At 44.5% G+C, this 72,089-nt stretch overlaps 1 long non-coding RNA gene across 3 annotated transcripts; it reads left to right on the top strand.

Moving 5' to 3' along the window:
- Positions 1 to 45,965: 45,965 nt before the first annotated feature.
- Positions 45,966 to 54,178, top strand: LOC118150602 (uncharacterized). Of its 3 annotated transcripts, none has more exons than XR_013531582.1 (5): positions 45,966 to 46,175; positions 48,220 to 48,296; positions 48,820 to 48,934; positions 50,764 to 50,889; positions 53,770 to 54,178. It is a non-coding gene; the product is annotated as an uncharacterized LOC118150602 (long non-coding RNA). The 3 variants fall into 3 exon arrangements; XR_013531581.1 differs by having other exon boundaries at positions 45,966 to 46,052; positions 53,770 to 54,176; XR_013531583.1 differs by lacking the exon at positions 45,966 to 46,175 and adding an exon at positions 46,216 to 46,362.
- Positions 54,179 to 72,089: the final 17,911 nt, after the last annotated feature.

Genomic DNA, 72,089 nt, shown 5'->3' with positions numbered 1-72,089 from the left:
TTGAAGTCATCCAGCATATCTGGAGTTATGTTCCACAGGAACGGCAGCAGGAAGTTCACATTTGGCAGGAAATTGAAGCCTGTCCTTTGAAGCTGGAGTGAGGCCACTCAGGAAACAGGTCTGCATGTGATGATTAATGTTAAGTGTCAACTTGATTGGATAGAAGGATGTAAAGTATCGTTGCTGGCTGTGTCTGAGAGGGTGTTGCCAAAGGAGATGGACATTTTTGTCAGTGGACCGGGAGATGTAGACCCACCCTCAGTCTGGGTGGGCACCATCTAATCAGTTTCCAGTGTGGCTGGAATAAACCAGGCAGAAGAACGTGGAAAACTAGACTTGCCGAGTCTTCTGGCCTCCAACTATCTCCCTTGCTGCATGCCTCCAGCCTTCAAATATCAGACTCCAGATTCTTCAGTTCTTGGAGTCTCGATCATATGCCAGTGATCTGGCAGGGGCGCTCGGGCCCTCAGTCACAGACTAAAGGCTGCAATGTTGGCTTCAGTACTTTGAGATTTTGGAACTCGGAATGCCTTCCTTACTCCTCAGCTTGCAGATGGCCCACTGTGGGGCTTTACCTTGTGATTGTGTGAGGCAATACTTCCTAATAAACCCTGCTTCGATAGATGCTTCGCATCTATCCTATTAGTTCTGTCCTTCTACAGCCCCCTAACTAATACAGCATGAAACACTACCGTCCAGCCATCTGATGCCATGACCATCTGCTAAATATTTGCTCCCAGGAAGTCTGAGTCCAGAAATCCCTATTTCCCATTCTTTGAGCACTTCTGAGTGCACTATTTAAAAACTGGAATTAATAAGAAATAAAAGGAAGTGAAATTTAATAATGATGGTGTCCTTATCAAGAAGGAATAAAAAGATAAAATGCAAATTAGAGATCATGATTTTTTATTATTATAAATAATAATTGAAACTAACCGTCTTTGGTTTAAGATGACCGATGACGGATACTCTCATATTATAACATCCCCACCCACATATGTGGACAAGTACATTTAGAAACTTCCACCTAAAGCGGGAACAGTCAGGAGTAGGATGAGAATATTGACGGATGGGGGAGGGATGCGGGTACCTCACCCCATAGGCTTTATTTGAAACAAGAGAAGAGCCATTGTGCTGTGGTCCCCCTATATTTCCTCACCTTGCCACATTCATAGGTGCCACGTGCTTTTTGTCCCTTTATTTACAAAGGTGCTGATGAGCCCATGGATAACTAATCCTGAAGGAGGATATTCTTCACAAAGTACAGTAACAGGGTCTAATTTCCTTGAACAGGATTTTCAGGCTTTTTTGGATAGATTCCCACATTCGAGAAGCACAAATGAAACCTGTTGGAATGTTTGATATGAACAAGGTCTTATTTCCATGTAGATTAAGAACTAGGATTTTAAGGATTAGACATAAAAGCATAAAAACTGGTACCATTCCAGAATCAAAGGAACTGTCCCTGAGGACATGTGGAACTTAGCGACATCAATTACTAAGAAGCTACATGAAACTTGAAGTGCTCCGGGAAGTTTTCATTATCTAGACAGAAAAATTCGACACATCAGCCCCAGTGAGTAAAGGTACCTCCCTGACTACCGTGGCTGATAAGCTTTCCATTCAAAGCAGATATATGAAGCCTGAGGTGTTGAAAGGCACCCCAAGTCCTCCACACATTGAAATTGACTCCCACAAAGCTGGAACACCATCTGTTCCTGAGGGATAAGGTCATGAACTAACTGTGTCTTTGAGACACTGGGCAGTCAGGCCTCAGTTGAGATGAGCTCAGTGATTTGAAGTGGAAAATGCCTAAAACATCCTGTTTAGGTAGCTATTTGGAGACCTGTTTACTTAAACGGGCTGGCGAAAATGGCCCACCAGACAGACACACATCTGGCAACTGGGGTTTTCTCCTCTGCTCTTAGCGTCTCCTGGGTAAACGGGATACTACCCTCCCTCGTGCCTCAATATTCACATCTGTGGAAAACGTGATGGTGAGAGTGACCTTTCCAGGAAACCAGAGCCCATGTCAACCCCTGCCAAGCTCGGAAGTTGTGCTCCAACCCGGCTGGTGGATTTCTCTGGAAAGTAGCGAAACTGGGGCTCAGTCTGCAGAGGGTGGGAGGGAAATGCCACGGATCTCTGCCTTAGGAGCCATGCAGCAGAGTGAGAGCAACCTGCAGTACTGATCTCAGTTATGCCCTTTAAGGGTCCCGGATGTAAGCAGCCTATTGGTCAGGGCGACTCTGTGTGTCTGTGTGTGTGGAGAGAGAGAGAGAGAGAGAGAGAGAGAGAGAGAGAGAGAGAGAGAGAGAGAGAGAGAGAGAGAGAGAGGGGGAGGGAGAGAGAGGGAGAGAGAGGGAGAGAGAGGGAGAGAGAGGGAGAGAGAGGGAGAGAGAGGGAGAGAGAGGGAGAGAGAGGGAGAGAGAGGGAGAGAGAGGGAGAGAGAGGGAGAGAGAGGGAGAGAGAGGGAGAGAGAGATTCTGAGGAACTGCTGCATGCAACTATGGTGGCTGGAAAGCGCAAACCTCACAGAGCATGAAGTTAGGCTGGAGACCCGGGACAGAATCGCTATGATAGCTCAAATCTAAAGGCAGTGTGGAGACATAATTTATTCATCTTGAGGAGAACCCCAGCCTTCTTCTCAGGTCTTCAAGTGACCGCATGAGAACCACTCAAATTGTGGACGGCAGTTAGGGTTACCCAAAGTCGGCTGATTCAAATGTTAGTTCTCACCTAAAAAACACTTTCAAAAAGACATCTACCCTAGTCAAAGTGAATATTTTTTGTGTTCCATGGCCTAGCAAAGTTGACACATCAGATTTTCCACCATTGGCATCTTATGCAAACCCCATTAATGATGAAAGTCTATCTTTGAAAGGCAGGGGACTGCCTACTTAAGATTCTGTATTAACCTTTTTTTGTTCTTTTGTCCAGCTGAAGCAACGACTCAGGCTCAGCACGACTCTGGCCAGTAAGCTGAAGCTAATGTTAATGCCTTCCTGGGCTCAGGCAGGGTCAGGATAGTGAGGATGCACGTGTCAGAACAACCCTACATTGCACACATTATACCCCTGGACACCAAGAGTTTACCCTTGTTAGGGCACCCCAGCAGACGTACATTAGTCAGGCCAGAGCTGCCCAAGATGCCCATCGTGGCCTCCCACAGTGAGACCTCTCCCTCTAGGGTTCCTCATCCAGTCCAAACAAAATTCATGTGTGTCTTTGGCTTAGGGGTCTGTCAGAAGGCAGTCAGTTCAGGGTAGCCACTGATACCAGATCCTCTTCTTTACAAGCATGGATGAAATCCCTGGGTGTTCGGCGTCGAATGTTCGGGAGCTGGGTCACCTCCGCTGTCCCATAGTCGCAGCTCTGTCAGGTGTGATCTTCGGTTTAAGATTCAGTGTGGTCTCAACACTGGCTCACAGCAGCTTGGAAAGCCTGTGTGGGAATTCATTATGGCACAAAGTAGAGAGCTTCTGGAAACAGTTTTGAAAAACAGAGATGACTAACGTGCTCCCTTACCTTTTATTCTGGAAGGATTGTATGCAGAGGAAACAAAGACATTTTCAGAAAAACATGGTTTTATATGATTTCAGTGAAAATAGTCATCATGTATAGGAAATGGTCAGGATGAAATCTTCAATTTGTAAAAAATTAACAGATAGGATTAGGTGACCTTCATCCCTTTTGTCTCTATCATTTATCCAGTGACAAGCATGGAAAAGATGAATCCCTTGCTTGTGGCTGTGGCGGTGAGTAGTCAAACTGCCAAACCTCTTCCATCAGTATCATCACACATCCACAGGTAATAGCCGAAACACGGAAGGCCGTTTAAAAACTTCCCCCTTTTTTCATCTCATGGAAGTTTTCTTCAAACCCCTAACAGTAAATTCAGCATTCACAGAGTTACAAGTACCTTGGCCAAGAGAGATCCCGGCTCAAATATTGGAAGGGGGCTGCAGCACAAGCTGCCTGGCTGGAATGTGTTTTCACACACCTCCTTTTCTTGAGACAGGATTTCCCTGTGTTGCCCCGCCTGGAGTGTAGTGGCAGGAACATGTATCACTGCAACCTTGGACTACTTGGCGAAAGTGATCCTCCTGCCTCGGCCTCCTGAGTAGCTGGGACTATTGGAAGTGGCCACAAGGCCCAGCTAGTTTTTAAACTTTTCTGGAGGTGGGATCTCGCCATGTTGCCCAGGCTGGTCTTGAACTCCTGTCTCAAGCGATTCTCCTGACTCAGCCTCCCAAAGTGCTGGGATTACAGATGTCAGTCATGACACTCAGGCTATTTTCCTTCTTTTTCCCCTTTATCTAAGGCTTTGCTTCGTCCCAGCAAATGGATTTTTTCCACTCCCACTCGTAGGAAATGGCAGTTCAAACTTTCAGCATTTTGGGCCCACTCAAAGTTCATCTTTGGCAATGTTTGAGTCAGTTCTCCTCCTGCCTGGAGGAGAAAACAAAAGCCAAAGCCAGGACCTGGATGCACTTTTCTCCCTTGGGTTATTCAGCACAGACCAGCAGTTAAGGGTTCCAGTGAATCAACTCTCTTGCAGTTGGATGGCTTATAGTCCAATTCTGTAAGCACCACCATTTATTTCTCCTAACAGACCACAGCTCCGTTGCTGTTTCATATTATGGGAAAATCTGTAGTCTTCCAGGCATCAAAGCTTCACCATCTCTTTCCCCTTATTTCCTCCTTTATTCACAGAAGGCTTTCACTACATTGTAGTGAGTCAGGGTCTTGCTGGTGAATCACGCTGTTGCCTCCACTGTGTCAGAGATCCCCGTGACCATTCTCACTTCCAGTGATTCCCTAAGGAAACTCAATGTGTAATTGTTGTCCTGGCTAATACTTATTACAGCAAAAAAAAAAAAAAAAATACTGAGTAAAACCAGCAACGGTAAAAGTTGCACTGTGTAAAGTCTGGCGGAAAGCAGTGCAAGCCTCCAAGATTCCCTCCCCAGTGGAGTCATACGACTTGTCCCTCCAGTAATGAAACATGACAACAGGTGTAAACTGTTGCCCACTGGGGAAGCTCATTAGAAACTCAGTGCCCCAGGTTTTTACTGGGGACCGGTCACATAGTCACTCTCTGCCTAACAGGCAGTAACATTTCACATACCGAGAAGGAAAGCTGGCCTTCGGCATAAAACATATTGCATGAACAAACAGTTTTGGAAGAGCAAACCACTCTTATCAGATAGAGAATGGTGGGAAACCTCACAAAATCAAATTCCCAGATACCAGGCAGGGACAATCTTGGAAGTTGGCCTTTCTAAGGACTGTAGTCTCAGGCCTGCAATGTTACCTCTTTTTTTTTTTGCACAGAACTCAATTACAAAGCTTTAAAATACATAATCGGGTCAGACAGAACAAACGGAAAAAGTCAGCAGCATATAGACGAACGGAATGGCACCCTGGACTAGTTGGATCTAAGTGACACGTAGAGAACACTCCCCATAATGACAGCAGACTGTGTATTTCCTCATGGGCGATTTTGAGGAGTTCATGGCTTCCGTGGATAAAGTACCTGCCGACGAGGTGGAAATAGCAAGGGAACAAGGGTGGGGCCTGAAGAGGTGACTCAACTGCTGCCATCTCATGATAAAACTTTGGCCAGTGACGACTTGCTTCTTATGGATGACCAAAGACAGTGGTTTCCTGAGATGGAACCTACTCCTGGTGAAGATGCTGTGAACACCGTTGAAATTGTAACAAAATATTTAGAATATTCCGTAAACATAGTTGATGCGGCGATGGCAAGCATTGAGTAGACTGACTCCAATTTGAAAAGTTCTATTGTGGGTAAAATGCTCGAAAATATCATGCCACAGAGAAAACGTTCATGGAAGAAAGAGTTAAACTTCACTGTTGTATTGTTTAAAGTAATCGCCACAGCCCTCCATGTAGTATTGGTTACAAAATAAATGAAATGTAAAAAGTAAATAGCCACAACCACCCCAACCTTCAGCAACCACCACCCTGATCAATCAGCAACCATCAGCTTTAAGGCAAGACCCTCCAATGGCAAAAAGCTTATAACTCACTAAAGGCTCAGATGATTATTTGCATTTTTTAATCAATACAGTATTTTTCTTTCTAAAGTTTTTTTTTTTTACATAAGAAAAGATGCTTTGCTACGTTGCCCAGGCTGATACTGAACTCCTGAGCTCAAGCAATCCTCCTGCCTTGGCCTTCTAAAGTGCTGGGATTATAGGAGTGAGCCACTCTTCCTGACCAATACAGTAATTCCCGATTAAGGTATGTGCATTGTCTTTTAGACATAATGCTGTTGCACACTTAATAGACTACAGCATACTGTAAACATCACTTTTGTATGCACTAGGAAATCAAAAAATGTCTGTGACTAGCTTTTTTATTGAGATATTATCTTTATTGCGGTGGTTTGGAAAAGAAGCTGCAATGTCTCTGAGGTATGCCTGTATACATTTATTTGGGGGACAAGATTTGAGCTGCAAAATTCCACCATCTGACACCTCACAATTCATGCCCTCTCACATGCAGAATACGTTCACCCTATCTCGACATTCTCAAGAGGGTTAATTCATTGCAGCATCAACTCTAAATCTCAATGCTCATACAGATATCGTCAAAATCAGGAAAGGGTGAGACTCTGAGTACGATTTATCCTGGGGCAAAATTCTTCCCCTTTGTGAACGTATAAACCCAGACAACACGTTATCTGCTAACAAAATAGCATCAAGGAACAGGAAAGGAGACACATTCCCATTCGAATCTGGAGAACACGGAAGGAGAAAAGGAGTCATCGGGCCCAGGCAAGTTGGAAACCTAGCAGGGCAAATTCCATGAGATTTTAAGGCTTCGGAACGGAATGGTCCTCCTTGGCTTGATGCTGTGTCGTCTGGGCCTACTGAGGTGGTAGCTCTGCCCTTTTGGCCCTGGGTGGTGCCCTGCTCCGTTGCCCCTGGGCAGAAGCCCTGCTCCCTGAAATCGAAGAGGTGGCTCTGTCCTCTGGAACTGAGGAGAAGGGGCTTGACCCTGCTCTCCAGATCGTTGCCGTGTGGGGCTACGGTGTCCACTTGGCAGACTGTGCAACGGTAGCTTTCCCCGCAGTGTCACTCTTCCTTTATTTTGTTCCATTGCTGTCCCTTTCATTCCAGGCTGGCTGTGTTTCTGTTGGTATAAGATCCTCAAAAACATGTTGGCCTCTGATGCAACTCATGGGGTCCATGCAAGCAGACCCTGAGTCTTGTATAGGTCTTTAATGGATAACTGCATCTCTATTTTCTGCATTCTGCTGAGATGGTTGATGGAGACATGACTCACATACCTCACCTCTTTAGCAGTCAGTTGTCCAGCTACATCCTTGGCCGTGTTTTCATGGCACGCTATCTGGAGAGGCTGAGAATCTTCCAAATCATCACGGGATGATCTCTTTATCTTAGCAGTTCTGTTGTCGATTTGTTTCTCCTCTCCTGCATTTTGCTGCAGCAGAAAGGAGAAATATGGCAACACGTTTAATGCTCTGCTTAGAAATCTTAGCTAAATACGGTCATCACTCACAAATTCTACTTTGCATCTAAGAGAATGCAGTTTAGCTAAATTCTCTGCCACTTTCTCATAAGGACTGTGAGTCCATGTTTCCAATAACATGTTCACCCTTCCTGTCTGACACCTCACCAGAAGCACCTTTAACATTCATTTTTCTAAGAACATTCTGTTCTTGATATTGGATGTATTCCCTAAGATGACAGGAGTTTTCTCTATAGCTCTCCTGTTTTTTTCTGAGAACTTGCCAGAATTTCTCTTAATGTCCATATGTCTACCAATTGCCCCTTCAAGGAGGTGTAGGCTTTTTCTGTCATGTACCTCCTGAAAACTCTTCCAGCATCTCTCTACTCCAGCCTTGTGAAAGTGAGAACTCACTATCAAGAGAACAGCATAAGCCATTCATGAGGGATCCACACCCATAACCCAAACTCATCCTACTAGGCCCCACCTCCCAACGCTGCCACGGTGGGCATCAAACTTCTGCTTTTTTTTTTTCTTTTTCTTTTAGTGAGATAGAGAGTCGCTCTTTTCCCCAGTCTAGAGTACAGTGGTGTGATGTCAGCTCACTACAAACTGTGCCTCCCGGGTTCAACTGATTCTCCTGCCTCCGCCTCCCAAGTAGCTGGAACTACAGGCACACATCAACACTTACGGCTAATTTTTGCACTTTTAAAATTAGAGACAAAGATTCACCACGTTGGCCAAACTGGTTTGGAACTCCTGACCTCAGGTGATCTGCCCGCCTGCCTCAGCCTCCCAAAGTGCTGGGATTACAGGCATGAGCCACTGCACCCTGGCGATGGGGGTCAAATTTCAACATGGGCTTTCCTGGAGACAAACCAACCACACACAAACCATACCAATGGCTGTGGACAAATCTCCCCCTCTCTTAACAACGACAGTCGTGTCAGATTAGGGGCCCACCCAACCTCATTATGACCTCATCTGAAATTAATTATATTTGCAATAACCCTCTTTCCAAATAAGGTCACATTCTGAGGTACCCAAGGTTAGGACATCAACATATGAATTTTTCAGGAAACACAAAATAAACTATGTGTGCTTTGCCACAATAAAAAATGCCTAACCATCCTTTGTGCAGTAAACTGCTTCAAGGGCATTGATGAAAACATCTCCATGTGAACCTCACTGTCCAGGAAGCTTCTTTCACAACAAAGACCCTAGAAAGCTCTTGACAGTTATAGTTTCTACAGGCATTTGAACAACAGCCACTCCCATCTCCTCTGCGCTCCCTGGTATTGCTACTGATGAAATGTTGATAACTACTCGTCCCAGGATCCCTTGCAGTGGGTTGTGCACCACAGTTTACCAGGTGTTACGAATAATACACTCTATTATAAGATTTTGGAAGTCAGAGTTATTTTTTAGTTCTACCAAAAATGGTTGCATGTGTGAATGGGGAATGTGGGGATGTTTAGGCAGGTAGAAATAATGACTGTGGGAATTTGGGGCCGCTGTGCATGGTGACTGTGGAATCTTTAGGCCGGTGTGTATGGTGATTGCGGAATGTTCGGGCTGGTGTGAATCATGAACGTGGAGTGTTTGAGCAGGTGTGACTGGTGAAGGTGGAATGTTTGGGCAGGTGTGAATGGCGAATGCTGAATGTGTTGGCAGGTGTGAACGGTGAATGTGCTAATGTTCCCGCAGGTGTGAATGAGTGTGCCTGAGTGTTTCTTATGGCCATGGGATTCCCCTACTAATCACCTGCCTCAGGATTTCAGGAGGCAGAGAGACATTCGGCAGAGGTTTCTTGCAGTTGCTTGACCAGATATATTTCAGTGGACTCCAAATCTAGTATGATTTCCATTATGTCTGTAGGTTTTATGGGACTTGATGATTCTTCATTACTATTTGCTTTACTGATGCTGAACACATATACTTTAATAACACATGAGTTCATGATAAGAAATCTAACAAATATGACTGTCTCATTGACACCCTACTGAAAAACACGTGAGTTTTGTCTGTTGGACTAGTACTTCCATTCCTGGTAAGGTTCAGCAAGAGATGAGCTTTCCGAGCTTCATTGAGTACATCCTACCTTGCAAGGTACTTGCAGGAATGAAATAAATGATAGTGATAATAGCAGTAAAGACAGTATTAAAAGAAGGCTGGCCTCAGTGGATCACACTTATATTCCCAGCACTTTGGGAGGATGAGGCAGGAGGATTGCCTATGACCACAGGAGTTATAGACCAGCTTGGGGAACATGGCCCAATGCCCTGCCCCTGTCTACAAAAAGGTTAAAAAATATTAGTCCACTGTGGTGTCACCGGCCTGTACTGCCAGCCTCTAGGGAGGGTGACATGGCAGGATCCCTGGAGCGCAGGAGTTGCAGGCTGCGGCGACCCGTGTTAACGTCACTGCACTCCAACCTGGGCAACAGAGTGAGACCCCGTCTGAGAAATAAAAAACGGTATTGAGATAAAGCTAACCGGAATACTGAGTTGTGTCTGCTCAATATTCATAGGGCGAAGTCTTAAACCCTAGTGCCTCGGAATGTAACCGTATGTGACATTGGTGGGGTCTTTAAAGAGGTAATTAAGTGAAATGGGGTCATTAGAGTGGACCCTGAGGCAATGTGCCTGGTGCCCTTATAAGAATAGGACATGGGGACACAAGAGTGTACAGACTGGGGTGTACAGAGGGAGGACTAAGGCAGACACAGGGAGAAAACAGCCGACTACAGGCAAGGAGGGAGGCCTCAGAAGAAACCGACTCTGCTGACACCTTCATCTCAGAGGTGCAGCCTCCAGAATTGTGAGAAAATACGTTTGTGTTGTCTTTATTTTATTTTACTTTTTATTATACTTTAAGTTCTGGGGTACATGTGCAGATTTGTGCTCATTTGTGTTGTGTAAGCCACCCAGTCGGTGGTATTTTGTGATGGCAGCCTTCACAAACGAATATGAATACTTTTAATGCCCTTGAGGATTATCATTTACATTTTATGTGCTAGTACCCCTGTTCCTGTTACTAATATAATGCCCACATAATGATACCTGTATCTGAGAAACTGAGTGGTACTGAGAAAACTTTAAAACCACTTCAAACAGACCTGAAGTGTTGCACTTTAAGTCCATGACCAGTGTGAGAGAACCGATTGTCACTTTCTCTCTCATCCTATTTCCACTACTACAATACTCTCTCAGAATGCTAGGGGCCTTGCTCCATTTGAATGATCTCCCAAAATAATTCATTTAGAAGACAGAAGAAAATAAGGTGGGAACTCTCAGAGCTTCCCAAACCCACTCTATTCGTGCCTGCCCCGGCATTCTCTGCCGCCTTCTGCATACAATGCTCCTAAGTGAAGCAGGTCTCTCACCTTAGTTCAGGCTCCCATGATTCCCACCTTCTCAGGGGCTTTGCTTCTGCAATGATCACTCCTGCTTCTACACCATCCACTGCTCCTTCTATATTGGATCATTCCTGAAGCTAAGGGGGAGCTCACCTTCTTCCCTGGTACACTTCTATAGCCACTAATGCATTTATCTGCTGCACCTCAAAACAAAATTGCATGAACTTATACAACCAAATTTACAGAATTATATGGAAAGGAAAATGAACCAGAACAGCCACAATAATTCTGAACAATAAATTTGGGGAGCTCACACTACCTAACATCAAGAGTCAGCATTAATTCTTTAGTAGTAGAGAATGTGGTATAGGGGGAAAATATCAACAGATCAGAATGGAATCCAGCAATAGTATCACAGACATGATAAACTGATGTTCAGAAAAGGTGAAAAGTCAATGTAGAAGGATTATCTTTTCGAGAAATTATGTTGCTTTCCTTCAGCATCTTGGTCACTATGTTGTCTTTTTTATAATTCCCCTGAGTCCCTTTTCCGTGTTTCTCCTTTGCTCTTCAGCTGCTGTTCTGTGTAAGGGTCTGTCTGTCCCACCACAGTGTGATAGCCCTCACAGCAAGTACCACACATTGTTGGTTGGTCTCATTTTCAGCATCGCAGGTATTTCCCATGTTACAACGTGGCAGGCAGTTTGGGGATACTTATTTTCAATCCTAACTTGAAGTTTATAGCTGGAATATCTTTGCCCACTTTGAAACATTTTGGACGTTTCAGAGTGCAGCTGCAGTTTTTGTAATGATTGGCAGGGGCTACTTTCATTAGGGGACTTAGTGTTACAGGGAGGCAAACGTCTTTTTTTAGAGTCTTCAATATACTGGAGTTTCCATACATGTTGCACCCTGTAGACAGAGGAAGGCCTGTATGTTGCTTCGTCTGGTCACTGATAAAACTTATTGACTTCTTCGGAAATCATATCACTGCAGGGCATTCCACTCTTGGATTCCACTCCATCACAACATTCCACTATCAGTTTGCTTTGAATCTGTGCATTCCTGGGGAAAATAGAAGAAGGGGAATCCAAGTGACCTGTGAACGTGCTCACTTCCAGGATAAGCTGTTAGCTGATGGGGAAACTTAAGTGGGAGATGTTGGTAGCATGGTCTCTCATGAGTTGGTGAGCACACTGGCTGTGCCCATTGCTGTTACTGCTGTTGCAGGTGTATCTCCCTCACCAGGCTCCCAGGTCCTTCCTGAAAGGTTGAAAAAAGTACCCAGTAGATCTCTGTGTCCTCAGGATGGAACAGAGAACCTCACATACAGAAGGAGGGCAGGGAACACATGTGGAACTGTAGTGGTCTCTACATTGTTAGATGGCAAAATCCTGAGTTACAGTGATAAGCAACATGGATGTCAGTGGATGTCAGGGGAATGCCACAGGCCTCTGCTTCAGGAGCTGTGCAGCAGAGTGAGATGCAGCAACCTGCAATACTGATCTCAGTTATGCCTTTTAAGGGTCTTGGATGTAAGTAGCCTATTCGATAGGGTTTCTCTCTCTCTCTCTCTCTCTCTCTCTCTCTCGCTCTCTCTCTCTCTCTCTCTCTGTGTGTGTGTGTGTGTGTCTGTACACGGGCACATGTGTGTGTGAGTGAGTGGAGAGAGACTGAGAGATTTGAGTTTGAAGACCTACATCATGGAAGTGTTGTGACTAGCAAGTCAATATCTCGGAGAGCAGGACGTGAGGCTGGAGACCCTGGGAAGAGGTGATATGAGATCTCAAATCCAAGGGCAGTGTACAGGAAGAATGTCTTCATCTTGAGGAGGACCCCAGTCTTCTTCTCTGAAGGCCTTCAAGGGACTGGATGAAGCCCACCCACATTGGGGAGGGCAAATAGGTTTACCCAAAGCTTCCTGATTTAAATGCTACTTCTCATGTGAAGAAGTTCACAAGACATGTACTATGGTCAAAGTGAACGTTTCTCATGAGTCATAGCCTAGCAAAGTTGACACATCAGATTTCCCATCATGGCCATCTTAGACAAATCCTATTAATGATGAATGTCTATCTGATGAAGGCCAGTGACTTCCTAACTAAGATTCTGTATTAACCATTTTTATCCAGCCCAAGCTCAGCATAACTCAGGGTCAGCACAAGTCTGGCCAGGAAACTGAAGCTGACGTGGACGCTTTCCAGGGATGAGGCACTGATCGGTTAGTCAGGACGTATATGTAAGAACAATCCCAGAGGGCACAGGTGATACCCCTGGGCACCAAGAGTTTACCCTTGTTAGGCCAACCCCAGCATGACACACAGTCCTCAGGCAGGAGCTGGCCAAGTTCCCCAGTGTGGCCTCCTACTGAGGGACCTTTCCCTCTAGGGTTCCTCGTCCAGTCCAAACAATTGATTTGCATCTTTGGTTTAGGGAGCTGTCAAAAGGAGGTCAGTTCAGGGTAGTCATTGACACGAGTTCCTCCTCTTCGCAAGCATGGATGACATCCCTAGGTGTTCTGTGTGGGATGTTCAGGAGCTTGGTCACAGCTGCTGTCCCATAGTTGCAGCTTGGTCAAGTATAATCTTAGGTTCAGGATTCAGAGCGATTTTAAAATTGGCTGTAGAGTAAGACTGTGGGATCCCAAGAGGCAGAGAGATCCACCATCTGTACTGTGACTGAGTATCTCCGATTCAATGTTGTACTGTTGGTCTAGGGACACACAACTGACACGATGCTGATCTTGACTTTGCTGCATCTGCAAGTGATCAACCACTTCAATCCATTTGGGCTCAGACTTCTTACCCAGCAACTTTATGAATATATGACAAGCCGAAATAACAGCTGCACTGGCGATCCTTGTGGCCCTATTAGCCACCACAGGGCTGTTTAGGCACTGTGTGAGCTCTTGACACACAGTGTCAAGTGATATTGAGTTGTGTGGTGTTGCCTGAATAGAATAGACTTATTCTTCATGGCCTCACACACAGCAAGCTAGTTTTCAGCACGTACTGCTGACATAGGGTTGGCCTTGTCACACCTCGGGTATTTACAAGTCAACTTCAGAATCCATGCCGCGTCTGATACCAGCTACACTGTGATTTAATTTACATATTTAAATCAAATAAATTTCTGAAGTCAAATCCTCTTTAAAAGGTAGCTTGATATTCCTGCTTGAAATCCCAAAGCAGTTATCACATATGAGAGATGCAGTTGTAAAGAAAAATGGAATGAAAATACTTGAAATGTTAAAGGGATTAAGGAATGATAACAAGTAAATTTATCTGCAGTGTAATGCCTGCTACCTATGTTATTTCATTTATTCTTCATAGCAAGTATTTAGTGTAAATATTCTAATTTCTACTTTAGAAATGGGGAAACAGTCCCCCAGGATGTAAGTATCTTACCCACTATCTCAAGGCCAGTGTGCGAGAGGCAGGGTGGAATCCCACGGCTGTGTCAAGCTGTATCCTATAAGGAGACAGTGTAGGAGGAATCCAAGTAATTTTTCTTTAGTAAGGTGCTCTGGTTACTTTTCCCTTCCTTCTACCTAGGCACTAGTTCTTTCATTGAGCTCTATAGCCTAGGGAATGCTCACCTATTTCGTGACAAATAGAAAATCCTAAGAAAGGATGCAGATGCAGCTGCATCTGCATGTAAGAGGTATGTACGGGAAGGAAGGAAGAGGCAGGGGGATTCCATGGCCTCTACGGGCATGCCACCCTCCATGTGTTCAGCTAGGCAGAAGCTCTCTGAACCCTGTCCTTTTGGGTTTTGATAGAAGTTTTCATTATATAGACATGATTGATTAAACTGTAGGCCTGCCACTGGCAATGAGATTAACCTCAGCCCCTCTCCCTGTCCTGAAGGTTGGGGATGGGGCTGAAAGTGCTTACGCTCTAATCCCTTATCCTAGAGCTACATAGGAGCTCCCAGCCATGAGTCAACTCTCTACCATACAAAAAGACATCACTATGTGGAGTCTCAAAAATTGTGGGAGTTGTATGACAGTAAGCAGAGTCCAGCACCAAATATATATTTCACAGTATCACACAGGGGCATACCAGCTCAATCAGAATGCCAAGTTGCAAAAATGATACTATTCTTCATTCAGACAGAGTCTCATTCACCCAGGCTGGAGTTGCAGTGATGTGAACATGACTTCCTGCATCCTTAACCTCCTAGGCTCAAGGGATCCTCCTACCTCAGCCTCCAGAGTAGCTGGGACTACATCTACAAAAATACATGCACACATTCATGCATTCATTCATTTATTTTGGTAGACAGGGTGTTTTGCAATGTTGTCCAGGCATGTGTCAGTCTCCCAAGCTCAAGCAGTCATCCTGCCTCAGGATCCAATGTACTGGGATTACAGGCATGAGCCAGTGGACCCAGCCCAAATTTCTACTAGCATCTAATATGTGAACATAAATAAACTTTTGTGCAATCCTTCTTTGGCAAAAGCTGGAAAACTTTATTGAGATTTTTTAAAAGTCAAATATCTCATATAAATTCAGTTTGCATTCTTTCACCTTCTTTTCATTTCAACCTGTGGTTGAAATGCACTTCCCCTGCAGTAGAAACATAACAGGAGGGAACATTACTAGCAGAACTGTATTCAGATGAAATTAAAGGTATGCAAAGGACACCAAAGTTGTAGTTTTATAAACTGGACAGAAACCTAAGAGTCACCCTACAGCTAACATTCAACTAGACCTCTGTAGAGACTTTGAAGATACACTTCCAAGCATCTACATTAGCAACATTATTTTTTGAGATGGAGTTTTACTCTTGTTACCCAGGCTGGAGTGCAATGGCGCTATCTTGGCTCACCGCAACCTCCGCCTCCTGGGTTCAGGCAATTCTCCTGCCTCAGCCTCCTGAGTAGCTGGGGCTACAGGCGCGTGCCACCATGACCAGCTAATTTTTTGTATTTTTGGTAGAGACGGGGTTTCACCGTGTTGACCGGGATGGTCTCGATCTCTTGATCTCATGATCCACCCCCCTCGGCCTCCCAGAGTGCTGGGATTACAGGCTTCATTAGCAACATTTTTAAACAGACCCTGCTTTTAGTACTAGAAGGAAACCAAAAGACAGTCCTAGGTCAGATCACATGAAATCAAGTGAACCCATTAAAAGCGGCTTAAAATAGATAGCAAACATTGTGTATAGTTTTACTCAAGATACAACCAGGACACAAAAATACCTAAGCTACAGAAGGAAATTGTGAAAAATGTATAATTGGTGTTTTGGCTTGAAACTATGTTCCGGACGTCCAATAGACTCCTGCAAATGGTCTGAAAACTATGTTTTGAGAAAACAGCTAATATCACATTAGGAAATACATAAGTGAAATGAATAGAAAGGACAGTATCACATTTGTTTTTTCTCTATTGTGCACAAGTGCAATCATATTGCTTTGGACTAGTTTGCCCTTCTATCTTCTGTTTTAACATGCAGTAAACGTTTGCATCTAGTTTTCGCCTATAGTCCTCATGTCAATCTGAATGATGACATATTTTTCACCAGAAAGTATTCCCATTAGTATAATCAATTAAATCATCATGTAAGTGCTAGGGTATCACTATCATGATTGATATTAAAATGTGAAAATTATACACATCATAAACAGTATGGCAAAAAGAAAGAAATGGAGAGGAAAATGAAAACAGAGAGGCGGCCCTGACTCACCCTCTGCACATTCACCAAGAGCTTCAGTCCTGTGTTGTTCTCACCGCGCCATCTTGAGTCTATCCCCTCAAAAAAATCTGGATGACCTTTTGATTGTCACTTCATTTCTTCGGGGACTCAGGGACTGAGTCTGTGGGGCAGGGCAAGATCATATTTTTTATGGACATAATGAATATTCAGCTCTCCTTACAGGGTATTGTAGAGCGTAAATTCAATGCTGGGTTTCATCATCATGAGCTTGTATGAAAACCACATTGAGATATCATCTCATGCCAGTTAGAATGGCAATCATTAAAAAACCTGAATACAACAGATGCTGGAGAAGAAGTGGAGAAATAGGAACACTTTTACACTGTTGGTGGGAGTGTAAATTAGTTCAACCATTGTGGAAGACAGTGTGGTGATTCCTCAAGGACCTAGACATAGAAATTCCATTTGACCCAGCAATCCCATTACTGGGTATATATCCAAAGGATTATAAATTGTTCTGTTATGAAGACACATGCACACGTATGTTCATTGTGGCACTGTTTACAATAGCAAAGACCTGGAATCAACCCAAATGCCCATCAATGATAGACTGGACTAGGAAAATGTGGCACATACACACCATGGAATATTATGCAGCCATTAAAAAAAGATGAGTTCATGTCCTTTGTAGAGACATGGATGAATCTGGAAATCATCATTCTCAGCAAACTGACACAAGAACAGAAAATCAAACACCGCATGTTCCCACTTATAGGCGTGTGTTGAACAATGAGAACACATGGACACAGGAAGGGGAGCATCACACCCTGGGGTCTGTTAGGGGGGCACTAGGGAAGGGACAGCGGTGGGTAGGGAGGTTGGGGAGTGATAACATGGGGAGAAATGGCAGCTATAGTTGATGCAGAGTTGGGGAGAGCAAACCACCGTGGCATGTGTGTACGTATGCAACAATCCTGCATGATCTGTACATGTACCTCAGAACCTGAAGTGCAATAAAAGATATATATATATATATATATATATATATATCCCAGAAAGAAAGCAATCCATTTGCAAATGATGTTTTGGATATGACCATTAATAAGTTCTTATATACTATACAACTTCCTGTATACTATATCACCTGGTGAAATGTAACCACCTTGTATATAAAAATAGTTTTGTAAAAAAAATTTTTTTTTACCCCAAAATTTTCAAGTTGCCTAAACAGGGGATGGATGTCAGGAGTATAAGATTTGTCGTAGACCCGCCAGTACATTGATCTAATCTTTCAGAAAGTTACATTTAAAAAATGCTATCCGTGCATCAGGCTTCAGATTTCTTAGATACCTGATACTCACAGTTTATAATACACGACGGTAAAGTATAGGAAACAGAGGTGTAGTGTGATTTCCCCTCAGATCGTCATTTAAAGTAAGATTTTATAACAGAGGAAGACAAAGGTGTGACATCTTTGCATCACATTTATTACCACAGTGGCCGACAGGATTTAATTTCCTAACACTGAGGAAAACAATATTATCATTTCCTTATTTATCTTTCCTGTTTGCCTGCTTCAATTGATACCATTTGTATTTTTTAGTGCCTGACCTGGAAGCTGACCTCAACCAGCTGTCTCAGTCAAAGACCGGGGACGAAAGTGGAGATGGTCCTGATGTTCAGGGGATGGTTCTGCCAAAATCAGATCAATTTAAAATGCCAGGAGGAGGTATGCTATCCATTAAGATGCAAAATTATGTGCTTTCTGTTTTCCACAATATTATAGTTTTGATAATACAAAGAGAGAACATTCCTGCCCCTTGAAAAACAGAAAGCAGAATTCAAATGCAGACTTTCTTTGAAAGGTAGTCCAGACCCCAGATGCCTGACTGTGTTGCCTCCAATGCCTGTGTTCTGTTCCATTGGGCTATATCTCTGTTTTGGTACCAGTACCATGCTGTTTTGATTACTGTAGCCCTGTAGTACAGTTTGAAATCCGGTAGTGTGATGCCCCCCGCTGTGTTCTTTTTGCTTAGAATCGACTTGGCTATGCGGGCTCTCTTTTGGTTCCATATGAAGTTCATGCTGGTTTTTTTCCAGTTCTGTGAAGAAAGTCAATGGTAGCTTGATGGGGATAGCATTGATTCTGTAAATTACTTTGGGCAGTATAGCCATTTTCACAATATTGATTCTTCCTAACCATGAACATGGACTGTTTCTCCATCTGTTTGTGTCCTCTCTGATTTCATTGAGCAGTGGTTTGTAGTTTTCCTTGAAGAGGTCCCTTACGTTCCTTGTGAGTTGTATTCCAAGGTATTTTATTCTTTTTGTAGCAACTGTGAATGGCAGTTCGTTCTTGATTTGGCTTTCTTTAAGTCTGTTATTGGTGTAGAGGAACGCTTGTTATTTTTTCACACTGATTTTATATCCTGAGACTTTGCTGAAGTTGCTTATCAGTTTCAGGAGTTTTTGGGCTGAGGCGATGGGGTCTTCTAGGTATACTATCATGTCGTCTGCAAATAGAGACAATTTGGCTTCCATCTTTCCTATTTGAATACCCTTTATTTCTTTTTCTTGCCTGATTGCTCTGGCTAGAACTTCCAGTACTATATTGAATAGGAGTGGTGAAAGAGGGCATCCTTGTCTAGTGCCGGATTTCAAAGGGAATGCTTCCAGTTTTTGCCCATTCAGTATGATATTGGCTGTTGGTTTGTCATAAATAGCTTTTATTACTTTGAGGTACGTTCCATCGATACCGAGATTATTGAGGGTTTTTAGCATAAAGGGCTGTTGAATTTTGTCAAATGCCTTCTCTGCGTCAATTGAGATAATCATGTGGTTTTTGTTTTTGGTTCTGTTTATGTGGTGAATTACGTTGATAGACTTGCGTATGTTGAACCAGCCTTGCAACCCCGGGATGAATCCTACTTGATCATGATGGATAAGTTTTTTGATTTGCTATTGCAATTTGCTTGCCAATATTTTATTGAAGATTTTTGCATCTATGTTCATCATGGATATTGGCCTGAAGTTTTCTTTTGTTGTTGGGTCTCTGCCATGTTTTGGTATCAGGATGATATTGCTCTCATAAAATGATTTGGGAAAGATTCCTCTTTTTGAATTATTTGGAATAGTTTCAGAAAAAATGGTACCAGCTCCTCTTTGTGTGTCTGGTAGAATTCGGTTGTAAACCCATCTGGACCTGGTCTTTTTTTGTGTGGTAGGCTCTTAATTGCTGCCTTGACTTCTGACCTTGTTATTGGTCTATTCATAGTTTCAGTTTCCTCCTGGTTTAGGCTTGGGAGGACACAGGAGTCCAGGAATTTATCCATTTCTTTCATGTTTACTAGTTTATGTGCATTGAGTTGTTTGTAATATTCTCTGATGATGGTTTGAATTTCTGTGGAATCTGTGGTGATTTCCCCTTTATTATTTTTTATTGCATCTATTTGGTTGTTCTCTCTTTTATTTTTAATCAATCTGGCTAGTGGTCTGTCTAGTTTGTTGATCTTTTCAAAAAACCAGCTCTTGGATGTATTGATTTTTTGAAGGGTTTTTCGTGTCTTTATCTCCTTCAGTTCAGCTCTGATCTTAGTTATTTCTTGTCTTCTGCTGGGTTTTGAGTTTTGTTTTTTTTTTTATCTTGCTCCTCTAGCTCTTTCAATTTTGACGATAGGGTGTCAATTTTGGATCTCTCCATTCTCCCCATATGGGCACTTATTGCTATATATTTTCTTCTAGAGACTGCTTTAAATGTGTCCCAGAGATTCTGGCATGTTGTGTCTTTGTTCTTATTGGTTTCAAAGAACTTCTTTATTTCTGCCTTCATTTCATTGTTTATCCAGTCAACATTCAAGAGCCAGTTGTTCAGTTTCCATGAAGCTGTGCGGTTCTGGGTTGGTTTCTGAATTCTGAGTTCTAACTTGATTGCACTATGGTCTGAGAGACTGTTTGTTATGATTTCAATTGTTTTGCATTTGCTGAAGAGTGCTGTACTTCCAATTATGTGGTCAATTTTAGAGTAGCTGTGATGTGGTGCTGAGAAGAATGCGTATTCTGTGGATTTGGGGTGGAGAGTTCTGTAAATGTCTATCAGGTTTGGTTGTTCCAGGTCTGAGTTCAAGCCCTGGATATCCTTGTTAAGTTTCTGTCTGTTTGATCTGTCTATTATTGACAGTCGAGTTTGAAAGTCTTTCACTATTATTGTGTGGGAGTCTAAGTCTCTTTGTAAGTCATTAAGAACTTGCCTTATGTATCTGGGTGCTCCTGTATTGGGTCTGTATATGTTTAGGATTGTTAGCTCTTCTTGTGTATTGATCCTTTTACCATTATATAATGGCCTTCTTTGTCTCTTTTGAGCTTTGTTGCTTTAAAGTCTATTTTATCAGAGATGAGAATTGCAACTCCTGCTTTTTTTGCTCTCCATTTGCTTGGTAAATCTTCCTCCATCCCTTTATTTTGAGACTTTGTGTATCCTTGCATGTGAGATGTGTTTCCTGGATACAGCACACTGATGGGTTTTGGATTTTTATCCAATTTGCCAGTCTGTGTCTTTTGATTGGTGCATTTAGTCCATTTACATTTAGGGTTAATATTGTTATGTGTGAATTTGATACTGCCATTTTGATGCTAGCTGACTGTTTTGCTTGTTAGTTGATGTAGATTCTTCATTAGGTTGATGCTCTTTAGCATTTAGTGTGATTTTGGAATGGCTGGTACTGGTTGTTTTTTTCTATGTGTAGGCCTCTTTCAGGAGCTCTTGTAAAGGAGGCCTGGTGGTGACAAAATCTCTGAGTACCTGCTTGTTCGCAAAGGATTTTATTTTTCCTTCACTTCTGAAGCTCAGTTTGGCTGGATATGAAATTCTGGGTTGAAAGTTCTTTTCTTTAAGGATGTTGAATATTGGCCCCCACTCTCTTCTGGCTTGTAGAGTTTCTCCCGAGAAATCTGATGTGAGTCTGATGGGCTTTTCTTTGTGGGTGATCCGACCTTTCTCTCTGGCTGCCCTTAGTATTTTCTCCTTTATTTCAACCCTGGTGAATCTGACGATTATGTGCCGTGGGGTTGCTCTTCTTCCGGAATATCTTTGTGGTGTTTTCTGTATTTCCTGCATTTGAGTGTTGGCCTGTCTTGCTTGTTGTGGGACATTTTCCTGGATAATATCCTGAAGAGTGTTTTCCAGCTTGGATTCATTCTCTTCATCACATCCTGGTATGCCTATCCAACGTAGGGTAGGTCTCTTCACATAGTCCCACATTTCTTGGAGACTTTGTTCATTCCTTTTTGTGCTTTTCTCACTGATCTTGGTTTCTCGTTTTATTTCATTGAGTTGTTCTTCAACTTCTGATATTCTTTCTTCTGCTTGGTCAATTCAGCTGTTGAAACTTGTGCATGCTTCGCGAAGTTCTCGTATTGTGTTTTTCAGCTCCTTCAATTCATTCATATTCCTCTCTAAGTTATCCATTTTTGTTATCATTTCCTCGAATCTTTTTTCAAGGTTCTTAGTTGTTTTGCATTGATTTAAAACATGTTCTTTAACTCACAAAAGTTTCTCATTATCCACCTTCTGAATTCTAATTTCGTCATTTTGTCACAGTCATTCTTCGTCCAGCTTTGTTCCCTTGCTGGTGAGGAGTTTTGGTCCTTTGTAGGAGGCGAGGTGTTCTGGTTTCGGGTGTTTTCCTCCTTTTTCGCCGGTTTCTTCCCATCTTTGTGGATTTATCCACCTGTCGTCTGAATAGTTGCTGACTTTTCAATTGGGTCACTGAGTGGATGCCCAGATTGTTGATGATGAAGTATTTCTGTTACTTGGTTTTCCTTCTACCAGTCTAGCCCCTCCACTGTACGATTGCTGAGGTCCACTCCAGGTCCTCCTTGTCTGGGGTGCACCTATAGCAGCTGCGGAACAGTGAGGGATGCTACCAGTTTCTTTTTCTGCTATCTTTGTCCCAGAATGATGCCTGCCAAATGTCAGTCTTTTGGATATAGAGGGGTCAGGGAGCTGCTTGAGGAGACAGTCTGTACTTTATAGGAGCTCAAGTGCTGATATGTGAGCTCTGTTGTTCATTCAGGGCTGTTAGGCTGCTACATTTCATTCTGCTACATCAGAACTCATGAAAACACCCTTTTTTTCTTAGATGCTCTGTCTCGGGGGGTTGGGGCTTTCTTTGTGAGTGTCCGTTGTGCTGTCCTGCCCAGCTAGGAGGCAGTCTAGTCACTATTTGCCTGCCGAGCCTCTGCCCTGCTGGTGTGAGGTTCTCCCTGTTTCTGCAGGCTCTGCCCTGCTGCTGCGGTCTTCGGCCTGCTGCCATGGGCTATGCCCTGTGGCGGAGTCTCTCTGTTGTTGCGGGTTGCCTCAGCAATGGCAGGCTGCATCAGCAATGGGCGTGTACCTCAGTAGGGGCTGATTGCCTCAGTAATGGCGGACGCCCCTCCGCCACGGAGCTGCACCGTCCTGGGTTCAGCTGTGCCCTCAGGGAACCTCTCCACCAGGAGTGTTTGGAATCGCCGTTTTGTTTGTCCCACTGCGCTACCCCAAACGCTGTTTCCCTGAAATTTCCTGGCCTGGCTCACTGTCCAAGTCCCGCTCAGTCTCAAGTTCAGACCTCTCAAGTCTCAGATTGCCGGTTCAACAGGGCACCTGGACCAGTGCGCTTTCTGCAGTGCACTGTGTAGCACTGCTCCGCTACAGCGCCGGCCACCGGCTGCACCGGCTGCCGGCTGTGCCAGCCAAAGCCTCTGCCTGGCATCCCGTGTCTCTTTTATACCTGGGAATTTCCCCGTTTGTGGGCAACAAAGATCCGTCTGGAAATGCGGCCCTGACTCACCCTATTTGCGTATTCAGCGAGAGCTTCAATCCTGGGTTATTCTCACCACGCCATCTTGAGTCCCCTCCCCAATATTATAGTTTTGATAATACAAAGAGAGAACATTACTGCCACTTGAAAAACAGAAAGCAGAATTCAAATGCAGACTTACTTTGAAAGGTAGTCCAGACCCCAGATGCCTGACTGCAAGACTTAAACACTACAAGGTACAGACACAAATTGAGTCAAAGCCATACTGAATCATCAAATATTAAAGCATTTTCCTCTGAGTATAACCAAGAGCTAATAATTTTCTGATTTTTTCTAATTCTTCTTTAACAAAATACATAATGCATTTTTTAATACCAGTTGTGTAAAATACGCTGAGCACTGAAGGAGATTCTACTACCTCCTCTATCTGAGATTCTGGATGAATCCCAGAAATTCTACAGCCGTCTTTGCTTGTATTGAAATGCTGAATGCAGATCACATATGTTAAATCAATATCAGTGCTGATTTCTGCATGCTCTGTTTCTCTTGGAGAGAATACAAAGATATTCTGATGTTCGTGAGTCGATGAATATAACAATCAGCTTCAGTCCAATTATAATACCTGAGTTGTGATTTCATTGCTCCTAAGAAAATGAGTAGGCAGTCTGCTTGATGCTTGTTTTCCCTGTATGGAGACCTGAATGACTGTTCTTAGATTTTGTCAGATTGTGAATTCTCTGGCTCTTAAAGAATAATTACATTTTAAATCCTTTCCACAGTGAAGCCCCGAATTACCGAATAATAAAATGGCAAGAGACAGTCAGGTTTCTGTGGCCGATGAAGTAGGGAGAATGCATGTAGGTCAGTGTCAGGGTCCGGCACATCTGCCAGGGGGCTACCGACCTGCGGGAGTCCCCGAGACCACCAACGTAGATGTCTCGTTCAACCTGAGGGAGAGAGCGTGCGGAAGTGAAAGAATATAGAAAAGTGGAGTCTGGAGGTCTACTATTTCTGTGGGTGACAGCTTTTATACCTTTTTTCTTGTTACATTTACTTTAGCTCAGCAGAAAAAGGGGGCAAACAGAAAAGGGAACAGAAATCACGCAAAAATAGTTATCAGGGGCCTGTGATAACAGCTCACAAAGCAGTTTTAAGGGGGCTTGTGATAATAGCTTACAAAGCAGGTTAAGAGCAAATATATGTTTTTCAAAGATACACAGTGCAAACACACAATGGTGCCCTTAAGGTGGCTTGTTAACTATGTTTTTCATTAGGAGGTAGAGCAAAGGCTCAGCTTCTGAGAAAATATATATGGGCAGGGGTCTTTTGCCCCTCTCAGGCATCTCAATTGCAGCAAGCTTATTGCTTACACAGAGACTAAAGGGGATATGAAGCAGTCAGCACAATGTCCTGATAAACCGCAGGCCCTTACTCTGCATTCTGTTTTTTGCCTCAGTAGCTTAGCCATTCTCCCCTCAACTCGACAGCCCTCGAGAGCGGGGAGAGAGCGCAGATAGGTCGAGCAGCCAAGACGGGGCGAGTCACACTACTGTCTCAAGCCCTTAGCGTGAATGCTGCCAGGTCAGTGATGCTCAAGGTGGGTGTAAGATGCCTGTGCTAAGCATTGCTCCCTGCCCTCCTGTCAGTCTTCCTGAGCTACTGTGTGTAATGAAGACACATATAAAATAATCACCTCTAATCATATCATAGGTTACATATGAGAGTTTTCACCCCTGAGACATCAAATGATAGGACTCAAAGTTCAAAAACCTCAACATACTAATTCCTGAGTATTTGACCTAAGAATCTTGGACACATATTTTCCAAATTGCTGACTGTTAATTAGAAGAGCTTCTGAATTTAAAGAAAGCACTCCATGTTTAGGGAAGAAATCATCTAAATGTTTTTACTCTGCACTGCTGAACCATTTCATTAGACTATCTACATTAAAAGATAGTTTTCAGACTACTCCCAGGAGCCTAATGAACAAGCCTCAATTATATTCTTATGAAGATCATAGCCTCAAATGCATATCTTATCAAAATAACAAATTTCTTGAAAAAGGAAAATAATTAGAAACAAATAAAAGAGCAATAAAGTGCACCTTAAAAAAAAGGAAAGAGTTACTGAATAAAAGACACGTACGAATCATTAGGAAACGGAAAAGTAATCCAAAGGTAATAAATAGAAAAGACTCTTCTTTTTTAAAATAGATATGAATACAGTATCTAATAGCTTACACCCTCATGAAGAAAGTGGAAACAGCTCAACATGGAATATGAACAAGACCCTAAAAGGTACTCAATATATGGTTTAATGGATATATTGATGAACTCTTATATTTTCCAAATATGGATGAAATGGTTGATATGCTAGAATGCGTACATTAGTAAATATACCCCAGGAATACCTGAGCGTCTAAGTGTCACAATGACTGCAGAAGAATTTCTGAAATTTGCCAGTTATCCCTCAAAAACACTCACTTTTAGAAACAAATACTTGGCTTTTCCACATGTCCTACTCTCCTTTTCCATTTCCTTCTCCCTCCATTTCTTTCTTAGCCCCACTGTTCGTGATATATACCCCTTTTCTGTTTTGATGTTAAAAATGATAATGACAGGCTGGGCACGGTGGCTCATGCCTGTAATCCTAGCACTTTGGGAGGCTGAGGAGGGTGGATTGCCTGAGCTCAGGAATTCCAGGCCAGCCTGGGCAACACAGTGAAACCCCGTCTCTACTAAAATAGAAAAAAAAATAGTTGGGCCTGACAGTGTACACCTGTAATCCCAGCTACTCGAGAGGCTGGGACAAGGGAATCGGTTGAACCTGGGAGGAGGAGGTCGCAGTGAGCCAAGATTGCACGACTGCACTCCAGCCTGGGCGATCGAGTGAGACTCCATCTCAGAAAAAAAATGATAATGACAGATTAAAATGAGTGTGACCAGGTAATTTATTTTACAAATGGGAATACTTTGAAGTGCAAAAAGTGTAACACTGTTGAAGTTGACATCAGGACAATAGGTGAAACTTTGGACAAATGGTTACCTTAACTTAAAATCCACAGAAGGGTAAATTAGCCCGAAGCATCATTTTTGCACTTCTGCACAACAGAGAAAATAAAGTGTAACACTGAGCTTTCCGTTCACTGCACTTGCGCAGCTCTTAATGTGACATTAACTGTTTCCCAGGAGCTTGCTGAACATCCCAACTACTATTTCAAGCCAAAATATTACATTATACATTTTCTGGTAAATTTCTTTTGCTTCTAAGGTTTTTTTGTGTGTCAGTTATATTTTCAGTAAAAGTATACACAATGTTTGCATTCTATTTTGAATCACGCTTTAATAGTTTCACTTAATGAGTTCTGACTTCAGACTGTCTTGATTTCCTTGTAGCACAGAAAGTAGGATGCGTTTAAAAAATGTAACAATGAATACGCTTGGAAGGGTATCTTCAAAATCTCTACAGAGGTCCAACTGAATGCTAGCTATAAGGTGACTCTTAGGCTTCTGGTTATGGCTCATTGTATAAAACTAAAACTTTGGTGTCCTTCTCATACCTTTAATGTCATCTTAATACAGTCCTGCTAGTAATGTTCCTTCTGGTTACGTTTCTGTTACAGGTGAAGGTCAAAGACATGTATAAATGAAGACAAGCTGAAACAACGCAAACTGTTTTTATATTTGATATTTGACTCTAAAATATCTCAATGAAGTTTTACAGTTTTCTCCAAAGAAGTCTCACTGCACATCTTTTATTCATTTATTCTCATATATTAGACAGTATTGAAAATTGTGGCCAGGTATGATGGCTCATGCCTGTAATCTGAGGACTTTGGGATTCTGAGGCGGGAGGACTGCTTGAGTTCAGGAGACAGACACCAGCTTGGGAAACACAGTGAGACCTCCTTCTCTACAGAAGTAAATGATTGACTGAATATATGTATGTAGGTAGCTGTAGTCCTAGCTACTCCAGACACTTAGGTGGGAAGTTCCCTTGAGCCCAGGAGGTCGAGGATGTGGGTAGTTACGTTCATGCCACTGCAACTCCAGGCTGGGTGCAGAGGATGCCTTTTTCAAGAAAACAAAGTGTCATTTTTGAAATAGTGAAAATTGAGCTGGTATACAGGTGCTGGTATGGTGTGGCTCTGTGTCCCCACCCAAATGTCATGTTTAATTGTAGTTCCCAATGTTGGGGGACAGACGTGGTGGGAGGTGATTGGATCATGGGGACGGATTTCCTCCTTGCTCTTTTCATGACAGTGAGCGAATTCTCAAGTGATGGTTTAAACCATCTCAGTGATGGTTTAAAAGTGTGTGGAACTTTCCCTTCATCCTCTCTCCTGCTTTCATTTGAAGAGGTGCTTGCTTACCATTCACCCTCTGCAATGATTGTAGGTTTCCTGAGGCCCCCAGTCATGAGTGCTCTTAGGCCTGTGGAACTGTGAATCAATTAAACCTTTTTTCTTTGTAAATTGCCCAGTTTCATGTAGTTCTTTGTGGTAGCATGAGAACAGACTCATTCAGGTGTGATCTTGTGAAATATGTATTTGGTCCTTGATCCTGCTTACACTGGCATACAGTCCTTAAAATGTTTAGCATGTCCAAAAAGTGAAGTCTTATTGTATGCTAATGAGTTAACTGATGGCGGGCAGCCCCTAAGTAGCTCTAAGGCGGGAGATTAGAAGGTTGGGACTTTCAGCCCCATCCCTAACCTTCAGGGAAGGGAGAGGGGCTGAACGTTAACTTGATCACAAATGACTGGCCAACGGTTTAATCAGTTACAGCTACATAGTGAAAATATAAATAAAAAAACCCCAAAAAGGGCAGTTTCAGACAGTAGACATGCACTGATGCCTGCCATGTTACAGCAAATACCTGCGATGCTGGAAATGAGACCAACCAACAATGTGTGGTACTTGCTGTGAGGGCTATCACACTGTGGTGGGACAGACAGACCCTTACACAGAACAGCAGCTGAAGAGCAAAGGAGAAACACGGAAAAGGGACTCAGGGGAATTATAAAAAAGACAACATAGTGACCAAGATGCTGAAGGAAAGCAACATAATTTCTCGAAAAGATAATCCTTCTACATTGACTTTTCACCTTTTCTGAACATCAGTTTATCATGTCTGTGATACTATTGCTGGATTCCATTCTGATCTGTTGATATTTTCCCCCTATACCACATTCTCTACTACTAAAGAATTAATGCTGACTCTTGATGTTAGGTAGTGTGAGCTCCCCAAATTTATTGTTCAGAATTATTGTGGCTGTTCTGGTTCATTTTCCTTTCCATATAATTCTGTAAATTTGGTTGTATAAGTTCATGCAATTTTGTTTTGAGGTGCAGCAGATAAATGCATTAGTGGCTATAGAAGTGTACCAGGGAAGAAGGTGAGCTCCCCCTTAGCTTCAGGAATGATCCAATATAGAAGGAGCAGTGGATGGTGTAGAAGCAGGAGTGATCATTGCAGAAGCAAAGCCCCTGAGAAGGTGGGAATCATGGGAGCCTGAACTAAGGTGAGAGACCTGCTTCACTTAGGAGCATTGTATGCAGAAGGCGGCAGAGAATGCCGGGGCAGGCACGAATAGAGTGGGTTTGGGAAGCTCTGAGAGTTCCCACCTTATTTTCTTCTGTCTTCTAAATGAATTATTTTGGGAGATCATTCAAATGGAGCAAGGCCCCTAGCATTCTGAGAGAGTATTGTAGTAGTGGAAATAGGATGAGAGAGAAAGTGACAATCGGTTCTCTCACACTGGTCATGGACTTAAAGTGCAACACTTCAGGTCTGTTTGAAGTGGTTTTAAAGTTTTCTCAGTACCACTCAGTTTCTCAGATACAGGTATCATTATGTGGGCATTATATTAGTAACAGGAACAGGGGTACTAGCACATAAAATGTAAATGATAATCCTCAAGGGCATTAAAAGTATTCATATTCGTTTGTGAAGGCTGCCATCACAAAATACCACCGACTGGGTGGCTTACACAACACAAATGAGCACAAATCTGCACATGTACCCCAGAACTTAAAGTATAATAAAAAGTAAAATAAAATAAAGACAACACAAACGTATTTTCTCACAATTCTGGAGGCTGCACCTCTGAGATGAAGGTGTCAGCAGAGTCGGTTTCTTCTGAGGCCTCCCTCCTTGCCTGTAGTCGGCTGTTTTCTCCCTGTGTCTGCCTTAGTCCTCCCTCTGTACACCCCAGTCTGTACACTCTTGTGTCCCCATGTCCTATTCTTATAAGGGCACCAGGCACATTGCCTCAGGGTCCACTCTAATGACCCCATTTCACTTAATTACCTCTTTAAAGACCCCACCAATGTCACATACGGTTACATTCCGAGGCACTAGGGTTTAAGACTTCGCCCTATGAATATTGAGCAGACACAACTCAGTATTCCGGTTAGCTTTATCTCAATACCGTTTTTTATTTCTCAGACGGGGTCTCACTCTGTTGCCCAGGTTGGAGTGCAGTGACGTTAACACGGGTCGCCGCAGCCTGCAACTCCTGCGCTCCAGGGATCCTGCCATGTCACCCTCCCTAGAGGCTGGCAGTACAGGCCGGTGACACCACAGTGGACTAATATTTTTTAACCTTTTTGTAGACAGGGGCAGGGCATTGGGCCATGTTCCCCAAGCTGGTCTATAACTCCTGTGGTCATAGGCAATCCTCCTGCCTCATCCTCCCAAAGTGCTGGGAATATAAGTGTGATCCACTGAGGCCAGCCTTCTTTTAATACTGTCTTTACTGCTATTATCACTATCATTTATTTCATTCCTGCAAGTACCTTGCAAGGTAGGATGTACTCAATGAAGCTCGGAAAGCTCATCTCTTGCTGAACCTTACCAGGAATGGAAGTACTAGTCCAACAGACAAAACTCACGTGTTTTTCAGTAGGGTGTCAATGAGACAGTCATATTTGTTAGATTTCTTATCATGAACTCATGTGTTATTAAAGTATATGTGTTCAGCATCAGTAAAGCAAATAGTAATGAAGAATCATCAAGTCCCATAAAACCTACAGACATAATGGAAATCATACTAGATTTGGAGTCCACTGAAATATATCTGGTCAAGCAACTGCAAGAAACCTCTGCCGAATGTCTCTCTGCCTCCTGAAATCCTGAGGCAGGTGATTAGTAGGGGAATCCCATGGCCATAAGAAACACTCAGGCACACTCATTCACACCTGCGGGAACATTAGCACATTCACCGTTCACACCTGCCAACACATTCAGCATTCGCCATTCACACCTGCCCAAACATTCCACCTTCACCAGTCACACCTGCTCAAACACTCCACGTTCATGATTCACACCAGCCCGAACATTCCGCAATCACCATACACACCGGCCTAAAGATTCCACAGTCACCATGCACAGCGGCCCCAAATTCCCACAGTCATTATTTCTACCTGCCTAAACATCCCCACATTCCCCATTCACACATGCAACCATTTTTGGTAGAACTAAAAAATAACTCTGACTTCCAAAATCTTATAATAGAGTGTATTATTCGTAACACCTGGTAAACTGTGGTGCACAACCCACTGCAAGGGATCCTGGGACGAGTAGTTATCAACATTTCATCAGTAGCAATACCAGGGAGCGCAGAGGAGATGGGAGTGGCTGTTGTTCAAATGCCTGTAGAAACTATAACTGTCAAGAGCTTTCTAGGGTCTTTGTTGTGAAAGAAGCTTCCTGGACAGTGAGGTTCACATGGAGATGTTTTCATCAATGCCCTTGAAGCAGTTTACTGCACAAAGGATGGTTAGGCATTTTTTATTGTGGCAAAGCACACATAGTTTATTTTGTGTTTCCTGAAAAATTCATATGTTGATGTCCTAACCTTGGGTACCTCAGAATGTGACCTTATTTGGAAAGAGGGTTATTGCAAATATAATTAATTTCAGATGAGGTCATAATGAGGTTGGGTGGGCCCCTAATCTGACACGACTGTCGTTGTTAAGAGAGGGGGAGATTTGTCCACAGCCATTGGTATGGTTTGTGTGTGGTTGGTTTGTCTCCAGGAAAGCCCATGTTGAAATTTGACCCCCATCGCCAGGGTGCAGTGGCTCATGCCTGTAATCCCAGCACTTTGGGAGGCTGAGGCAGGCGGGCAGATCACCTGAGGTCAGGAGTTCCAAACCAGTTTGGCCAACGTGGTGAATCTTTGTCTCTAATTTTAAAAGTGCAAAAATTAGCCGTAAGTGTTGATGTGTGCCTGTAGTTCCAGCTACTTGGGAGGCGGAGGCAGGAGAATCAGTTGAACCCGGGAGGCACAGTTTGTAGTGAGCTGACATCACACCACTGTACTCTAGACTGGGGAAAAGAGCGACTCTCTATCTCACTAAAAGAAAAAGAAAAAAAAAAAGCAGAAGTTTGATGCCCACCGTGGCAGCGTTGGGAGGTGGGGCCTAGTAGGATGAGTTTGGGTTATGGGTGTGGATCCCTCATGAATGGCTTATGCTGTTCTCTTGATAGTGAGTTCTCACTTTCACAAGGCTGGAGTAGAGAGATGCTGGAAGAGTTTTCAGGAGGTACATGACAGAAAAAGCCTACACCTCCTTGAAGGGGCAATTGGTAGACATATGGACATTAAGAGAAATTCTGGCAAGTTCTCAGAAAAAAACAGGAGAGCTATAGAGAAAACTCCTGTCATCTTAGGGAATACATCCAATATCAAGAACAGAATGTTCTTAGAAAAATGAATGTTAAAGGTGCTTCTGGTGAGGTGTCAGACAGGAAGGGTGAACATGTTATTGGAAACATGGACTCACAGTCCTTATGAGAAAGTGGCAGAGAATTTAGCTAAACTGCATTCTCTTAGATGCAAAGTAGAATTTGTGAGTGATGACCGTATTTAGCTAAGATTTCTAAGCAGAGCATTAAACGTGTTGCCATATTTCTCCTTTCTGCTGCAGCAAAATGCAGGAGAGGAGAAACAAATCGACAACAGAACTGCTAAGATAAAGAGATCATCCCGTGATGATTTGGAAGATTCTCAGCCTCTCCAGATAGCGTGCCATGAAAACACGGCCAAGGATGTAGCTGGACAACTGACTGCTAAAGAGGTGAGGTATGTGAGTCATGTCTCCATCAACCATCTCAGCAGAATGCAGAAAATAGAGATGCAGTTATCCATTAAAGACCTATACAAGACTCAGGGTCTGCTTGCATGGACCCCATGAGTTGCATCAGAGGCCAACATGTTTTTGAGGATCTTATACCAACAGAAACACAGCCAGCCTGGAATGAAAGGGACAGCAATGGAACAAAATAAAGGAAGAGTGACACTGCGGGGAAAGCTACCGTTGCACAGTCTGCCAAGTGGACACCGTAGCCCCACACGGCAACGATCTGGAGAGCAGGGTCAAGCCCCTTCTCCTCAGTTCCAGAGGACAGAGCCACCTCTTCGATTTCAGGGAGCAGGGCTTCTGCCCAGGGGCAACGGAGCAGGGCACCACCCAGGGCCAAAAGGGCAGAGCTACCACCTCAGTAGGCCCAGACGACACAGCATCAAGCCAAGGAGGACCATTCCGTTCCGAAGCCTTAAAATCTCATGGAATTTGCCCTGCTAGGTTTCCAACTTGCCTGGGCCCGATGACTCCTTTTCTCCTTCCGTGTTCTCCAGATTCGAATGGGAATGTGTCTCCTTTCCTGTTCCTTGATGCTATTTTGTTAGCAGATAACGTGTTGTCTGGGTTTATACGTTCACAAAGGGGAAGAATTTTGCCCCAGGATAAATCGTACTCAGAGTCTCACCCTTTCCTGATTTTGACGATATCTGTATGAGCATTGAGATTTAGAGTTGATGCTGCAATGAATTAACCCTCTTGAGAATGTCGAGATAGGGTGAACGTATTCTGCATGTGAGAGGGCATGAATTGTGAGGTGTCAGATGGTGGAATTTTGCAGCTCAAATCTTGTCCCCCAAATAAATGTATACAGGCATACCTCAGAGACATTGCAGCTTCTTTTCCAAACCACCGCAATAAAGATAATATCTCAATAAAAAAGCTAGTCACAGACATTTTTTGATTTCCTAGTGCATACAAAAGTGATGTTTACAGTATGCTGTAGTCTATTAAGTGTGCAACAGCATTATGTCTAAAAGACAATGCACATACCTTAATCGGGAATTACTGTATTGGTCAGGAAGAGTGGCTCACTCCTATAATCCCAGCACTTTAGAAGGCCAAGGCAGGAGGATTGCTTGAGCTCAGGAGTTCAGTATCAGCCTGGGCAACGTAGCAAAGCATCTTTTCTTATGTAAAAAAAAAAAACTTTAGAAAGAAAAATACTGTATTGATTAAAAAATGCAAATAATCATCTGAGCCTTTAGTGAGTTATAAGCTTTTTGCCATTGGAGGGTCTTGCCTTAAAGCTGATGGTTGCTGATTGATCAGGGTGGTGGTTGCTGAAGGTTGGGGTGGTTGTGGCTATTTACTTTTTACATTTCATTTATTTTGTAACCAATACTACATGGAGGGCTGTGGCGATTACTTTAAACAATACAACAGTGAAGTTTAACTCTTTCTTCCATGAACGTTTTCTCTGTGGCATGATATTTTCGAGCATTTTACCCACAATAGAACTTTTCAAATTGGAGTCAGTCTACTCAATGCTTGCCATCGCCTCATCAACTATGTTTACGGAATATTCTAAATATTTTGTTACAATTTCAACGGTGTTCACAGCATCTTCACCAGGAGTAGGTTCCATCTCAGGAAACCACTGTCTTTGGTCATCCATAAGAAGCAAGTCGTCACTGGCCAAAGTTTTATCATGAGATGGCAGCAGTTGAGTCACCTCTTCAGGCCCCACCCTTGTTCCCTTGCTATTTCCACCTCGTCGGCAGGTACTTTATCCACGGAAGCCATGAACTCCTCAAAATCGCCCATGAGGAAATACACAGTCTGCTGTCATTATGGGGAGTGTTCTCTACGTGTCACTTAGATCCAACTAGTCCAGGGTGCCATTCCGTTCGTCTATATGCTGCTGACTTTTTCCGTTTGTTCTGTCTGACCCGATTATGTATTTTAAAGCTTTGTAATTGAGTTCTGTGCAAAAAAAAAAAGAGGTAACATTGCAGGCCTGAGACTACAGTCCTTAGAAAGGCCAACTTCCAAGATTGTCCCTGCCTGGTATCTGGGAATTTGATTTTGTGAGGTTTCCCACCATTCTCTATCTGATAAGAGTGGTTTGCTCTTCCAAAACTGTTTGTTCATGCAATATGTTTTATGCCGAAGGCCAGCTTTCCTTCTCGGTATGTGAAATGTTACTGCCTGTTAGGCAGAGAGTGACTATGTGACCGGTCCCCAGTAAAAACCTGGGGCACTGAGTTTCTAATGAGCTTCCCCAGTGGGCAACAGTTTACACCTGTTGTCATGTTTCATTACTGGAGGGACAAGTCGTATGACTCCACTGGGGAGGGAATCTTGGAGGCTTGCACTGCTTTCCGCCAGACTTTACACAGTGCAACTTTTACCGTTGCTGGTTTTACTCAGTATTTTTTTTTTTTTTTTTTTGCTGTAATAAGTATTAGCCAGGACAACAATTACACATTGAGTTTCCTTAGGGAATCACTGGAAGTGAGAATGGTCACGGGGATCTCTGACACAGTGGAGGCAACAGCGTGATTCACCAGCAAGACCCTGACTCACTACAATGTAGTGAAAGCCTTCTGTGAATAAAGGAGGAAATAAGGGGAAAGAGATGGTGAAGCTTTGATGCCTGGAAGACTACAGATTTTCCCATAATATGAAACAGCAACGGAGCTGTGGTCTGTTAGGAGAAATAAATGGTGGTGCTTACAGAATTGGACTATAAGCCATCCAACTGCAAGAGAGTTGATTCACTGGAACCCTTAACTGCTGGTCTGTGCTGAATAACCCAAGGGAGAAAAGTGCATCCAGGTCCTGGCTTTGGCTTTTGTTTTCTCCTCCAGGCAGGAGGAGAACTGACTCAAACATTGCCAAAGATGAACTTTGAGTGGGCCCAAAATGCTGAAAGTTTGAACTGCCATTTCCTACGAGTGGGAGTGGAAAAAATCCATTTGCTGGGACGAAGCAAAGCCTTAGATAAAGGGGAAAAAGAAGGAAAATAGCCTGAGTGTCATGACTGACATCTGTAATCCCAGCACTTTGGGAGGCTGAGTCAGGAGAATCGCTTGAGACAGGAGTTCAAGACCAGCCTGGGCAACATGGCGAGATCCCACCTCCAGAAAAGTTTAAAAACTAGCTGGGCCTTGTGGCCACTTCCAATAGTCCCAGCTACTCAGGAGGCCGAGGCAGGAGGATCACTTTCGCCAAGTAGTCCAAGGTTGCAGTGATACATGTTCCTGCCACTACACTCCAGGCGGGGCAACACAGGGAAATCCTGTCTCAAGAAAAGGAGGTGTGTGAAAACACATTCCAGCCAGGCAGCTTGTGCTGCAGCCCCCTTCCAATATTTGAGCCGGGATCTCTCTTGGCCAAGGTACTTGTAACTCTGTGAATGCTGAATTTACTGTTAGGGGTTTGAAGAAAACTTCCATGAGATGAAAAAAGGGGGAAGTTTTTAAACGGCCTTCCGTGTTTCGGCTATTACCTGTGGATGTGTGATGATACTGATGGAAGAGGTTTGGCAGTTTGACTACTCACCGCCACAGCCACAAGCAAGGGATTCATCTTTTCCATGCTTGTCACTGGATAAATGATAGAGACAAAAGGGATGAAGGTCACCTAATCCTATCTGTTAATTTTTTACAAATTGAAGATTTCATCCTGACCATTTCCTATACATGATGACTATTTTCACTGAAATCATATAAAACCATGTTTTTCTGAAAATGTCTTTGTTTCCTCTGCATACAATCCTTCCAGAATAAAAGGTAAGGGAGCACGTTAGTCATCTCTGTTTTTCAAAACTGTTTCCAGAAGCTCTCTACTTTGTGCCATAATGAATTCCCACACAGGCTTTCCAAGCTGCTGTGAGCCAGTGTTGAGACCACACTGAATCTTAAACCGAAGATCACACCTGACAGAGCTGCGACTATGGGACAGCGGAGGTGACCCAGCTCCCGAACATTCGACGCCGAACACCCAGGGATTTCATCCATGCTTGTAAAGAAGAGGATCTGGTATCAGTGGCTACCCTGAACTGACTGCCTTCTGACAGACCCCTAAGCCAAAGACACACATGAATTTTGTTTGGACTGGATGAGGAACCCTAGAGGGAGAGGTCTCACTGTGGGAGGCCACGATGGGCATCTTGGGCAGCTCTGGCCTGACTAATGTACGTCTGCTGGGGTGCCCTAACAAGGGTAAACTCTTGGTGTCCAGGGGTATAATGTGTGCAATGTAGGGTTGTTCTGACACGTGCATCCTCACTATCCTGACCCTGCCTGAGCCCAGGAAGGCATTAACATTAGCTTCAGCTTACTGGCCAGAGTCGTGCTGAGCCTGAGTCGTTGCTTCAGCTGGACAAAAGAACAAAAAAAGGTTAATACAGAATCTTAAGTAGGCAGTCCCCTGCCTTTCAAAGATAGACTTTCATCATTAATGGGGTTTGCATAAGATGCCAATGGTGGAAAATCTGATGTGTCAACTTTGCTAGGCCATGGAACACAAAAAATATTCACTTTGACTAGGGTAGATGTCTTTTTGAAAGTGTTTTTTAGGTGAGAACTAACATTTGAATCAGCCGACTTTGGGTAACCCTAACTGCCGTCCACAATTTGAGTGGTTCTCATGCGGTCACTTGAAGACCTGAGAAGAAGGCTGGGGTTCTCCTCAAGATGAATAAATTATGTCTCCACACTGCCTTTAGATTTGAGCTATCATAGCGATTCTGTCCCGGGTCTCCAGCCTAACTTCATGCTCTGTGAGGTTTGCGCTTTCCAGCCACCATAGTTGCATGCAGCAGTTCCTCAGAATCTCTCTCTCCCTCTCTCTCCCTCTCTCTCCCTCTCTCTCCCTCTCTCTCCCTCTCTCTCCCTCTCTCTCCCTCTCTCTCCCTCTCTCTCCCTCTCTCTCCCTCTCTCTCCCTCTCTCTCCCTCTCTCTCCCTCTCTCTCCCTCCCCCTCTCTCTCTCTCTCTCTCTCTCTCTCTCTCTCTCTCTCTCTCTCTCTCTCTCTCTCTCTCTCTCTCTCTCTCTCTCCACACACACAGACACACAGAGTCGCCCTGACCAATAGGCTGCTTACATCCGGGACCCTTAAAGGGCATAACTGAGATCAGTACTGCAGGTTGCTCTCACTCTGCTGCATGGCTCCTAAGGCAGAGATCCGTGGCATTTCCCTCCCACCCTCTGCAGACTGAGCCCCAGTTTCGCTACTTTCCAGAGAAATCCACCAGCCGGGTTGGAGCACAACTTCCGAGCTTGGCAGGGGTTGACATGGGCTCTGGTTTCCTGGAAAGGTCACTCTCACCATCACGTTTTCCACAGATGTGAATATTGAGGCACGAGGGAGGGTAGTATCCCGTTTACCCAGGAGACGCTAAGAGCAGAGGAGAAAACCCCAGTTGCCAGATGTGTGTCTGTCTGGTGGGCCATTTTCGCCAGCCCGTTTAAGTAAACAGGTCTCCAAATAGCTACCTAAACAGGATGTTTTAGGCATTTTCCACTTCAAATCACTGAGCTCATCTCAACTGAGGCCTGACTGCCCAGTGTCTCAAAGACACAGTTAGTTCATGACCTTATCCCTCAGGAACAGATGGTGTTCCAGCTTTGTGGGAGTCAATTTCAATGTGTGGAGGACTTGGGGTGCCTTTCAACACCTCAGGCTTCATATATCTGCTTTGAATGGAAAGCTTATCAGCCACGGTAGTCAGGGAGGTACCTTTACTCACTGGGGCTGATGTGTCGAATTTTTCTGTCTAGATAATGAAAACTTCCCGGAGCACTTCAAGTTTCATGTAGCTTCTTAGTAATTGATGTCGCTAAGTTCCACATGTCCTCAGGGACAGTTCCTTTGATTCTGGAATGGTACCAGTTTTTATGCTTTTATGTCTAATCCTTAAAATCCTAGTTCTTAATCTACATGGAAATAAGACCTTGTTCATATCAAACATTCCAACAGGTTTCATTTGTGCTTCTCGAATGTGGGAATCTATCCAAAAAAGCCTGAAAATCCTGTTCAAGGAAATTAGACCCTGTTACTGTACTTTGTGAAGAATATCCTCCTTCAGGATTAGTTATCCATGGGCTCATCAGCACCTTTGTAAATAAAGGGACAAAAAGCACGTGGCACCTATGAATGTGGCAAGGTGAGGAAATATAGGGGGACCACAGCACAATGGCTCTTCTCTTGTTTCAAATAAAGCCTATGGGGTGAGGTACCCGCATCCCTCCCCCATCCGTCAATATTCTCATCCTACTCCTGACTGTTCCCGCTTTAGGTGGAAGTTTCTAAATGTACTTGTCCACATATGTGGGTGGGGATGTTATAATATGAGAGTATCCGTCATCGGTCATCTTAAACCAAAGACGGTTAGTTTCAATTATTATTTATAATAATAAAAAATCATGATCTCTAATTTGCATTTTATCTTTTTATTCCTTCTTGATAAGGACACCATCATTATTAAATTTCACTTCCTTTTATTTCTTATTAATTCCAGTTTTTAAATAGTGCACTCAGAAGTGCTCAAAGAATGGGAAATAGGGATTTCTGGACTCAGACTTCCTGGGAGCAAATATTTAGCAGATGGTCATGGCATCAGATGGCTGGACGGTAGTGTTTCATGCTGTATTAGTTAGGGGGCTGTAGAAGGACAGAACTAATAGGATAGATGCGAAGCATCTATCGAAGCAGGGTTTATTAGGAAGTATTGCCTCACACAATCACAAGGTAAAGCCCCACAGTGGGCCATCTGCAAGCTGAGGAGTAAGGAAGGCATTCCGAGTTCCAAAATCTCAAAGTACTGAAGCCAACATTGCAGCCTTTAGTCTGTGACTGAGGGCCCGAGCGCCCCTGCCAGATCACTGGCATATGATCGAGACTCCAAGAACTGAAGAATCTGGAGTCTGATATTTGAAGGCTGGAGGCATGCAGCAAGGGAGATAGTTGGAGGCCAGAAGACTCGGCAAGTCTAGTTTTCCACGTTCTTCTGCCTGGTTTATTCCAGCCACACTGGAAACTGATTAGATGGTGCCCACCCAGACTGAGGGTGGGTCTACATCTCCCGGTCCACTGACAAAAATGTCCATCTCCTTTGGCAACACCCTCTCAGACACAGCCAGCAACGATACTTTACATCCTTCTATCCAATCAAGTTGACACTTAACATTAATCATCACATGCAGACCTGTTTCCTGAGTGGCCTCACTCCAGCTTCAAAGGACAGGCTTCAATTTCCTGCCAAATGTGAACTTCCTGCTGCCGTTCCTGTGGAATATAACTCCAGATATGCTGGATGACTTCAAAGAATCACAATTACAATGGGTTTGGGAAAGTTGTGAAGAAGCCCTTGTGAGAAACAGGAAGCAGGAGAAAGTATGAAAGACACCGGAGAGACAAGACGAGTTGCCTGATACATGACCCTAGCAACTCTCTAGCGGCTAAGGGAGAAAACAGAGCTGGGACCAACACAGCCGGTCTACCTTTGGGAGTGCTCAATTTCCCACATGACCAGAGCTTCCCATCCTCTCTGCACAGGAATCTGACAAAACTGAGATTTCCACAGGATGATAAGTGGGTGGGACAAAGTCTACGGATTCTGAGCAGCTGGCAAGTTTCAGGGTACCAGAGTAAACACTGTCAGCTGAGCGCAGATTGCCTGTTGGTTGAGGTCAAATTATTTACTACCTGCCGTGTTCAGTGCAGCTCTCCCGCTTGCCTCATGAAATGTGAGCACAGTAGGGGAATGGAGGTCCCTGTGCATTCACTGTGACAAGAGGTCACATGTACTTTCTGTCCCATTTGTCTGTGAGTTCTCATCTGCCCAAGTAAGACTTCACCTGTGCAAAGGAGAGACTGATATCTGCAGATCAAACACATATTTCAGTAATTGCATAATTTGTAATGGCCTTTCTGGTCCATATCAAAGACAGTACGTTTGTCTAAAAACACTGAATTGTCAAGGAGGAGGACAAAATTGGGTTCTCACGTGTGTTTGCATATATTCTATGGCAACATTTATCAACCACTGAGGATGTCCTCTGAAAAGGCTTTCGTCGTTTCTAAACTGGTTTTTAATCCATGATAAATCATAAGACTGATGCTGTCAGTCACAGACAGCATTTTAAAGAACGGAGATAAAATAAATTGCTAAATAGCGTTCACTGCATATAGAATATACAAATACACTGCACATCCCCATGCACATACATATACTATTTTCCTAGTGGACTGCATACAACCTGTGTATTTCCCACACATTTTCAAAAGGGTTTGAACGTCACTACTTTAGCGTTTATCAGACAAAATGTTTACGGGCTATTTATCTAGCCATCTGTGAAGATGATGGATTATGTCTTGCTCAGAATAAGTTCACCGTTGTTTGTAGCTTTCTACAGAATCCTTGAAATAGCAGTCGGTGATGTTTAAATTGGTCAGTTTTACTGTGGGACTTGACTCTCAGCAAACTCATTTGTGAACTCATGAGAAGGAAGACTGATAAGTTGTGGGGCCTTACTTTCTACCATGTCTTTCTGCAGCTGCAGGGTGTGTTCACGTGTGTGCTTCTGCACTCGTCTGCTGGTGCTTTGATGTGTTCCCTTTTATTTCCCCTTTTATTATTGACTGTGTCTTATGGTTCATTATGTACTTCATTAGCATCCAGTGACAGTGTCACCTGTGGTATTCAGTGTTGATCCACTTTATGTGAACTTTAAAAATATTTTCAAGGACGAATATGTTTTCTTACCAACTTTCCTTAAGTACTTTGAGGAGTCAAATGCAATTCAATATTAGCCGTTGATGTTGGATCATACTGGGCTATAATCCTGCTAAGTGGCTAATCATACAAACTGTTGTTATGCCTCAGCTTTTATGTCACCACAATGCTTAGGTAAATGACACAATGCCCAAGACATAGAACGAAGGATGTGAGATATTGCCTTTGTAAAACTTCCAAATTTTGCTTTAATTTCAGGGGTACATGTTTGGGATGTGCAGGTTTGCTACACAGGTAAAGCTTGGTCTCAGTGATTTACGGCACAGATCATCACATCACCCAGGTTTTAAGCCCAGCATCCGCTAGATATTCTTCCTGATCCTCTGCCCCCTCCCACTCCTGCACTCCAGTCGGCCCAGGTGTGCAATGCTTCTCCCATGTTTCCATGTGTTTTCATCTTTTGGCTCCCACTTATAAGTGAGAACATACGGTATTGGTTATCTGTTCCTGCGTTAGTTTGCTAAGCATAATGGGTGCCACCACCATGCATGTCACCGCCAAGGACATGATCTCATTCTTTTTATGGCTGCATAGTGTTCCATTGTGTATCTGTGCTACATTTTCTTGACCTGGCTTATCATGGATAGGATGGACATAGCAAATATCACAAATACACTTGGTACTTGCTGTGGGAAATATCGCACTGTGGTGGGACAGACAGACAAACAGAAGAGCAGTTGAAGTGCAGAGGAGAAACACAGGGAGGGGAACCAGAGGAATAAAAAACAATTAATGTAGCGGCCATGAGGCAGAAGCAAACAACACAAATTTTTAAAAAAGATAATCTTTATCTATTGCCTTTGCCCCTTTTCTGAAAATCAGCTTCTTATGTCTGTGAGTCTGTTGCTGGACTCCATTTTGATCTGTTGATCTTTCCCCAATACCACACTGTCGTGAACACTGGAGAAGTAACACAATTGCCGTATGGGGCTGGATGATTAAAAATCCTAATCAACAGCTTCATACAGTGCTCCTAACACTAGGCAGGGCCCTCGCCTCAGCTGAGGATCCCATGTCTCCCACCTTCCCAGGGGCTTTGCTCTTGCAGTGATCACTCCTCTCTCCTGAACCATCAATGGCTCCCTGTATATGGGATCAATCCCTAAGACAAGAAGGAAGTCACCTTCTTCCAATGCACTGAAAACATAATCAATAAACAAATAACATAGACTTAATGTGAATCCTGCCATCAGGTAGGGTGAATTCCCCAAAGTTATATTTCAGAATCATTTTGGATATTCTGGTTCATTTTCCTTTGTAGATAATTTTGAAACTGGAGTCTAATGAACTGTGTTGCATAAGTTCATGCAGTTTTCCTCTGCGGGAAAGCAGATAAATGTGTTAGTAGCTACAAAATGACATGGGGTGGGGTGGGGGGGGGAGGAAGTGAGTTTTCCCTTAGCTTGGGTAATGATCCAATGTAGGGGGAGCAGTGGGTGGTTCAGGAGAGAGGAGTGACCACTGTAGGAGCGAGGCCGGTAACAAGTTGTGAGGCATGGTATACTGACCTGAGGTGAGGGGGCTGGCTTGAGTCAGGAGTGTTGTATGCGGAAGGGCAGCAGAGAGTGTCCGTGAATCACTGAAGGTGAGGGTGGCCTTGGGGGTCCCTGACACAGTCGCAGCAACGGTGTGATTCACCAGCAAGGCCGTGACTCACTATAACATGGTGAAATCTTTCTTTGAATAAAGGAAGAGTCAGGGGGTAGAGATGGCGAAGTTGTCACTCTTGGGAGCCTATGGATTTCTCCATAGTGTGAGGCCACAGCCAAGCTGTTGTCTATTATGAGAAGTACATGTACTCACAACATTTAGCAATAATCCCTCCGACTGCAAGAGAACTGGCTCACTGGATCACTCAACCACTGTTCTGCACAGGATAATGTATAGGGGAAAAGTGCAGCCTGGTGCTGACTTTAATTTTTGTTTTCTCCTGCAGGCAGGTAGAGATAAGGCACAATTGTTGCCAATGGACTTTCAGTAGGTCAAGAATCCTGAACGTTTGAATTGCCCTTTCCTCCAAGTGAGAGGGAAAAAATCAGTTTCCTGGGCTGGAGCAAACAAAGACTTAGATAAACCTCAAGCCAAAGATAAAGGGAAAAAAGGCCACATGCAGTGGCTCACATCTGTAATCCCTGTATGTTTGGATGCCGAGGGAGGAGAATCCCTTGAAGCCAGGTGTTCCCGACCAGCCTGGACAACACAGTGAGACCCCTGCTCTACACAATTTTTAAAATTAGCTGGGCATCGTGGCACATGTCTGTAGTCCCATGTACTCAGGAACATATAGTAGTAGGATCGCTTGAGCCTGAGTCCTAGGTTGCGGTGAGCCGTAAGTCCTGCGGTGTACTCTAGCTTCGGCAACAGACAGAAACCCTGTCTCAAAAAGTGGGTGGGTGGGTGTGTGAAGACACATTCCAGCCTTGTCTTCAGCTGGGATGCCACTGTGGGTGTCCAAACATTTGAGGTAGAGTCTCTTTTGGCCATGGAACTTTTAAGTCTGTGAATGTTGAATTTAGTGCTAGAGGTTTGAGGGAAATTACAACGAGATTTAAAAAACGAGTACAGTTGATTTTGCTTTTGTTTTTGTTTTGAGATGGAGTTTTGTTCTGTCGCCCAGGACGGAGTGTAATGACGCAATCTCCGCTCACTGAAACCTTCACCTCCCAGGATGAAGCAATTCTCCTGCCTCAGCCTTCTGAGTAGCTTGGATTACAGGCACCTGCCCCCATGCCTGGTTGAGTTTTTTTTTTTTTTTTTTTTTTTTTTTTTTTTAGTAGAGATGGCATTTCACCATGTTGGCCCGGCTGGTCTCAAACTTCGGACCTCAGGTGATCAGCCTGCCTCAGCCTCCCAAAGTGTTGGGATTACAGGCGTGAGACACCGTGCCCAGCCAAAAACGGGTACAACGGCTTTGTGTTTTGTGGCTGTTACATCTGGATGTGTGATATTAATGGAAAGCTCCAGCAGTTTGACTACTTAATGTAGTTGCCAAAAGCAAGGAATTCATCTTTTCTACAATTCTCACAGGATAAGTGGTAAAGACAAAACGGATGGATGTTATGGAAACCGATTTTTAAATTTTTTCCAGATTCAGGATTTCACCCTGTCCATTTCATAAATATGATGAATCTTTTCACTAAGTTTACCTTATAATGTGTTTTTCAGAAGATACTTTTTCCCTTCTGTTCACAATCTTTCTGGAAAAAAAAAAGGAAATGAAATTTCATCTGGACTATGAAATGAAATGATTAAAGAGATAAAAACTTTTCATCACAGAATACTCTAGGCTGATGTTTTAATAGTGGAGAAAACAGAAAACCTGGCACATGAGCAGAGGCAAGGGAGGGAAGGAAGGCATTGGTTGTCACTGTTTTTCAAAATTGTTACTGCAAACTCTGCACCTTTCCTCAAGAAATACTTCCCATGCAGGCTTTCCAAGCCACTGTGAGCCAATGGTAAAACCACACTCACGGGTGGGCCAGTGATTACCTTACAGGCATTCAGGGAAATCAGCTACCAGTTCAGAGCTGTGCAATAACATGTGCAATAACACAACCTTAAGAATGCACACAAGTGTGAATTGATTGGGTCTACGGCATGTATAAAAAGCATGTATAAAAATTGACAGAGATGGGAGGATCACTTGAAGCCATGTGGTTGAGAGCAGCCTGAGTAACACAGTGACGCCCCCCACGCCATTTAAAAGAGTAATTAAATACACTAAATATACTAGGTGGGCATGGTGGCGGCCACCTGCCACCCCAGCTACACGGGAGGTTGCAGTGTGAGGATGATTGCTTGAGCCAAAGAGATGGAGACTGCAGAGAAGCATGGTGATGCCACTGCCCTCCACCCTGGGCAACAGAAAAATACCCAGAGGAAAAGAAGTATGTGTAAATATAGACATAAAATTCTTTATTTCTGTCACAAAAGGCCTTTCTAAGACACACCCCCTACTAAGGGTGACATACAACTCTCTGTTCTCAACGTTTCTGAATCCATGAGAATGGGTGGGCAAGAGACAAACAAAAAATGTCTCGCGTCCCTTTCTTTCTACTACACACAACCGGGGATTCGGTGAGGGAACAGCGGGAAAACCCTGGCCAGACCTGCGTGCGCCTGACTCAGTGTGCATGCCCCTTGCTGCACAAGTCCCTTTGTGGGCATGCGCTTTGTCTGTCTGCCTTCTGTCCCTGCAGAGCTGTGCAAGGAGACGTAGTGATTTCCTTCTGCGGTGCCCACTGGGACTCAGCCAGTAGGTTCGCAGATCAGTCCTCCCAGAGTTGAAGTGTGGGAGAGTGTGAGGAGGAGCCCGTGGGCGCCGTCCACGGCCTCCTAGGGGAAAGGACCTTGCGGTCCCTGTCTTTCTCCCAGCAGGCCAAGATGCAGCATTGTCCTTGCTGTAGTGGGGGTCCTGGACAGGGAAGGTAGCGGGTCCATAGAGCAGAAGAGGGCCTCGTGAACTTGGAGTGGGTTTTGAAGGGGAAACTCTTTGTGGTATTTGAGTCCCGAAGGCACAGGAAACCACCCACAGAGGGCACATTCTGAAGTCCTCAGTGGGGACCTGGGACAGGGCGCAGAACTGTTGGGTGCAGGTGGGGTGGGGTAGGCGGGGCACGGCTGGGCGTGGCGAGGAGGCGGGGCCACAGCCCACAAGGCGGGCACCAACTTCACTGCGCATGCTCTCGGTGCACCCACCTGCGTGCGCGCGTGTTCACTGGGCGGCTTCCCATCGGCCCCTTCGCCACGTGGTGAACGTCGCGGAGCTGTGAGGGTGTGAGGGTGTGAGGGTTACTTTACTGCGGTCCAGACCGTTTCTACCGCTAGTGAGACTCAGCTGGTAGGTCCACAGACCAGTCAGTCCTCCCAGGAGTGGAAGTGTGAGCGAGTGTGAGGAGGAGCTTGTGGCTTTCCAGGGCATGGGGCAGCGTGGTCCGTGGCCTCCCACATAAAGAATCTTGAGGTGATAGTCCTCCTCATGCCCGGGCGCCATCTTGGTCCTTGTGGTGGGTTCCGAACGCCGGAGGAAGTTGCGCTGTGGAGTTGCGGTGTCAAGTGAGGACGGGGAGAGTGCTAGGGATGCTCTTGGAGGTATCCACGTCTTGAAAGGGCCTGGAACCCCGGAGAGAGGACATGTTCCAGACTCCTTCGTAAGGACTTGGGAAAGGGCTGGGTGGGAGGTAAGGAGAGGTTCTTGAACGCAGTGGGTTAGAGACGGGAGCTCACAGGTATATAGAGCGCTTGGCACAGGTGTCCAGTGAGGAGCGCCCAGGGCTTCGTCTCGATGTCTCAGTTCTACAGTGGAGGTTTGAATGAGTGGGACCATGCGTTCCAACAAAACTTGATTTTAGGTGGGAAATGGGCTTATCAGATGGGTGTGTAACAAAAGCCATGGTCACTGCAGTTTTAATTCACCAGCTGTATGTTTTAAAGATCTCCACTATGAAGAGTCCAGTTGTGAAACCAACCTCATTGGAAATAACCCTGTGTCATTGGCCAGGAGCCTTAAGACATTGCTTAGGTAGCTTGACCAATTTAAGGGAGTGTGCACGCATTCGATTCAGAAGGCACACACACTCACTTGCCCCGAGACTTACTTCCAATGTATTACCAAATGTTTTGTAAAAATTGCAAGTTGGCATTTCACTATGGAAGTGGTCAGATATACCTACCCTGTCAAGTGCATTTTCCGAATCGCAGCTTTCCGTTTGCATTGTGAAATATGAATTGGCAAGGAAGATCAAGATAGGCCTATACCGAGGCGATATGTACAGTGGACTCAGCGGGTTAGGCCCACGGGCCCATCACACTGGAAGCTGAAGTGTGAGTGAGGGTGAGGAGGAGACAGCAGGCTTCCGAGGGTCGTGCCTCTTGGTCGGTGACTCCAAGGGAGAAGGGCCTTGAGGCTGTCGTCCTTCTCATGCGGCTCCATGGCTATGGGCCTTCTTGTGTTGTGGGAGTCAGAAAGTACCAAGAAGAAGGGCCTTGGAGTGGGCGGCAGGGGCCGGGGGGCGGCAGTTAGGTGAAGCTGTGGCGATGCTGGGCTTCTGTTGGCAGTATCCAAGTCTCAGAAACGCCTGGAACCCCTTCCAGAGGACAGATTCCATACTCCTCAAGGGGGATCAGGGCTGCGACGGCGTGGGTGGTAAGGAAGGGGCCTGGAAAGCGGGAGCACTCTGGGCTGGTGTTCGCAGCCCCAGGGTTTGTATAGCGAACCTCAGAGGTGCCAGCCCGGTGAGGACCCCCCACAACTGTGTGGCAACTTCTCAACTCCATCTTGGAAGTTCGAGTGGACGGGTGGGGCTCACCATTCCAACAAAACTTCATTTTGGAAGGGAAATGGGCCTAGCAAATGCCTGTGTGACGAAAGCTGTGGGCACTTAAATTTTAATTCTCAAGCTGTATTTTCTTAATTGTCTCACTAAAAAGAGACCAGTTATGAAACGAACCCTCATTGGAAATGCCGTGTGTCTCTTGCCATGAGCCCTAAGGCATTGCTCAGCTAGCTTGATAAGCTTAGCTGGTTGTGCAAGTATTCGATTCAGAAGGCATACACACTCATACATGCCCTCTGACTGACTTTTCAATGTATTACCAAATTTTTTAAAATTGCAAGTTAACATATGGCCTTGGAAGTGCTCAAATATAGTATCCTCTCACGTGCGTTTTTCCGGTCACAGTATTCTGGGGTTTTTTTGTTTGTCTTTGGTTTTGTTTGGTTTGGTTTGATTTTTTTTGAGATGGAGTTTTGCTCTTATTGCCCAGGCTGGAATGCAGTGGCGCAAACTTGGCTGCCTGCAGCCTTTGCCTCCAGAGTTCAAGTGATTTCTTCTGCCTCTGCCTCCCTACTTGCTGGGATTACAGGCACCTGCCAGCAAGCCTGGCTAGGTTTTTGTATTTTTAGTAGAGACAGGGTTTGACCTTGTTGGCCAGGCTGGCCTTGAACTCCTGACGTCAGGTCGTCCACCCACTTCGGCCTCCTCAAGTGCACACTGTTCTATTTGCAGAGTGAAGTATGAGTGGGAGAGAAAGAAAACATAGACCAATGCGACATGTGCGACTTGTTCAGCTGACCAGGCCTGATGTGAGTGACTTAACATTTGATGTTTTCTATTAACAGAATTTTGTTGTTGCTGTCGTATTGTTGTAGAATTAGTTTAGATATATTGATGAAGTTCTCCCATGTTGATAAGAAGTGATCATTGCAGCTCATGAAGGAAAGAGTAACCCAGAGGACTACATACTCGTCGTGTTTGGATGTGTGATCTTGTGCTCCCCAGATTTGACTGGTGATTTCCTCCTCATGCTTATTTATAGCACAGTATACACATTCAACCCGACGTAAATTAAAATGGCGTCCAAAGCCGTTGAGGGTCACAGTCTCAGAGTTACCTCTCTGTGGGAAGCGTGACTTTATGTAGAATAAGTATGTGGAATAGTATTGGGATAGTGTTGGGGCACGTCTTTAAACATGCGTATGATCAGAAGTATCTATGTAATGTGTATATTCATATTATTGACATGCATTGAAAGGAAATTTTTTATCTACACACACACACACACACACACACACACACACACACACACGCACACACACCTTTTCCCAGGAGCCCAGTGTGCCAAAGCCTCAACAAGAAGAAACACCAGCTGAAAGTCGGGATCGTACACCTGGTCAGAAGAGAGAAGTTCAGGGTGGACCTAAGATTCGAAGAACTGGGAAGGGTAAGAAAGAATGTGTATGGGGGGAGGAGGCCTATGTGTGCATCATGCCTTATGCCATGACCAGTAACAGGAGGATTGGGAAAGAATCTCAAGCCTTTATTGAGAGTTGGCTAGAAACGTGATGGGTATAGTTTGCAGCTTCCTGCAGTCCCTGGGTGTGAAGAATCTTCTCTTTTTCTTCGAGATGCATTTTGTATGCTTGAAAATACACTCCTTCCTAAATCAGATGAAACCATTTAATTGGTTGTATGAAAATGTACATTATTGCAGAAATTTAATTTGATCTTCTTAGGATGTTGCAGTGTGATCTTCTCAGCCATGGCGGCCACGGTGTTGTAAGCACCCTTTAACAGCACGTGGAGTGCCAAGTCACCCTACCTTATAACACCCTGAATAATGCCTATTTGCAAGGGGATGTTAACGTTAACCTCATTTTGTAAATAAGAAAACTGCGGCCAGGTACAGTGTCTCACGCATGTAATCCCAGCATTCTGGGAGGCCGAGGCGGGCAGATCACCTGAGGTCAGGTGTCTGAGAACAGCCTGGCCAATATGGTGAAAACCTGTCTCTACTAAAAATCCAAAAAGTAGCTGGGTGTTATGGCACATGTCTGTAATCCCAGCTAAGCCTGCTGAGACAGGAGAATCACTTGAGCCCAGGCAGAGGAGGTCGCGGTGAGGCGAGATCGTGCCACTGCATTCCAGCCTGGGAGACTGAGTGAGACTAGGTCTCTAAATAAATGAATGAATAAGAAAACTGAGGCTCAGAGACTGAGACTTAACCAAGAACACTTGACTCATGGAGAAAGAATTTATATTTTGTGCCAAGGTTTGCATTCTTCCCACCATCTATGTTAGAAAATGTGAATGATTTTGCTTAAAACTGCTTAATAGTCAAATAATGTCTGTACTGGAACATACGTCAGTATTGGCTCAGGAATAAATGCAGTTCAGTGAAGCAGGATAGGAACCCCAGAAAAGAGGCCAACGAACGACAGCCACTGTTTCCTTTGGTGTGTATTTTTGACAGTATGTTTGGTAAAAGGTGGATAATTCAGGACACTGGCCTACAGGTAACTATATTAGTAGGATTTTTAAGGGGCTTTTAAAAGTCATTTCAGTATTTTTATAATTATAAAACTCAAAGTATGATAAGATTATCACGAAGCAAATTGTTTCCTCAACAGATGGCATTTTCAAACTCAAGATAGACAGAATTTTGGCTATGGGCCATTTTAGCAATTCACTGTTAAGGGGGTTCTAGGATATGACAGCTATCAATGTCCATTAATTTCTTTACACATCAGTTACCATACTCTCATTGGAAGACAGTGATTTTGCTGCTGTATTTTGTACTGTTTCTTAATGACATTCATGTATGGAAAGTCACATATAGGGCCTTCGGACCGAAGCGTTACTTTAATTAAGATTAACCCCAACATTTTCAAGGTACCTCAACAGGGGATGAGTGTCATGACTATAAGATTTGTCATAGGCTCACCAACACATCGATTTACACCTTCAGAAAATTACATTAACTTTTGATTAAAATGCTATCTGTGGGCAGTCTTCAGATTTCCCGGGTAGCTATATGTTGATAATACACAGTGGTAAAGTATGGGGAATGTAGGTGTGGTGTGATTTATCCTCAGATTGTCATTTAAGATATCATAATACCTGGAAGACAAAGATGGGACGTCTTTGCATCACATTTATTACCACAGCAGCGTACAGGCTTTTATCGCGTAACACTGAGGAAAAGAATGTGATCATTTCCTCATTTATCATTCTTGTTTCGCTGCTCCAGCCTATATCCTTTGTATTTTTTAGTGCCTGGCCTGAAAGCTGATCTCCAGGAGCTGTCTCAGTCAAAGACTGGGGGTGAATGCGGAGAAGGTCCTGATGTCCAGGGGAAGATTCTGCCAAAATCAGAGGAACTTAAAATGCCAGAAGGAGGTACGTTATCCATTAAGATGCAAAATTATTTGCTTTCTGTCTTCCACAATATTATACTTTAGATAATAAAAAGAGAGAACATTACTGCCCCTTGAGAAACAGTCTGAATGCAGACTTTGTTCGGAAGGTAGTTCAGACCCCAGAATCCTGACTGCAGAACTGAAACACTATCAGATACAGACAGAAATTGGGTCAAAGCTGTATTTAATCATCAAATAAAAAAAGTTTTCTTCTGAGTATCACCAACAGCTAACAATTTTCAGACTATTTTCTCATTTCTGCTTTTCTCAAATACATTGTAATGCCACCTTGTATGAAATATGCTGACCCTGAAAGAGATTCTAGTACCAGCTCTAACACAATTTTTGAGATTCTGAACAAATCTCGTAAGTCCTAAACCCGTTTCTCTTTTATTGAAAGTAGTGAATGCCCATCAGATAGATTCAAATCCACTTCCACTTCAGTGCTGGTTTCTGGATGCTCTAGTTCTGTTGGAGAGAGTGCAGAGATATTCTTATGTTCATGATTTGTTTCTCATAATAATGAGCTTCAGTCCAATTACAATACCCAAGTTGAGATTTCATCGTCCCTAAGACAATGAGTGGGCACTCTGCTTGATGTTCGTTTACCTGTACGGAGACTTTCATGGGTGTTCTTGGATTTTCTCAAATCCTAAATTCTCTCAGGCTGTTAAAAATTGCATTTTTTTTTTTCACACGGAGTCTCGCTCTGTCACCCAGGCTGGAGTGCAGTGGTCTGATATTTGTTCACTGCAACCTCCGCCTCCCGGGTTTAAGCGATTCTCGTGCCTCAGCCTCTCATGTAGCTGAGAGTACAGGTACATGCTCCCATGCCCGACTACTTTTTTAGTTTTAGTAGAGTCGGGGTTTCACCATGTTGGCCAGGCTGGGATCGAACTCCTGATCTCAAGTGATCCACCTGCCTTGGCCTCCCAAAGTGCTGGGATTATAGGGGTTGAGCCACCTCCCTTGCCAGACCCAATGATTGCATTTTAAAGTCTTCCTGCAGTGAACCCTTGAATGACTGAATAATAAAATGGAAAGAGACAAGTCACGTTTTCTGGCTCACGAAGTAGGGATCGTGCACGCAAATCTGTGATGTCCAAGCTGGTTGTAAGATGCCTTTGGTAGGCATGCTTGCTACTCTCCTGTAAGTCTTTGTGAACCCCTGTGTGTAATTAGACTGAAGACACACATGGTAACCTCTAACCATATCAGAGGTTATATATTACAGGTTTCTGCCTTGAGTCTTCAAACGATACGATTTAAACTTCCAAGACTCTAACGTACTAAGTCCTGAGTAGTCTACATAGGTATCTTTTATACATATTTTCCAAATTGCTGACTTAATTAAAAGAAGCTCTGAATTGAAAGGAAGCACTGCATGTTTAGGGCAGAAATTATCTAGATGTTTGTACTCCACGCTGCTGAACAACTTCATTAGACTATTTACATTAAAAGATTGCTTTCACACGATTTCCAGGAGCCTATTGAACAAACTTCAGTTGTATTCTTAGGATAGTCATAGCATTAGAAGTATGTCTTATTAAAATAGACAGTAAATTACATGATACGAGAAAATAATAAAAAAGTGATAAATGAGTCACAGAATAAACTTAAGGGGAAAGGACACAGGCAGTAAAAGAAAGAGGCGAATCATTAGCAAAAGTAAAACTAATCCGAAAGTAATACATTTGATAGATCTTTTTTTTTTTTTTTTGAGAACTAGCTGGGAAGGGAGCATCCAGTAGATTAAACAATCTAGAAGAAAATGGAAAAGGCACAACATGGAATATGAGTGAACAAGACACAGGTATTGAATGTAAGGCATAATTGAAAGGGAATACATTCCTGAACACTAATGTTTTCAGAGTGTGGATGAAACAAACGGTTGAAATGCCAGAAATGCCTACATTATTTAATATATTCCTGTAATACGTCAATATCTGAACATCACAAAGGCTGTGGAAGAACTTGTGAAATTTGCCAGTTGTCCCTCAAAAACAGTTAATTTTAGAAGGAAATATTTAACTTTTCCATGTGTCTAACTCTTCGATTTGTTTCCCTCTCCATTTCTTTTTTTTTTTTCCACACTGGTTATGATGTATAACTCTTTCACATTTTAATATCAATCATGATAGTGATACCTTAAAACTTATATGACCATTTAATTAATTATACAAACCAGAATACTTTCCAGTGAAAAATGTGTCATTATTTATATTGACATAAGGACTCTAGGTGAAAACTGGATGCAAATGGTTAGTGTATGTTAAAGAAAAAAGAAGGGCAAACTAGCTCAAAGGAATATTATTGCACTTCCACACAATAGAGAGAAAAAACACAAAACTGTCCTTTCTGTTCACTTCACTTATGTATTTCCTAATGTGACATTAACTGTTCTCTCAAAAGATAGTTCTCGGACTATTTGTTTCAAGCCAAAACATTAAATGATACATTGTTTCTGAAGGATTTTTTTTCAGAAATTCCTTCTGTTTCTTAGGTTTTTGTGTTCTGCCTGTAGTTTGAGTAAAACTCGACACAATGCTTCCTATCTAATCTAAGCCCGTTTTAATAGGTTCACTTGATTTAATGTGTTCTGGCCTTGGACTGTCTTTTGGTTTCCTTCCAGCATGAAAAGCAAGGTGTGCTCAAACAATGTTGCTGCTGTATATGCACGGAAGTGTATCATCAAAGTCTCTACAGAGGTCTAGTTGAATGTTAGCCATATGGTGACTCTTAGGCTTCTGTTTTTAGTCCATTGTATAAAACGAAAGCTTTGATGTCCTTTGCATACCTTTAATTTCGTCTGAATACCGTTGTGCTAGTAATGTTCCCTCCTGTTATGTTTCTCTTGCAGCGGAAGGGAAACCTCAGGTTTAAACGAAGACGAGCTGAAAGAATGCAAACTGAATTTCTCTGAGATGTTTGACTTTTAAAAATCTCAGTAAAGTTTTCCAGTTTTCTCCAAAGAAGCGTTGCACATGTTTTGTTCATTTATTCTCACGTAATAGACACTATTGAAAATTTTGGCCTCGTGCAGTTGCTCACACCTATAATCCAACACGTGGGGATGCTGAGGCAGGAAGATTGCTTGAGCTTGGGAGATTGAGACGTGCCTGGGCAACGTGGCAAAAACGCCTTCTCTACAAAAATAAATGAATGCATGCATGAATGTATACATGTATGTGTGTAGATGTGTGTAGGTGCAGTCCCAGCTACTCTGGAAGCTGAGGTGGGAGGATCCCTTGAGCCTAGGAGTTCGAGGATGAAGGTAGTCACGTTTAAGCCGCTGCAACTCCAGCGTGGGTGAATGAGACTCGTGCCTGAATAAAAAGCATAATTTTTCCCACTTTGTATTCTGATTTGGCTGGCATACACCTGTGTGATATTATGAAATACATATTTGGTGCTGGACCCTGCTTACTGTCATACAGCTACAATTTGTAAGAAACTCCACATAGTGATGCCTTTTTGTATGCTAGTGAGTTGACCAATGGCTGGGAGCTCCTAGGTAGCTCTAGGATCAGGGATTAGAGGGTTAGCCTTTCAGCCCCATCCCCAACCTTCAGGACATGGAGAGGGCTGAGGTTAAGTTGATATCCAGTGGCGGGCCAACAGTTCAATCAATCATGCCTATACAATGAAACCCCCATCAAAACCCAAAAAGCAGGGTTCAGGGAGCTTCTGCCTCGGTGAACACATGGAGGGTAGCATGCTCGTAAAGGCCATGGAAGCTCCCTGCCTCTTCCATCATCCCTTCCCCTATGTACGTCTTTATCTGCATCCTTTGTTAAGGTAGGCCATTTGCCACAAAATATGTGAGAATTCCCTAGGCTATAGAGCTGGATGAAAGAACTAGGGCCTAGGTAGACAAAAGGGGAAAGCAACCAGGGAAACTTGCTGAAGCAAAATTACTTGGATCCTACCTACACTGTCTCTTTACGGGCTATGGCATGACACAGCCATGGGATTCCATCCTGCCTCTCACACACTGGCTTTGAGACGATGGGCAAGACACTTACATCCTGTCGGCCTGTTTCCCCATTTCTAAAGTAGAAATTAGAATATTTACACTAAATACTTGCTATCAAGAATAAATGAAATAACATAGGGAGCAGATATTACACTGCAGATAAATGTACTGGTTATCTTTCCTTAATCCCTTTAACATTTCAAAAATGTTCACTCCATTGTTGTTTACAACTACATCTCTAGTATGCGTTAACTGCTTTGGAATTTCAAGTAAGAATATCAAGCCACCTTTTTAAATGCATTTGACTTCGGAACCTTATTTGACTTAAATATATAAATTAAATAGCATTGTGGCTGGTATCGGACATGACATGGATTCTGAAGCTGACTTGTAAACGACCCAGGTGTGACGAGGCCAACCCTGTGTCAGTAGTATGCATGTGATGCCATGAAGAGTAAGTCTATTCCAGTCAGGCAACACCACACAATTCAATATTGTAGCGTGTCAGGAGCTCACGCAGTCCCTAAGAAGCCCTGTGGTGGCTAACAAGGCCAAAAGGATCGCCAGTTCAGTTGCTGTTTCGGATTGTCATATATCCATAAATTTGGCGGGTAAGAAGACTGAGCCCAAATGGAAGAAAGTGGTTGATTACTTGCAGACACAGCAAAGGCAGGGTCAGCATTGTGTCAGCGCAGTGTTCGTAGACCCACAGTACGACACTGAATCGGAGCTACTCAGTGACAGCACAGATGGTGGGTCTCTCATCCTGTGAGGAGCCCACAGTCATACCCTGAGGCCACTTTTGAAACCACACGGAATCCTGAACCCCAAATCACACTTGACGGAGCTGGGACTATGGGACAGCAGGGGTGACCCAGCTCCAAAACATCCCACACAGAACACCTAGGGATGTCATCCATGCTCGTGAAGAGGAGGAACCTGTGTCAATGGCCACCCTGAAATGACTGCCTTCTGACAGTTCCCCTAAACCAAAGAGGCAACTCAACTGTTTGTACTGGAGGAGGAACCTTAGAGGGAAAGGTCCCTCAGTGGGAGACTATGTTGGGAGACTTGGCCAGCTCCTGCCTGACGAAGCTATGTCCTTCTGAAGTTGGCTAACAAGGGTAAACTCTTGGTATGCAGGGGTATCACCTGTGCCCTCTGGGATTGTTCTTAAATATACACCCTGACTGTCCCATCACTGCCTCTTCTCTGGAACGCATCCACATCAGCTTCAGCCTCCTGGATGGAGTTGTGCTGAGCCTAAAACGATGGTTTGGGCTATATAAAAATGGTTAATGCAGAATCTTAGGAAGTCACCTGCCTTTGTCAGATAGACCTTCATCATTGATAGGATTTGTATAAGATGGCCATGGTGGGAAATCTGATATGTCAATTTTGCTAGGCTGTGATGCATGAGAAATGTTCACTTTGACTAGAGTTGATGTCTCTGTGAACGGTTTTCCTTTCATGAGAACTAGCATTTAAATCAGCAGACTTTGGGTAAACCTAATTGGCCTCCACAATGTGGGTGGGCCTCATCCAGTCCCTTGAAGGCCTTCAGAGAAGAAGACTGGGGTCCCCCTGAAGGTGAAGATGTTCTGCCTCTACACTGCCCTTGGATTTGTGCTCTCATATTGCCTCTTCTCCGGGTCTCCAGCCTGACGCCCTGCTCTCCGAGATTTGGACTTGCCAGTGACAACACATCCATGAGCTAGGTTCAAATTCAATCTCTCTCTCTCCACCCACTCACACACGCGCACCCAGCCACCCCCCACCACCCCCCCACACACACACAGAGGAACCCTAACCAATATGCTGCTTACATCTGGGACCCGTAAAGCACATAACTGAGATCAGTACTGCAGGTTTCTCTCACTCCACTGCACGGCTCCTGATGCAGAGGCCTGTGGCAGTCGCATCACATCCACTGACATCCATGTTACCCATCACTGTGACTCAGGGTTTGGTCATGCAATAATGTAGAGATCACTAGAGTTCCACAAGTGTTCCCTGCTCTCCTCCTGGCTGTGAGATCCTCTGATCTATTCTGCGAACACAGAGATCCACTGGGTTTGTTTCCAACCTTCGAGGAAGGACCTGGGAGCCTGGTGAGGGAGATACACCTTCAAAAGCTGTAACAGCAACGGGCACAGCCAGTGTGTTCACCAACTCATGAGAGATCACATTACCAACATCTCCCACTTAAGTTTCCCCGTCAACTAACAGCTTATCCTGGAAGTGATCACATTTCTAGGTCAGTTGGATTCTCCGTATTCTGTTTTCCCCAGGAATGTTCAGTTACAAAGGAAACTGTTACTGGAACGTTGTGTCAGAGTGCAACCCAACAATGGAATGCCGTGAAGTGGTGTGACTTCCAAAGCAGTCAATAAGGGTTTATAGGTTCCCAGATGAAGAAACATACCAGCCTCTCTCAGTTTACAGGGAAGTGACATGTATAGAAAATCCAGTTTATTGAAGACTCTGGAAAGAGATGTTTGCCTCCTTGTAACACTCAGTCCCCAAATGCCAGGAGCCCCTACCAATTATTCCAACAACCACAACTGCACTTGGAAATGTCCAATATATCCCAAACTAGGCGATGATAGTCTGGCTATAAACCACAAGTTTAGGATGTAAGGCAGTATCCTCAAACTTGTTATTTACATCAAAAGAATAGGAATATTGCGTTTGGTACAAGGGAAATAACATGGCACCAAGGAAGAGGACACAATGTAGGATGAAAAGAAGTATCCTCAAACTTGTTATTTACATCAAAGGAATAGGAATATTACGTTTGGTACAAGGGAACTAACAGGGCACCGAGGAAGAGGACACAATGTTTCCCAAGAGGGGTTACAGGCCCCTCCCTCCTCTGTCTTGCTTTGCTTTCTGTGATAAGAAAGTGGTACAGGGCTAGGCATGGTGGCTGAAGTCAGCCTCGGGAACATAGGGAGACCTGGTCTCAACGAAACAATTTCTAAAAAACAACCAGGCCTGGTGGGGCGTGTCTGTAGTCCCAGCTGCTTGGGAGGCTGAAATGGAAGCATCACATGAGCCTGGGAGTGAGCCATGATTTCTCTACTGCACACCGGGCTGAGCAAGAGTGAGACAGCATCTCAAATAAAACAAAAACAAAGAAAGTGTTTCAGGGCCATCTGGGGTGTGTGGTGAAGCTTCATTTCAAAGGTCAACCACTGCTATGGAACATTGATGCTCAGGATGTTTCTGTGGTAGTCACGGCTCCGAGATCCTGGCACTGATGTCTTTCTTGGCGAGAACAGCCCTCTCCAGGCTGGCACACAAGAGGAAGGGGCCTGGCTACCTCGTCAGGCTACTAGGGACAGCTGTCTGCTGTGGGATCACAGATGAGACCAGGAGAAGGACAGCTGAAAGGGGGAGAGGGGAGACTCCCTCCACAGGCTAGGGGCCGGTGTCTGTTAGTGAAGGGAAGATATTGGCCCTACATCCTGACATTGCTCCAGGCTCCCGTGGAAGGACAAGACGGGGCCAGAAAGAATCCAGGGCTGGTGGGAGGAACAGAAGAGCTGGTATCACCTCCCATCCTGTGTGTCCAACGGTCCCTGAGAGGAGCCCACGCAATTTTGGGATCTAAAAGGTTATTTTCTGACATTCCCTCCATTCACCACCCATGAAGAGAAGAGACTGAGATTAAACTGAGGCCTTCAGGGAGAAAGGCCAGACAGAGTTGTGAGGCCTCCTCAAATGTCCCTCTGCCCTACCCTTCTGGTGAGTCTCACACTAGTTCATCCTGTCCTGTGTTCCCGTGTGCTCTGAGGTCACTGTTCTCAACCTCATGTCTGTCCTGGGAAGAGTGGGCATATTGCAGACAGTCTTGCTAGCTCAGGGATTGAATAAGGTTTCTGAAAGTTCCCTAGGTTGGCCAGTAAGTTCGCAGATCCCAGGGCATCATTCTGACTACACTATATGAGATCCACTGGATGTGAATCCTGGAATCTTCATTTTAAAGGATCCTGGGTTCCAACTTACACAGAAGCATGTCTGAGAACTAGGAGGAGGGGAATAGTCTCCTTTCTCAGCTACACAGCTTCTTTCTCCTTTGTGAAGGTGTAGAAGGGACAGGTTTGGTGTGTTCTCTGATGTACGGACCCAAGACCTGTAGGTGAGGAGACACTGACATGCTGCCTGTTATGGTAATGACACACTCAGGGCACCGTCTCCAAATGATATCCAGGCCAATCCTTTCAAGTTTCCATCCCGTTTTTGTTGTTGTTGTTGTTGTTGTTGTCCTTCAGAATTTCATTTCTTTTTCTTTATTGTACTCTAAGTTCTGGGCTAACTTAAAGTACAAAAGTAGAAAATGTTCCTATTTCTCCATATCCTCTCCAGCATCCATTGTCTCCAGATCTTGCAGGATTGTTGCGTAGGTATGCACACGCCGTGGTGGTTTGCTGTCTCCATCTACCCGACACCTACATCAGGCATTTCTCCCAGTGTAGTCCCTTCCCAACCGCCCCTCCCCCCGTTGCCCTTCCCATAGCCCACCACCCCCCAACAGACCCCAGTGTGTGATGTTCCCCTGCCGGTGTCCATGTGTTCTCACTGTTCAACACCCGCCTATGAGTGAGAACATGAGGTGTTCGGTTTTGTGTTCTTAAGTCACTTTGCTGAGAATGATGCTTTCCAGATTCATCCATGTCCCTACAAAGGACACGAACTCATCATTGTTTTATGGCTGCATAGTATTCCATGGTGTATATGTGCCACATTTTCTTTGCCCAGTCTATCCTTGATGGGCATTTGGGTTGGTCCCAGGTCTTTGCTATTGTAAACAGTGCCACAGGGAACATACGAGTGCATGGGTCTTTATAATAGAACGATTTATAAGCCTTTGGGTATATACCCAGTAATGGGATTGCTGGGTCAAATGGAATTTCTATTTATATATCCTTGAGAAATTGCCACACTGTCTTCCACGATGGTTGAACTAATTGACACCCCCCAAAACAGTGTGAAAATGTTCCTATTTCTCCATATCCTCTCCAGCATCCATTGTCTCCAGATATTTTTAATGATCGCCAATCGAGCTGGCATGAGAGGGTATCTCAATGTGGTTTTGATTTGCATTTCTCTAATACTCAGTGATGATGAGGTTTTTTCATATGATTGTTGGCCTCTTAAACGTCTTCTTTTGAAAAGTGTCTGTTCATATCCTTTGCCCACTTTTGAATGGGTTTGTTTGTTTGTTTGTTTGTTTTCTTGTAAATCTGCTTAGATTCTGGGTATTAGGCCTTTGTCAGATGGATAGATGGCAAATATTTTTCCCCATTCTGTTGGTTGCCAGTTCACTCTGATCATTGTTTCTTTTGCTGTGCGGAATCTCTTAAGTTTAATTAGATCCCAGTTGCCTATTTTGGCTTTTGTTGCCATTGCTTTTGGTGTTTTGGTCATGAAGTCCTTGCCTACGCCTATGTCCTGAATGGTTTTGCCTAGGTTTACTTCTAGGGTTTTTATGGTGTTAAGTCTTCTGTTTAAGCCTTTAATACATCTGGTGCTAATTTTAGTGTAAGGTGTCAGGAAGGGGTCCAGTTTCTGCTTTCTGCAGATGGCTATCCAGTTGTCCCAAAACAATTTATTAAACAGGAAACCCTTTTCTCATGGCTTGGTTTTGTCAGGTTTGTCAAAGATCAGATGGTTGTAGATGTGTGGCATTGCCTCCCAGGCCTCTGTTCTGTTCTGTTGGTCTATATCTCTGTCTTGGTACCAGTACCATGCTGTCTTGATTACTGTAGCCTTGTAGTATAGTTTGAAGTCAGGTAGCAATGATGCCTCCAGCTTTGTTCTTTTTGCTTAGGATTGTCTTGGGTATGCGGGCCCTCTTTCAGTTCCATATGAAGTTTAAGGTGTTTTTTCCAGTTCCGCGAAGAAGGTCATTGGTAGCTTAACGGGAATAGCGTTGGATGTCTAAATTACTGTGGGCAGTATGGCCATTTTCACGACACTGATTCTTCCTAACCATGAGCATGGAATGTTTCTCCATTTGTTTGCGTCCTCTCTTATTTCCTTGAGCAGTAGTTTGTAGTACTCCTTAAAGAGGTCCTTTACATCCTTTGTTAGTTGTATTTCTAGGTATTTTATTCTCTTTGTAGCAATTGTGAATGGCAGTTCACTCATAATTTGGCTCTCTGTTTTTCTGTTATTCGTGTATAGGAATGCTTGTGATTTCTGCACATTGATTTTGTTTGATTCCTTTCCATGTTTAGTGCTTCCTTCAGGCGCTCTTATAAGGCAGGTCTGGTGGCAACGAAATCTCTCAGCATTTGCTTGTCCGTAACGGATTTTATATCTCCTTCACTTATGAAACTTAGTCTGGCTGGATATGAAATTCTGCATTGAAAGTTCTTTCCTTTAAGGATGTTGAATATTGGCCCCCACTCTCTTCTGGCTTGCAGGATTTCTGCCGACAGATCCACAGCGAGTCTGATGGCCCTCCCTTCGTGGGTGACCCAATCTTTCTCTGTGGCTGCCCCTAGCATCTTTTCCCTTCATTTTTAACCCTGGCGAATCTGATGATTATGTGCTTTAGGGTTGGTCTTCTTGAGGAGTATCTTTGTGGTGTTCTCTGTATTTCCTGGATTTGAATGTTGGCCTGCCTTGCTAGGCTGGGGAAGTGCTCCTGCATAATATCCTGAAAAGTGTTTTCCAGCTTGGATTCATTCTCTCTGTCACATTCAGGTACATCGATCAAGCATAGATTAGGTCTTTTCACATAATGCCATATTTCTTGGAGGTTATGTTCTTTTCCTTTCACTCCTTTTTCTCTGATCGCTCCTTCTCGTTTTATTTCATTGAGTTGATTTTCAATCTCTGACATCCTTTCTTCTGCTTGATCGATTCAACTATTGAAACTTGTGTATGCTTTGCAAAGTTCTCGCATCATGTTTTTCAGCTCCATCAAGACCTTTTGTTTTTCTCTAAGCTGGTTGTTCTAGGTAGCATTTCATCTAACCTTTTCTTCAAGGCTTTTAGTGTCTTTGCATTGGGTTAGAACATGTTCCTTTAGCTCAGAGAAGTTTGTTGTTACCCACCTTCTGAAGCCTGCTCCTGTCAATTCAGCCAACTGGTTCTCCATCTTGTTTTGTTCCCTTACTGGTGAGGAGTTGTGATCCCTTGGAGAAGAGAGGCATTCTGGTCTTTGATGATCTCATCCTTTTTGTGCTGGTTGCTTCCCATCTTTGTGGATTTATCTACATTTGATCTTTGAAGTTGGTGATTTCAGATGGGGTCTCTGAGTGGATGTCCTTTCTGTTGATGTTGAAGCTCCTTCTTTTTGTTTTTTAGTTTTCCTTCTAACAGTCAGGCCAGTCTGCTGTAGGACTGCTGGAGGTCCACTCTAGACCTTGCTTGCCTGGAAATCACCTGTGGGGGCTGCAGAGCTGCCAGGATTGCTGCGTGATCTTTCCTCTGGTAGCTCCCTTCTAGAAGGGTACCCGCCAGATGTCAGCCAGTGCTCCCCTGTATGAGGTGTTTTTTTGGTTATTCAGGGGTCAAGAGCCACTTGAGGAGGCAGTCTGTCCTTTGTCTGCCTGCACCTGCACTGCTGGGCTGCCTCTGACTCAGCCCCGGCCGCGGTGTAGGCTTCCTCTGGGTTTTGTTTACACAGGTGAGATCAGAACCACCTTTGCAATGGCGGCCGCCCTTCCCCACACCGAGCTTGGTCGTCCAGAGTTGAGACCGCACTGATGCGCTGGCTGCGAAACTCTCAAGTGAGAGGGCTTCAGTTTCCTGGTCTTTGTGGGGGTGTATCACCTGCCTCCCTGCTTTCAGCTCTCCCTCTTTCTGAGGAGCGGGTAGATCTGTCCCACAGGCACTCTCAGTGCTAGTCAAAACTTGCGTCCAGGTCTGTGCTGACAATTGGCTGCACCAGGCTAGTGGGAGCTGTTGCTCAGATGTGTGTTGGCAATTCATGGCGCAGTTCAGTCTGGTGTCGTTCCCCTGGACTGTGGGTTGCAAAGGCCATGGGAGAAGCGCAGTATCTGAACCAGAGTGCCGAGGGATTAAAGTCCCCAATCCTCAGGCCAGTTGCACTTCCCGGATGGGGCAGTGCCCTGCCCTGCTTCGGTTTACCCTCCTTGGGCTACACCCACTGTCCAATCAGTCCCATTGAAATGAACCTGGTACCCTGGTAGGAAATGCGGAGATCACTCGCCTTCTGCATTTCTCTCACTGGGAACTGCTCTCCAGAGCTGTTCCTCTTCGGCCACCTTGGCGGAAGTCCCCAAGTCTCCATCTCTTAAATATTTCTGAAGAAACCAAATGTGTCTTGCCTGTACAGCCTTGCATTGTAAAATTCTCAATATTTTGAAAAGCCTTCGGCTCTTACCCTTGATTGCACAATTATGCAGCACAGTAGAGTGTTTCATGATGCCTCTGACCACTGCTGGGTGACACTGAGAAAGTTACTTAACATCTCTGCGACTCCTTTCTCCATTAGTCCCACGGAAATATTACTAGTAAATTCATCTACTTCTTGGGGCAGTTTAGAGCACCGACTGTGTGAAGACATGCACAGTTCTCAGGTCAGTCCCAGGCCTGTGGTCAGTTTCCAGTCAATTCTAGCTGTTACTATTTTGCTGTTAGTATTGTTGCTGTTCCCACATTTCTCTGGAGCCTGTTCCAGAGATACGATGTCACGACCACCTTTGTTCCATTGGATGATCTTTTGATTATCACTTCATTTCTTCAGGGACTCAAGGACTGAGTCTGTGGCGTAGGGCAAGATCATATTCTTATGAGCATAATCAATATTCAGCTGCCCTCACGGGGTATTGTGAAGCCTGAATGTAATGCTGGGATTTCATCATCATGAGGTCGTATGAAAATTTTAAATGGAAATTTCTCCAGGAAATCAGAACTGTAATGACCTCTTCATGTGATTTGTGTAATGCTTGCAAAAATAACTAGTGACTGGATAAGGATAGCACACACACACACACGCACACACACACACGCACACACACACACACACACACACATATATATAAACATTTTTAAATTTACAAATTTTCTCTTTCATAGTTTCTGCTTTTTGTGTCCTATCTGTCTTTGTTTTACATGATGCCACAGGTTCTCTTACATTTTCTTCAAGAAGTATCATAACATTAGCTTTTACTTTAAGTTGTATAATGCATTTTGAGTTAAATTTTGTAACTGGTGTGAGATAAAGGTTCAGATTCATTTGTTTGCATGTCAGTGTCCAATTCTTCCACCATCATTCTCTGAATACAACATCCTTCCCCACTAAATTATCTTGGCAGCTTATGGGGAAAAAATCGATTATTGGTCTAGGTTTGAACCCTTATTATTCCCTTATGTCACTATCACACTGTCCTGATTACCACAGTCGTGAAATATGTCTTGAAAACAGGTAATTAATCCTTCAGTATTCTTTGTCATTTATAAAATTGTTAGACTGCTCTAGTCCCTTTGCTTTTCCAATAAATTTTGATGTCCGCTTGTCAATGTATAGAAACAGAAGGCTACACGGATTTTAATTGTGTTTACGTTGAATTTATAGTTCATGTGGGAGAAACCGACATATTCACAATCTTGAGCGTTGCAATCCATTAATGTGGTATACATCTCCATCGATGTCAGCCGGCCTTAATATTTCACAGCAATGTTTTCTAGGCTTCTGAGTACAGGTTGCACGCATATTTTGTTAACAATTTCCTGGGTGTTTTGCTGCTATAATAAGTGGTAACGATTTTCAATTTTCAACTGTTTGTTGCTGATATATGTAGGGACTTGGATGAATCTGGAAACCGTCATTCACAGCAAACTGACACAAGAACAGAAAGCCAAACATCGTATGTTCTCACGCATAGGTGGGTGTTGAACAATGAGAACACGTGGACTCAGGGAAAGGAGCATCACACACTGGGGGCAGTTGCGGAGGGTAGGGGAGAGACAGCGGTGGGTGGGGAGGGAGGGAAGGGTGCGGAGGGATAACATGGGGAGAAATGCCAGATATAGTATGCACGTAAGTAAAATAAATAAAATTTTTTAAAAAGTCTAAATTGAGGTTTGCATACTTACCTTGTACCATATAATTTTTCTAAACTCACATATATATTCAAGCCATGGGGTGAGACACATTTGGCTATGATGTTGCAAATTTTTAACATATTCCTAGTTTTGAACTGCTATCGTTATAGCATAAACATACACCTATGCTTTTATGAACATGTGCTACTAGTCTGTCAGGTTATTTTCTCATAAGGTTTGGTTTTGATATCAGGCTGATGTGAGCTCTATAAAATGCTTTCCAAAGTGTGATCTCTTTTCAATTATCATAAAGAGTCTGTGTAGAATGGACACTATTCTTCCGCAAATGTTTTGCAGAATCATCCAGTAAAATCACCAGAAACGTGAAATTTATTTGAGAAAAAAATTTTCTTTCATTTCTTTGTTGGTTTTAGTGAATTTAATTTCTTTACTTGGTATAAACGCTATATATGTCATCTATTTATTTCGGGGGAATGAGGTTTGCTAGCTAGTGTCCTTCGAGGCATCTTCGCATTCCACTTAAAAAATAATTTTTTGAAGAGTGCTTTTCACCACATTCCCTATCACAGATTTTATATCTGAAGGATCTGTATTGATGTGCCCCCTGGCATTACTGACGTTTGTAATCTGTATTCTCTCTCTCTCTCCACCTCTCTCATCAGTCTGGATAAAGGTTTATAAATTTGACTGACCATGCCAAAGAAGCCACTTCTGGTTTCACTGATTTTTCTCTATAGATTTTCTCATTCTATTTAGTTTATTTCTCCTCATATCTTTATTAATTTTTCCTTCTTGTTGCTTTGGGTATAATTTGATTTTGTTTTTCTAGTTTCTTATTTATTTGTTTATTTATTTTTTTCTGAGACTGAATCTGGCACTGTCACTTAGGCTGGAGTGCAGTGGCATGACCGCAGCTCACTGCAACCTCCACCTCCTGGGTTCCAATGATTCTCCTGCCTCAGCCACCATGCACAATTAAGTTTTGTGTTTTTAGTAGATGGGGTTTTGCCATGTCAGCCAGGCTGATCTCAAACTTCTGGCCTCATGATCTCTCCCCGCCTCGGCCTCCCCAGGTACTGGGATGACAGATATGAGCTACCATGCCTGGCCAAGTATTTTTCTAGTTTCTTAATGCGGAAGCTTAGGGAATTGACTTGAGACCTTTCTTCCTTTCTGATAGAAGTACGGAAGTACAGAATACTATAAATTTTTCTCTGTGCACTGCTTTAGGGTGTCATCTTGAAGTTTTTAATATGTTACCTTTTCATATTTAAATGTTCTCTACAATTTCTTGTTTCATCTGTGCAGCACTTAATTTCGAGGATTTCAGGGATTCCAGATATTGTTCTACAACTGATTTCTATTTCAATTGTTTTATGGTCACAAAACATGTTTTGTAAGATTTCATTCCTTTTGAATTTGTTGAGGTTTTTTTTTTTTTTTTTTTTTTTTTTTTTGCCCAGAATATGGTCTATCTTGGGGAGATAGACTGGGGAGGTCTCCACATCGAGGTAGGGGTCTCCGAGAAGAGGGTGACAGCCCAGCCTACTACCTGTAGTTCTGGCCTTGGGAAAGGACTGCAGAGAGGCCTGGAATAGGGAGGCTTTCAGGGCAGTCCAAGGGGCTCTGAACACCCCTGCTCCATCCATGAGGGCGAGGAAATGTGCACCCAGCTTGCCATCTTAATATTCCTCCCACAGCACTCAATCGATGGGGCAAGGATGCACAGGAGACCCCTTCAGGCCAGAGACCCTGCTGCCCACAATGCCTCGCTCCCCCACCGCAGAGTTCTGGCTCCTCCAGAAGGATCCAGCTCCTCTCCTCTGCACATGAGGCAGAAGCATGTCCCTGCGGGACACAGAAACCAAGCCCTGCCTGAGAGGGTACGTTCCATGCATGAGCTTTGGCTCAGGGCCAGCATTGTGTGCAGACTGGGCCAGGACTCACCTTGGGAGAGAACTTGGGGAGCCCCCTTCTTCCAGGGCCCACATCGCACTGAAATGAATCCACCCCCGTAAGGACCTGCAGGACCTGGTCTGATGCAGCCTCAATGGGAAGGGGTGTCTTATCCTGTGCAGTGGGAGCCCCGGGCACTACAGACTGAGGCCCTCACTCCACAAGCCCTCAGCCTCGACGGGCCAGGTCCTCCCATGCCTGCTGTCCCCACAGACCACTTTTGGGCTCATCCTGATGGTCTGGCACGTCTGCCTTCTGCAGTGTGAGCACATGCTCACAGCCAGGACACAAGCGGCATTCAGAGTCCACAGAAGCTGGTCTCCGTGTGCCCTAGGGTGTGAGGGGGAGCACGGAAGACAGAACCCGACTAGCCTGGGGGCAGCACTTGCACTGTCCACCCGACCCTCTGCTCTGGCTCAGAGGGAAGGCCAAGCCAAGCCAGGCCTGGCAGACTGCAAAGGGCACCGTGAGTCCTTCTGGACACTGAGTCCAGCCCTGTCACGACTCAGATGAAATGCAGGAGTTTGGTGAGCACTTCCCCGCCCAGGCCTTCCCCACATCCATTGCCTCGAGTGCACAGCTGGACCACAGTGGCATCCAAAAAGGGCCCAGCACTGTCCAGTAGGAGGTGCCCAGGGCAGAAACAGGGTGAACACAGAGACCTCTCCCAGGAGACCTCACCTGGCCTGATGCCCAGCCCCATCCCTTGACCTTCTCCTGAAGCTGTCCCTGTTTGGCCCGTGGGGGCTCCTTCAGGACACGCTTGTCCCAGGCCTGGGCTCTCAAGGACCACGTGGCGTTCAGGTACCTTCAGGCCTCCATGGTCAAGTTGACAGGGTCATACTATGACCCTTTCCCCATGTGCATTCCAGCATTTTGAGTCACCCTCTGAGGCAGTAAACCATGGGGATTGCCAAGGACCCTCCATCCCTATTCCCGGGCCTTCCTCCTTTTCCTCTTCCTTCTCAAGGAAGTTTCTGAAAACAGGCCAGTTGGGCCCCAGGGCACGTGCTGGACTCGCTCAGTGACAGGGCATGGGATGAGGGCAAGACTCCTCCAAGTCCCTCCCCCACAACCTTTCCCTCCTGGCCTAGAAGAACCCTGGGGGGGGGGACTGGCAGGGTGGGTCCCATGTGTGGGAGCCAACACCCACACCTGTGAGCACCAACAGCATCAGAGAATAGCAGGGGCCCCTCACTCACGAGTGCGCCTCCATGGGTGTCAGGACAGCAAGCCTTGAGCCAGGGAGTGGAGAGAATCAGTGTCTCAGACCCAGAAAGGATCCAGGGAAAGGGTGCAGCAGGAACTCTAGTATGTGAACCCATGGCATGGGATGGATTGTCTGGGATGGCACAGGGGCCCAGTGCCCAGAAGCATCTCATGCACTATGGAGACAGATCCTCTTCTTAGGTGGCAAGGGGTCCAGGTGACAGGTAAGCCGTCTCCAAGCTGACTTCTGGACCAGGGCTGAAGCACACACCAAGCAGCCCAGGGGTGAAGGTGTGAGGTCACGATCCCCGACCCAGCCTGAACCTGGAGGGGCCATCTCAAGAGCAGCCTTAGGTGCCCTGAGAGGACCCATGTCCCAGGCTGCACACATCCCTCACTGTTGGCTCAGCAGTCTGTTGTGTTTTCTCAATGTCAGACCAGAAAGGCCACTAGAGACTCCCAAAATTCCAGGGGACCAGGTTCATGGGGCCCAGCACTGCAAGGAACAGATAGGCTTGGTGGAGAAGTGGACCAAATCTGCTTTCCTTTCAGCCAAACGTGCAAAGATCCCTAGGAAGGTCCTGGGCCTGGAGCGAGTGTCCTGTCAGCATCCCTCAGCATGGAGACCCTCCCCAACTGGGGATGGGCTGGCCATCCATGGCCCACCAGCCCAGGGCCAGAAGTCCCAAAGCTGACTCTGAGGCCATGACCCAGCAGCATGAGGGGACTTCTACAGAGCCCAGGGCAGCAGGACACTCTCTTGGGTTTTAGCAGCCCAGGGTTCAGGAATTCTCTTCCTATCTCAGCATAGACCACGGGATTTTGGGTGATTTCTGTGTTGCCATTCTCTCCCAAAACTCTCCATGTACTTGGACATCCAGGGATCAGGCTTTTCACAGTGTAGTTTTGAGCAGGGATGCTGAACTCATATTCCTTCCACCTATGCCCAGGACAGCCCCAGGACCAATGGCCAGGCAAAACCCAGCCGCCACATCAGGACTCCAACAACCAGACCTCTCCCAGCCCAGTAGAAACCCAGAGGTAGGACTTCAGACACTCCCCTTGCATGGTGGCACCTGGAACTGACATTTTTCAGGGGACAGTGACCTGTACAGCCCCCAGAATAGCCAGGAGAGCTACTAGGCCATATGAGATGAATATCAACTGGGAAGCCGGGACCTCAGAGGCTGCTGGAGGGAGAATGACTGGAATCTGCACAGCCCCAGCCAGCACCATGTCACATGTCCTCATGTCTGCCCACTCATATGACATAACTTCTGTCACATGGCAAATGTCCTAGACTCACGGAGCCCCCGTCCAACTGAAGTCCTGGGAGAAAAAGAAATCAGGTAAGCCATGGGTCCCTCAGAAACAGCTAAGATGAACACACAGGTGACTGAGCTTCCTGGAGCATCGACCAGAACTAGACTTTCCCCCAAGGCAGACCAAGCCCCTTAAAGCAGTGTGTGAATACTCAGGGCCTGTGCACGCCTGGCAGAGCCAAGCCAGTGACGTTACCAGGCTCAAACAGCAACCATCCATGTTGGCCACGGTGGGGCAGGAGCAGGTGGACCAGCCCCCTGCCTCGTCAACTCAAGGGAGCAGGGATGGCTGGGTTCCTACACTGTGAGTGGTCACCACCTGACCATTAGTGAGGCACAGACCTGAGGCCAATCACATGGTCCTGGGGCCCTGCTTCCTCCATACAGGAACTCCTTCAGCTCACAGCACCGAGAAAAACCTGTTGTCCTTAGCAGGTGCATTTTCTGGTCAGAAAAAGTCAGAAAAGGTGGGTCACTCCATGTGTGGAAGCTCCAGAGTGGGCACCAGAGGTGTAGGGAGAGAAGGAGCGCCTGGGGGCACTGGAATAGGCTCTGGCAGGATGCCAGAGTCTGTGGTTCTGTCCTCTTTTTCTTTTTCCTTGAGTGCTTGGAATCTTCCCCATTTTACCTTGAGTCTGCAGCCACGGACACCCCATTGACTTGGTTCCCTTCAGTCTTCTTGGAACGCACGTGCTCCCCAGGGCGCCAGCCAAACACTGAATGGCCTGACACAGAATTTGCATTTTTTTCTCTTAGTTCCCCGTGGTCATGTTTCTCTGAGACGTGTCTGGCACAGAATAGAGAAATCGGCATCCTTCCAGTTTTGCCTGCTTTCGGTGCTGGAACCCAGAGAGGTAGACATCTTGAGAGGGCCGGCAGGCAGCAGTAGATTTTCAGGTAGGAGAGAGGACCCCCACGATCCCAGCAGACCCGGCTCTTCTTCCTGGTGCTGTTCTTGAGGCCCTGGGCAATTTGCCTTTGACCATATTAGAGTCATCTTCTTGAGTCAAGGTGAACCTCACTTCCAAGGAATCCCCATTCTTGTAGGACACTCTGCGCTTCCTGTTCTCTCTCGGAACTGGCTAAATTCCATGCTTTTCTATTGGAATAATGAGCTACACAACCTTGAAGTGCAGTTTCTTTACAAGTGTCTTTATCCAGCCATGACATTAGCTTCGCATTTGGTGAGAGGACAATAGTCTGATTTTCTTCAGTATGCATAGTGCATGCTAGTGCATAGCATGAACCTTAGAGGAAGACCTCTAGATTGGGATGTGAAATGTACTATGAGCTTGTGTGGAGTTAATAAAGCCACCCTACCTCTACGAGTGTCAGTTTCCTCACCCATCAAATAGGGATCACACGACGACATCTTCAAGTTGTTTCCAGAGTTAATTTCACCGCGATATGTAAAATTACCTGTTAGCCCAAGGGTCCACCTCATTAACAAAATAGCATCAGACTTCAAAGTACCCAAAAGGAATAAACTACATGTGTCCAAAGATGAGATGGTCGGCTTTCCAAGCAGCCTAATGGCATCAGAATGAGATCTATACTTAAGTGGAATTCTTCACAGCTCCACTGAAGAGGACACACGTGGGGGCTCCAAGAAGGTAAGTACGTGACCATCAGAGAGGAACTGGTGTAGTGAGGGTGGAATCCCTAAAGGCCCTCTGAAATGTGGATACACAACTGGCTTTCAGGGAACACTGGAACAAAACAGGCAACTCAGCAGATGCTACCAGGAATGGGGTGAGCAGAGGGGAGTCAAGGCCGCAAATCTAAGCAGAAGACACAAAACCACAAAGAGTTCCTGGCTCTGCAACAGCAGCTGTGGTGGCAACAGGACCATTCTTCTGAGACAGCTGCTGTGGGACTGCTGAGAGCCACACACCCAAAAGCAGCGCATTTAACAACAGATCATAAAACTCTCCACTTCATTCATCTTTTGTTTTAAGATGCCCGATGATGGATACACTCATGTTGCAACATCCCCACCAACACTTGACGACAATCCTATTTAGAATATCCCACCTAAAGCGGGAACAGTCAGGTGTAGGATGAGAATATTGACGGAACAGGAAAGGAGGCGGGTACTTCACGTAGACTATTTCAAACAAGTGGAGAGCCATCCTGCTGTGGTCTCCCTTACTTCCTCATCTTTCCACTTCATAGATGCCACGTGATTTTTCTCCGTTTATTTACAAAGGTGCTGATGAGCCCATGGGTAATTAATCCTGAAGGAATAAATTCTTACAAAGTACACTAACAGAGTCTAATTTCAATGATCACATTCTTAAGGTCTTTTTTCATGGTACCCCACTTTCTACAACTAATTTTCATTTCAATTATTTTTGGTTATAGATCATGTTTGATAACATTTCATTCCTTCTGAATTTGTCGATATCAGTTTTTTGGTCCACAGTATGTTCTATCTTGGTGAACATTCCATGAGCACTAGAGAAGAATGTGCATGCTGCTGTTGGTCTAAGAATATCAATTAGGCCATGTCGTTTTATAGTGTTGTTCAAGCCTTCTGCATTTATATATCCTGATTTATCCTGATTTTTTGGTACACTTTTTTACCAATTGCTGGGAGTAATGTTGAAATCTTCTACCAAATGCACATGTGTTTATTTCTTTTTTGTAGTGTATCAGTTTTCTATC

This window comes from Callithrix jacchus, chromosome X (assembly GCF_049354715.1).
Source record: "Callithrix jacchus isolate 240 chromosome X, calJac240_pri, whole genome shotgun sequence".
In the NCBI taxonomy this organism is placed as follows: domain Eukaryota; kingdom Metazoa; phylum Chordata; class Mammalia; order Primates; family Cebidae; genus Callithrix; species Callithrix jacchus.
Note: the sequence above shows the minus strand (reverse complement) of the source record. Positions and strands in the feature narration are given on the sequence as shown.